Here is a 70,489-nt window from a genome sequence, read left to right on the forward strand (position 1 = left end):
AAAAATATGTGGATCTTCTCCACTTGCACCATGTGAGGCTGGAGAAAGAGTGTTTCGGGATATTTCTTGAATGTTGTAGCTTGATGTATTACCAGTAAATAATGCAGACAAAGTAGGTAAAGGATATAAGTAGAGGACAAGGATTAAAACTAAAATCAAACGTTAAACTTTGTCTCAACTCAATTTCTTGACTGGCTCTCTGGCATTTAGGCAAGCCTACACAAAAGTTGGAAGGATGTCAATCTGCATTTTTATAGCTTATAGTAGCTTAGAAATCACTTAGGCAATACAAATCCATAAATTGAATCAACACCTATTATTGGCAACAACAAAAAATCGGTCAAAATTGGACACTTTTCCATTCATTTCGATACAAAAATAGCAACTTCCTCTGTCTAGTATTGCAGTTCTGGTGAAGGGAACAACGTAAGAGTTTGTCACCTCGCTCCGCCTATTTCTCTCTGGTAACAACAAACAGCGCCAAACTGCTGTAACCGTTAATGGACCGAACCCCGGTGTGTTGCGTTCCTAACGGTACAATGGACCCGTTATGGAAAAAAGTCAACTCATTTACTGGACCTATTCCCCGGTCGAGACACGGACACCGAGCAGCGGCTATTCGGGAACTTATTATCGTGTTTGGAGGTGGAAACGAGGGGATAGCGGAGGAGCTCCATGTTTACAACACCGGTAACGTTAGGCTAACACGTTAGTTAACTAGTTTGGCTAGCTAATGGACGCTACACATTTTGCGTTTGAGAAGTGAGCTAGTTAGCTATTTGGTTTTCCTAGCCGTCTGGTGCGACTAATATGTTAATGCCTTGAAAGTTTCACAAACATTCCCTGAAGCGCAGCAGTCAGCTTGCTTACCAGGCTAACGTTAGCTAGTTAAGCAAACCAACTTTTGCTCGGTCTCTGTCCCTTTGTCTAGTTTCTAAGCAGTGGTTTCTCCCAGCGGTGAGAGGGGACATCCCTCCAGGCTGTGCTGCCCATGGGTTTGCCTGTGAGGGAACCCGCATCCTGGTCTTTGGAGGCATGGTGGAGTTTGGCAAATACAACAACAGCCTGTACGAGCTACAGGTGAGGCTCTCTCACTCAATAGTGTCTTCAGTAATAGGGATCCTCTTGTCATGTTTTATGTATAAGGTGAAGAGTGTGCAGCAACATTGTCATTCACAGTCCTGTAGCTCTGATGGAAGGTCTTCACAAGTACAGCGTCTTCCCCCCTTAGATTGTACAGTAGATTGTATGTATTCACTGATGGATAAGATGCCATAGTTGACCCCTTGTCTATCAGGCGAGCCGCTGGCTGTGGAAGAAGTTGAAACCCAGGCCACCCAAGAACGGCATGCCGCCCCCCTGTCCCCGCCTCGGACACAGCTTCACCCTCATTGGGAACAAGTGCTACCTGTTTGGGGGACTGGCCAATGACAGTGAGGACCCCAATGGCAATGTCCCAAGGTATGGAGCTATGTACCTAGCTCCAACAGTCTCCAACGCAGCTTCTCTAATCAGGGTACTGAGGGTTGTGATTAATCATAAGAAACCTTAATGTTTGCTCTGTCACTGTTGATCCCACCTAGCCTGGACCCAGATCTGTTTGGCCACACCAATGACCATAGGAGTGGGAAAGATCTGGGACCAGGCTAGTTCTCATCCCTCTGGCTGTCTCTCTGTAGGTACCTGGATGACTTTTATGAGCTAGAGCTGCAGTCAGTGTCAGGGGTGAAGGGTTGGAACATTCCAGATACTAAGGGCGTGGGTCCGTGGGCTCGAGAGTCCCACACGTCGGTAGCATACACTGGGTCAGGCTCCCCCAAACTCTACATCTTCGGAGGAATGAGAGGCAGTCGCCTTGATGACCTCTGGCAGCTTGACCTCGGTAACCTCACAGCCTACTGCCATGCTTTGATGAACCACAATCTGACCACAACACTTTGAATGAACTAACCTCCTTGGTGTGAATTCAAGTTGCTGTAGCAGTAACCAACTTTCGGTTTCCATAAAACGCAACCTTGCATTCGTGGTCGTGGCGATGAAATCTAACTGGCTCTCTGAATCCACTCTCTTCTGTCTGCTCTTTAGAATCTATGACATGGTCTACACCTGACACTAAAGGACCCCCTCCTCTACCCAGAAGCCTTCACTCTGCCAACGTTATAGAAAACAAGTAATGGAAATAGTTATTTTGTGTGTGCTGTATATGTTTGTGTGGTATCATGGATGTTTGCCTAATATTTTTTTATTTTTTTTGCTTTGCCTCTGTGGGAAGGATGTATGTTTTTGGGGGGTGGGTCCCCGTTCCAGAGACAGACAAACCTAACACCCTCAGAGCTGAATGGATCTGTACCAACTCCTTATCCGTGCTCAACTTAGGTCAGTATCATACCCTAAGTGATTAGCTTGTAATAATGAGTATCTGACTGGTCACATAACAGGCATTCCATTTAGTTAAATTCATATTTTGAGAATCATATTGAATTGAACCCAGTAAGGTTAAATCAATCACATTTATTTATAAAGCCCTTTTTACATAAGCAGATGTTACAAAGTGCTTAAATAGTTGACCCCTTTTCCTGTTGATCTCAGACACCATGACATGGCAGAGCCTAGGCCCAGATCAGCAACAGGGGCAGACAGTGAGCCAGGGTGACCAGGAAGAGGCCCAGCCCAGCAGCGGGGGACCCCGAGCCAGGGCAGGCCACTGTGCTGCCTCTATCGGCTCCCGCCTCTACATCTGGAGCGGCCGTGACGGCTACCGGAAGAGCTGGAACTACCAGGTGTGCTGCCAGGACCTATGGTATCTGGAGACAGGTGAGGAGAGAGACAAGGATACTATTAATATCAGCACATGTCTTATTACTGTAGCTCAATATGTGCTGCAGAGTCATACCATCTTTAAAGCCTATTTTTACATTTTAATTTGACCTTTATTTAGCTAGGAAAGTCAGTGGAGAGAGTGTATTTCTCATTTGTTCACACTAGCAACCCTCAGATAAAGTTAAATGGATATTGCCACCTGCTCGGCCATTTTTCTGCTACAACCTAACTGCGACTTGTGGTGTTTTCAGAGCGGCCCTCCACCCCAGCAGCAGTACTACTGGTCAAGTCCACCGTCAGCATGCTCCATGTGGCCTGGCGCCCCCTACCTGCAGCAGAGTGTTACATCCTCCAGCTGCAGCCCGTCTCCCCCTCTAACACCCCAGACAACCCCACAGCCCGACCCAGCACAGGTGCCCAGGAGAGGAACCCCCTGGACCAAGGTGAGAGGAGAAATCTACCTGCTGCTCACACACAACCAATCAGAGACCACTAGTTTGAATAGAAATGACCACAGTGAATTTCACATGGCCTTGAGAGGATGCCAAGCTATTGGGTTTGAAAGTGGTTTTAAAGCAGAAGCCTTTGTCCAGGGCCATCTGGTCCATTCACAAGGCCAGGGTTGACATCTGTACCTGGCCAGGGTTGAAGGTTGACGCAGGCTAAGATATAATGAGCTAAGAAGAGGTACAGTGCCTTGCGAAAGTATTCGGCCCCCTTGAACTTTGCGACCTTTTGCCACATTTCAGGCTTCAAACATAAAGATATAAAACTGTATTTTTTTGTGAAGAATCAACAACAAGTGGGACACAATCATGAAGTGGAACGACATTTATTGGATATTTCAAACTTTTTTTAACAAATCAAAAACTGAAAAATTGTGCGTGCAAAATTATTCAGCCCCTTTACTTTCAGTGCAGCAAACTCTCTCCAGAAGTTCATGAGGATCTCTGAATGATCCAATGTTGACCTAAATGACTAATGAGGATAAATACAATCCACCTGTGTGTAATCAAGTCTCCGTATAAATGCACCTGCACTGTGATAGTCTCAGAGGTCCGTTAAAAGCGTAGAGAGCATCATGAAGAACAAGGAACACACCAGGCAGGTCCGAGATACTGTTGTGAAGAAGTTTAAAGCCGAATTTGGATACAAAAAGATTTCCCAAGCTTTAAACATCCCAAGGAGCACTGTGCAAGCAATAATATTGAAATGGAAGGAGTATCAGACCACTGCAAATCTACCAAGACCTGGCCGTCCCTCTAAACTTTCAGCTCATACAAGGAGAAGACTGATCAGAGATGCAGCCAAGAGGCCCATGATCACTCTGGATGAACTGCAGAGATCTACAGCTGAGGTGGGAGACTCTGTCCATAGGACAACAATCGGTCGTATATTGCACAAATCTGGCCTTTATGGAAGAGTGGCAAGAAGAAAGCCATTTCTTAAAGATATCCATAAAAAGTGTCGTTTAAAGTTTGCCACAAGCCACCTGGGAGACACACCAAACATGTGGAAGAAGGTGCTCTGGTCAGATTAAACCAAAATTGAACTTTTTGGCAACAATGCAAAACGTTATGTTTGGCGTAAAAGCAACACAGCTGAACACACCATCCCGACTGTCAAACATGGTGGTGGCAGCATCATGGTTTGGTCCTGCTTTTCTTCAGCAGGGACAGGAAGATGGTTAAAATTGATGGGAAGATGGATGGAGCCAAATACAGGACCATTCTGGAAGAAAAACCTGATGGAGTCTGCAAAAGACCTGAGACTGGGATGGAGATTTGTCTTCCAACAAGACAATGATCCAAAACATAAAGCAAAATCTACAATGGAATGGTTCAAAAATAAACATATCCAGGTGTTCGAATGGCCAAGTCAAAGTCCAGACCTGAATCCAATCGAGAATCTGTGGAAAGAACTGAAAACTGCTGTTCACAAATGCTCTTCATCCAACCTCACTGAGCTCGAGCTGTTTTGCAAGCAGGAATGGGAAAAATGTTCAGTCTCTCGATGTGCAAAACTGATAGAGACATACCCCAAGCGACTTACAGCTGTAATCGCAGCAAAAGGTGGCGCTACAAAGTATTAACTTAAGGGGGCTGAATAATTTTGCACGCTCAATTTTTCAGTTTTTGATTTGTTAAAAAAGTTTGAAATATCCAATAAATGTCGTTCCACTTCATGATTGTGTCCCACTTGTTGTTGATTCTTCACAAAAAAATACCGTTTTATATCTTTATGTTTGAAGCCTGAAATGTGGCAAAAGGTCGCAAAGTTCAAGGGGGCCGAATACTTTTGCAAGGCACTGTATATGTGTAAAGCTATGCTTGATGTGCTCGTTTTCTTCCAGATGTCCAGTCAGCTCAGGTCCCAGACGACCCCACCTCACAGGAAGCCCAGAATACATCCCAACAGGTCAGATGGTGACCCCTTACATACATATCCAGTTGTCTTAGCTACAGTGCTGGGAAAGTGCTATATTCAGATGGTTAGTACTGCCATTGAGACTGTAACAGCTAAGCTAAATGTTACACCCCGATTTGTTAATGCTACATTGACTGACACTGACTGACATCACCCCCCCCCCCCCCCCCCCCCTCCGCACGCCAGGAGGTGGCTTCAGGGCAGAAAGAGACTCCCATGGAAGTGTCAGAGGCTGTTAGAGACCCCCATCCAGAGGGGGAGAGTGATGCTAGTGGAAAAACACAATCCGAGCCCTTGGGACATGAGGCTGACCCCACAAAAACCTCCCAGCCCTCAAACACAGTGGTGAGCAGTGAACACCAGCCAGGTAACAGCATGGACCTCAAGCTAGCTTTTTACTCTACCAGGTTTGAATATCATCTGCATAAACAATGACAGTCCTTCCTCATTCACAGGACAAGAACCTGACACCACTTCCTCAGTTCTCAACACTGTCAAATGCAAGGTAGGACAAGAATACTAAAGAAGTTATTCATTTTCCTACCATAGAGACTGAAGGAAGTAATCCCTCACTGTGCCCTGTAGGTATCTGGTGAGAAATCAGGTGAGTCTGAGTGGTTTGATGCTGGAGTGTTCAAAACCCTGTTCTCTGAGGTTACCCACTACTACCTGCCACCTGGGAATGACTTTATTCCCACCATCTACAGCAGACCCACTAACACTAAAGAGGTAAGCCACATCTTGGTTTGAATCTTAATGAAAAAACATGCCCCCAGAATGTGTGCAGATAACATGCAGAAACCATCTTCAGCTAGAAGTCATTTTTTGTTAATTTGTCTCTAATCTGTTAATTGATTTCTGGATTTGACACACGCACACGTACCATTTTCAACACACCCCACTCCCACAGATTAAGTTGCAGGGGCCTCAGGACTATGAGTGGAGGGAGAAGCAGGAGCTGTGTCCAGGTGTAGCCTACAGGTTCAGAGTAGCAGGCATCAACAGCTGTGGTCAGGGAGACTTCAGCCCTACCAGCGAGTTCAAAACCTGCCAGCCCGGCTTCCCCGGAGCGCCCTCAGCTGTCAAGATCACCAAGGTACTGTACTCTACAACTGCAAACTCTACACTGAGAGAAGGTTACTGTTGAGGTGTGTAAATGAGGCCAAGCACATTAATAGAATGTGCTGCCAGCATTCGTTATTGTTCAACAGAGGCTTCCGAGAGCTCACGTGGGAGATTGTTGTGATTTCTTGCTGCCTGTTCAATTTCACTAGTTTTCTAGTTCCACAATATATTTCTCGTTTTATCATGTGTATCATTGTTTCTCCTAAATAACCTGCTTTTCCTCTCATCCTTTGTCCATCAACCACTGTCTCCCCCCAGGCTAATGACTCGGTCCACATCACATGGGACTCCCCCACCTCCCCGTCAGGTAAGATCTTGGAGTACTCCATGTACCTGGCGGTGAGGAAGAGCCGGTCCAGCAGCTCTGAGCGTCCTGGCCAGCTGGCCTTCATCAGGATCTACCGCGGCACCAAGACCTCTTGCACCGTCAGCTCCGCCCACCTGGCCAACGCCTACATTGACAGCTCCTCCCCCAACCGGCCAGCTGTCGTCTTCCGCATCGCCGCCAAGAACGAGCAGGGCTACGGGCCCGCCACACAGATCCGCTGGCTACAGGGTACGCTGCAAGACGGGTGGGGGGAGGGGGGAGGGGGGGGGGGGGTGGTTATCCAGACCCTGAATCAGTACTCTAGTGGGATACTGACTGCCACCAATGAGTGGTCTCTAACCATGGGCTCTGTCTCCTTTCAGATGCCAGTAAACTCAAAGCCTCGTCAACACAACCAGACGGCAGCCCCACGGAGGCAGAACAGGAGGCAGCAGACAGGTGAACAAGCTCTGCTCTCATCTGACTAAACCTTAGAAGGTTTATATGAGATGAGTTGTCTCTTGCCATTGTCAGGCTTGCTCTTTGTAGAGTTTGTGTTAGAGGACTTATTGTCATTTTTTTTTTCTCGTGTCTTGCAGCTCAGGTTGAAGATGGACTGCCAGACGCTCGCCGATACCCAGGAAAGATGATGTAACTAGTCAGAGGGCATGACTACTCTCCAACCGAGCCATGTCCCTCACAAAAAGGCTGTACAGAACTTATAGATTTAAGTTATTTTTTGGTTTTTTCTAATTGTTGTACATAACTGTTGCGTGTGTTAATTTCCACCTGTCATTTGACCATTTTGTATTACATTATAGTGTCAAAAAAGTTGCACTTCCATGACTATTTTTTAAGTTAAATAGATAACTGATGTTATGACCAGAGCATTTCCCCTCTTGTCAAACAGACAAGGAATGAACGTGCCTTAATGTATGAAGGGGTTTTGAATGGGGATGATGATCAACCGGCCAGCAACTGCTTCACAATAATTAACATGTAGCAAACTTGAATTGGATAATAGTGAGATATTTTGTGTATTTATCATTTGGGCCAAGTCAATGGTTGTATTTCAGCCTCAACATGCAGAGGTTTTTTGTTAAGTATAACATGATTCCAGCACAGCACTTCTTACATGCCTTGTGGGCATGGAATGTGATGGTTGAGTCCATCAATTTATGTTGTTCCATTTCATATTTATGGATACTGTTATTATCCTTTACTCTAAGGATTATTTTGTAGCCATAGGAAGTAAGCCATGTGTTTGAATCTTAAGCTATCTATACTTAAATACAGTGATTGCCACTACCTTTCCTCTCTTATAGCACTGTAGCTCACTATGCAATGTGGAAATCACTAGATTTCTTTGGGCTGCTCATGTTTACAAATTGAATAGTACATTTGATCCAGACATTAATTCCATCTGATTCCAAAGCTACTTTAGTATGGCGAAAGCGAAGATACATATGAGTTTTTATTTATTTATTGTTGAATCTTTAACATTTTTTACCATATGTTACTCAGTGAGTATGTAGCCCAGATCTCATTTTTGTTAATATGAGCTCAATGCAGGAGATAATTGTGTTTTAACATTCCTGTTTTGTTACAGGGTTGTATTGAAAAATAATCCAGGCGGCATGACTAACTGTTATCCCTGTACTCTTGGTAGGTGTATGTTGTACAATTTGTTAAATGAGAACTGAGAACATTTTGGACTTCTGTTAACAGTCCAAATGTGGTTAAAAAAAAATGACAAGAAATAAAACTGTTCTTGACAATCTGCTAATGAGCATTATTATCAGTGTGTGTGATTCTTGTCTGAAATCAGACCTTTTTTATTCAATTTGTGAAAATGAAAAATTCATTGTGGCGAGAGTTTTCCAAGAGCCTTTGTAATGTTGCAATTTAACCACATGGTGTTAAAATTGAAGTAGAGTTAAGATAAATCTCCCATGAGCCCATGCGAATCTGTAGTTCTCTGCAGGATAAGATAGCTCGTTTTGTCAAGGAGTCGAGTCGAGTTCGAGGTAAGCAACGATCAAAACGGCATTTTATTATCGCTGAAGTGGTAGCTTCTAGGAAGGAGCATTCTAAATTGTGCCCAAGAGCTAGCCAGTTAACTTGATAACTGATTTGACATTGTTCAGAGACCGGTTGTTAGCACGCTAGTGTACGTTGGCTAGAACGGCGGGAGTTAAAGCGCCACTTTCAAAAAGAGTAGCGCTAGTTGAATCTAAATGACTGGCTAACTACTGATGACAGCTTGGAGATCTGTGCCCTTGCTATTTGATTGTGTGCGACAGTGATCAGTCAAACACAGTTGTTATGCTATCAAGTACTGTAGCTAGTCAACGTCGTATGGTCCGGGCAAGACAGTCAGCTGAACTGTTTAGTGTGCAGTGATGGAACTGTTTGTCTTTACTGGGCTGGATTGCCTTGCCTGTATTTGTTGCATCTGAGTCTGACATTGTCTTTTGTTCTTAGAGTAAGTAGCTACATTTATCCAGGGTGGGTGGGGTGCTTGAGATGAGGCCAAGATGTTCGAGTGCCGTGTTTGCAATCAAGCATAATCATCCCTCCCTTGACCACGCGTATCCACAACAGAACGTGGAGAAATCACTTGAGACCGAGGCTGTGTAGTTAGTTACCTGAGCGGTTCTCATTTGCACAAATAGCTGGGGAATTTAGGGCTACCATGGTAACGATTGCAATTTGCCCCAAACCACTCATCACACCATCCTTACAACATCAGTCTTTACCATCTCTGACCTGCAAACAGGAGAGCACAGCACGTCTCTTCCCTTTGAAGTTGGTTCTGTCTTATGATTAATTTCGTTGAGCTAAAGCCTTTGTGTAGAGCTGAAGAAGTGGATCTTGCTTTGATGTCAATCTTTCTTACTAATTGGATGATGTATTTGGAAATGGATGGAGCGGAACAACGCACGGATCACGCTTTCCCTAACCTCACTCTCTCTTCCTCCCTCGATATATCCATCCAGTAGAGGCGAGATGAACCCCTCTGCCTTTGCTCATTCCGGCCCCCTGCACCCAAGCCTGGACCCTGGGGGGATGGTGAAGCTGGGGGAGTCCGACATGGAGCTGCAGAAGATGCTGATCGATGAGCGGATGAGATGTGAGAACCACAAGACCAACTACCGGACTCTCAAGGCTGAACATACCAGGTAACAGCCCAGGAGATGTGTGTAATACCATAATACTGATTTTGTGTGTGTGTGTTCACGCTTGTATATATCTCCTTCACCGTGTTGTCTGTCCCAGGCTGCAGGATGAGTTTACCCGGGGGCAGGGAGAGCTGAAGCGTCTCCTCAGTGACAAGCAAACCGCCCAGGAGAAACTGCAGCTGCTGCTGGCTGAACTCCGCGGTGAGATGCTGGACAAGACCAGGGAGCTGGAGGAGCTACGACTACAGGTACTGGAGCTAGTCCATAGAAAACACACCCACTGACCTATGACTACTGTAGTGTCCCTTTTGTATATGGCAGTGTTTCTTTCTCTGTGCCAGTGTGTACAGCAGTCGGTTTGTTTTGTAAGGTGCTGACCCCCCAGCGTTTGGAGCTGTTGAGGGCCCAGGTGCAGCAGGAGATGGAGGGGCCTGTCAGAGAGCGCTTCAACAAACTGGAGGAGGTGAGCCTCGCGCCCCAGAACACTGTCTATTGTCGATTCTCTAATGCTATTTACTGTTCTCTGCTCCGGACTGCTTTTAACCACCTCCGGCTGCCTCTCCTTCTGTTTTAAAAAAAATACTTTGTACTGCTTCTATCCAGCTTCGGCTGCTTTTGATAGCTTTGACACTTTAGTTCCACTGTGCTTTCCAACTGTTACAGCTGTAACCGTTATCTCCATAGCAACTGCTTGAGAACTTGAACGTTTTTGAGGGCAGGGAAGGGTGGGCCATCACACTTACACTGTCAGATTATTGAGAATGAAAAGGGTACATCCATTCAAATTCAACTTTTTCTTTGTTTCTGTCTCTTTCTCCTCCTTGACTATAACAAGCCCTCTTATCTCTGTGTTCCTTGCAGGAGACTGAGAAGTACAGGTCTGAGTATAACAAGCTGCGGTACGACTACACCTTCCTGAAGTCTGAGTTTGACCACCAGAGAGAGGAGAGCGCTCGCATACTGGAGGAGAAGAAGATCCGCTTTGATGCTGAGGTGTGTGTGTGAGAGAACATTTGTAACGTGATTTCTAATACAGTATGTTTGTTTTTCCATATACACTACATGACCAAAAGTATGTGGACACCTACTCGTCGAATGTCTCATTCCAAAATCATGGGCATTAATATGGAGTCGGTCCCCCCCTTTCCTACTATAACAGCCTCCACTCTTTTGGGAAGGGTTTCCACTAGATATTGGAACATTGCTGCGGGGACTTTCTTCCATTCAGCCATGAGCATTAGTTCATTTGGGCGATTAGGCCTGGCTCGCAGTCTGTGTTCTAATTCATCCCAAAGGTGTTCGATGGGGTTGAGGTCAGGGCTCTGCAGGCCAGTCAAGTTCTTTCACACCGATCTCTACAAACCATTTTTGTATGGATCTCGCTTTGTGCACGGGGGCATTGTCATTCTGAAACAGGAAAGGGCCTTCCCCAAACTATTGCCACAAATTTGGAAGCACAGAATCCTCTAGAATTGTATGCTGTAGCCCTAAGATTTCCTTCAATGGAACTAAGAGGCCTAGCCCAAACCTTGAAAACCAGCCCCAGACCATTATTCCTCCTCCACCAAACTTTACAGTTGGTACTATGTATTCGGGCAGGTAGCGTTCTCATGGCATCCACCAAACCCAGATTAGTCTGTTGGACTGCCAGATAGTGAAGTGTGATTCATCACTCCAGAGAACGGTTTCCACAGCTCCAGAGTCCAATGGTGGCGAGCTTTACACCACTCCAGCCAACGGTTGGCATTGCGCATGGTGATTTTTAGGATTGTATGCGGCTGCTCGGCCATGGAAACCCATTTCATGAAGCTCCAGATGAACAGTTCTTGTGCTGACGTTGCTTCCAGAGGCAGTTTGAACTCTGTAGTGAGTGTTGCAACCGAGGACAGACATTTATTTTACATGCTTCAGTGGTACCGTTCTGTGAACTTGAGTGACCGACCACTTTGCGGCTGAGCTGATGTTCGTCCTAGACGTTTCCACTTCACAATAACTGCACTTAAGGTCGACCGGGGCGGCTCTAGCAGGGCAGAAATTTGACGAACTGACTTGTTGGAAAGGTGGCATCCTATGACGGTGCCACGTTGAAAGTCACTGAGCTCTTCAGTAAGCCCAATTTACTGCCAATATTTGTCTATGGAGATTGCATGGCTGTGTGCTCGATTTTTTTATACACCTGTCAGCAACTGGTGTGGCTGAAACGGCCGAATCCACTAATTTGAAGGGGTGTCTACATACATTTGCGTGTTAGTATATAGAAGTTGCTTTTCTGATTATGTTGTGTGTGTGTTCAGGTATCACGGCTGGAAAGGGACAGAGAGGAGCTGATTGGCCAGTATCAGGGCACAGACCCGTCTAGAGACGGTAAACGCGTTGAGTCTCTGCTGAGAGAGAAGGCCCAGCTCCACCTGCGTCTGAAGGGCCTGGAGGCTGAGGTGGCTGAGCTCCGGGCCCAGAGGGACAACTCTGGCCAGCAAGCCGAGAACGTGCAGCGCATCCAGGTCCGCCAGTTCGCAGAATCCCAGGCTGCAGCCAAGTCACTGGAGGTAAGAAACTTGTGTTCTCTGTCAGTCAATGTTTTGAACTGTTATTGTCACTATGAAACTTAAGCTAGATGATGAAATAAATCTGGAGTAAGTCCAAACTTTGGTAGAATGACTTTACTGTGTGTGCTTGTTTTGATTTGTGGAATAATGAATCATTTGATTGTGTTTCAGGCAGAGAGGCAGTCACTGCGCCTGCAGTTGGAGCGTCTGGGGAGCGAGTTGCAGCTGAGTCATGAACAGAACACCCAGCTGACCGGCAGACTACACAAGGCTGAGCGAGAGGTCAACACTCTCACCAGCCAGGTAAGTACCTATGTGATCCTTAACCTCTAACCCCAGAGATCATCAGCGGTGTTTCTCATAGCAGATGCTCTTATCCAGAGTGACTTACAGTCCCCACCATTACCCCTTATATCAATAGGTTGCTGTGTGCTCATGCCAGTCTCTCGGTTTCTCTCAGGTGGAGGGCATGAGGCACTCTCACAAGCTGGAGGTGGCCAATGTGAAGCTAGAGTGTGCCAGGTCTAGAGGGGAGGTGGAGCGGGAGAGAGACACACTACAGGGCCAAATGGAAGGTAACTCGGCAAATAACCTCTTTGTGTGTTTTGATCATACATGTACTGTACATCACTCTCATTTTAGTCTGCTAACTTAACTCTTTCGTTCCTGTCTCTCTCCTTTCATATCCTTCAACTCCCCCCCTTTCCTTTCTTCTCTGGCTGTCAGGTATGCAGTCTGATGTGGAGGTGTTGAAGGGGACGGTGGAGAGACAGAAGGAGGTGCTGGCTGAGAGGGAGAGGGAACTCGTCCGGAGGGTGCAGGCTGCTCGCGAGGAGGAGTTCCACAAAACAGCCATCCTCCACGAGGAGAAGTTAGGATCCATCTCTTTCACAGACACACTCTCACATACACACGGTCTCAGATTACTTTGTTGAAATTGTGTGCATCGATCATGTGTGTATAATGTGTGTGTCACAGGAGGTTGGTGTCACCTTAATTGGGGAGGGTGGGCTCGTGGTAATGGCTGGTGCGGAATGGTATTAAACACATGGTTTCCCTTCGTTTGATGCCATTCCATTTGCTCCGTTCCAGCCATTTTATGAGCCGTCCTCCCCTCAGCAGCCTCCACTGGTGTGCGTGTGTATATAATGTGTGTGTGTGTGTGTGTGTTCAGGTTGGTGCTGGAGGATCGTCTGGCTGAGCTGGAGCAGCAGAGGGCGCTACAGGATGCTGCTGGCCACACCCAGAAAGAGGAGTGGGAGGAGCGTCTCCGTGGCGCCCAGCTGGGGGAGGAGTCTGCCCGTAAGGAATTGCAGATCCTAAGGTTAGTAAGAGGTGTGCTGCTTTACCCGTGCATAGTGTGCATTACTAATATATTTCACACAAGTGTGTGTGTGTTAATGACCCTGTGTGTGTTGCGTGTGTCAGGACTAAACTGCAGCAGCAGGGCTCTCAGCTGGAGGAACTGCAGACACAGAAGACAGATAATGCTGATCTGAGACGGGTACTAAGCTGCCTGAGGCTCAGTGCCTGACTGACATTCAGTTTGTATTGCCCTTTCAACATTGATTGGCTGATGTAAATGTCCAAACAACATTGAGTTGACCATGTACCTGTCCCTCCCTCTCACAGCAGAACCAGGAGCTGGGGGTGCAGCTGGGTACGTTGTCCCACGCCGAGGCTGAGCTTCTGGAGACCAACCAGCGTCTGAGGGACACCCTGGAGAGGGCCCGGGAGGACTTGAGGAGCGCCCGCTCACAAGCTGAGAGGACCCAACACGAAGCCGAGAGGTACACTGCATCACCTTTATACTGTGGTCTGTATACTGTATAGATATGCTGAGTATGAGGCGGAATGGAACAGTTAGAAATTATACTGTTGGAACCATCAAGTGGTTTCTATTTCTAACCTTCCTCTCTCCTATTTCTTTGTTCTCTTCCCTTTCTCTGCAGATTGGTGGAGGAGCGTCGTGTGGAGTGGTTAGAGGAGAAACACAAACTACAGGAGAGGGATGCAGAGCTGCAGGAGAAGTACGGCCAGGCCAAGGAGAAACTTCAGAGGGCCGCGCTGGCACAGAAAAAGGTACCTGCCTCTTTTTTTTTTTTTTTTCCCCCATCCTCCTCTTCTATCTTCCTGTCACTGCCATCTTTACCTCTCTTCCTTTGCTCCTCTGACTTCTTTTTCTGATGTCTCTCTCTCTGTCCCAGAGGAAAAACATGACAGAGAACAAGGAGAAGAGATACCAGGACAGGATCCAACTACTGGAGGCTAAGATGGCAGAGCTGGAGCTACAGACCAGCTCAGCCAAGAAGTATGTATATTTTCTTAGTGTGTGTATGTTAATTACTGTGTGTGTTTTAAGACTAGTATGCATGTTCCTCCCCAGGCGTCCTTCCTACACTGAAGAGCATGCCCTCCTTAACAGACGACTGAAGGAACTGCAGCGCCGACACAGCGAGTTCCGACGCCTCCTATTGGGCAACCAGGTGACCTCTGCCACAGGCCCTGCCCTCATGACCTCCACCACCGGCACAGGACTTGGCCCGGTCCTTGTACCCGAGTCTGAGGGGCCTAGTCTTCATGTGAGTACACTGAAGCCAGATACCTTCTCATATACCTCATCACTGGTGTTCACAGATCAGGGACAGTATCCATAAAGAGTCTCGGAGTGGGAGTGCAGATCTAGGATCAGTTTTACTTTCAGATCATGATGAATAAGATTATGTGGACAGGGGTGGGGGGGGGTTCTGGTCCTAGCTAGGTGAGAGCATCCTGTCAGGCTGTTTCACCGCCTGGTACGGCAATCGCACTGTCCGCAAGGGTGGTGCAGTCAGCCACACGCATCACCTGGGGCACACTGCCTACCCTCCAGGGCATCTACAGCACCCAGTGTCACAGGAAGGCCAAGAAGATCATGGACCTCAGCCACCAGAGCCATGGCCTGTTCACCCTTCTAACATCTAGAAGGTGGAGATGGTACAGGTGCATCAAAGCTGGGACAGAGCGACTGAGAAACAGCTTCTATCTCCAGGGCATCAGACTGTTAAATAGCAATCACTAGCCGGCCTCCGCCCAGTACCCTGCCCTGAAGCTCAGTCACTATTACTAGCCGGCCTCCGCCCAGTACCCTGCCCTGAAGCTCAGTCACTATTACTAGCCGGCCTCCGCTCAGTACCCTGCCCTGAACCTCAGTCACTATTACTAGCCGGCCTCTGCCCAGTACCCTGCCCTGAAGCTCAGTCACTATTACTAGCCGGCCTCCGCCCAGTACCCTGCCCTGAACTTCAGTCACTATTACTAGCCGGCCTCCGCTCAGTACCCTGCCCTGAACCTCAGTCACTATTACTAGCCGCCCTCCGCCCAGTACCCTGCCCTGAACCTCAGTCACTATTACTAGCCGCCCTCCGCCCAGTACCCTGCCCTGAAGCTCAGTCACTATTACTAGCCGGCCTCCGCTCAGTACCCTGCCCTGAACCTCAGTCACTATTACTAGCCGGCCTCTGCCCAGTACCCTGCCCTGAAGCTCAGTCACTATTACTAGCCGGCCTCCGCCCAGTACCCTGCCCTGAACTTCAGTCACTATTACTAGCCGGCCTCCGCTCAGTACCCTGCCCTGAACCTCAGTCACTATTACTAGCCGCCCTCCGCCCAGTACCCTGCCCTGAACCTCAGTCACTATTACTAGCCGCCCTCCGCCCAGTACCCTGCCCTGAAGCTCAGTCACTATAACTAGCCGGCTACCACCCGGTACTCTACCCTGCACCTTAAAGGTGCTGCATGGTCATTCTGACATCTGCGTTGGCCGTGTAGCATTTAGGTGATATGGCCTCTGCAGAAGTCTGGGCATTCATACTACTAATGCTTTGCTGCACAGAGCTGTTGTCAAGGAAGTGAGTTTATGTTTATACAGGACCTCCTGCCCTCACCTACCGTCAACCAATCATGTCAATGCAGAGCTATACGGAGCCCTCCGCATTGTTACAACATTTGAGAGGCGCACGGCGATGTGGTACGGAGCTCAATCTGCCCACTGGGGGCTCCGCAATTTCGTCACACCATCCATACGGTGCCTCCGACCACATTTTCGGGTCAAGCATAAATTGGCTCTTAGTTAGCAGAATCATTTAACACGGGTCACTTTAATGTTTACATACTGTTTTACTCTCTTTGTTTATACTTTTAGTCATGGCTCATTTTTGTCTATTTTTCTGGATTATGTGTGTTACTCCACAGTTTGAGCTAGAAACACAAGCATTTTGCTGAACCTGCGATAACATCTGTTTACGTGACCAACAAACTTTGATTTGATAGGTGTTAGCAACATGGTAGAGGTCACTCCTCCATCACTTTCTGTCCCTCCTCATCCTCTTTCTCCCCACCCCTCGCTCTCTCTCTCTCAGGAGGAGCAGCACCAGAGAGAGTTATCACTGCTGCGTCGGAGGCTGGAGGAGTTAGCCTGTACGCAGCAGCAGCAGATGGAGGAACTGGGGCCTCCCATGGACAGGAACAGGGGCTCTGGCCTGCACGACTCTCTCCCTGAACTCTGACCTCTCTGACCCCCCCCCCCCCCCCCCTAGAGAGTGAGCATGTAGGATGTATTAATCCCTAAAAGTGATGTTTGGTAATATTCTAATTTAATCAGTGACCTCTCAAATATTTTGTGAAAAACAGTTTGATTTTATTGGCACAAAAGATGTCAAATGAAAAGAGAACTACATGATTCAATGTTTACATTCCTTGTTGAATAACAGTACTCTAGTCCTTCCATGCCTTGGCTGTTGATGCCTATGTAAATAATGATTTCAATGGCCAACCAATGACTTCCTCAGTTTTAATTGACTGTTGTGAGATTTGTATCAAATGTTTACGCTAAGACCATCACTCTAAAACTTTAAAAGCGTGATAGTCCCAAAGGCATTTGTATTTAAAAAAAAAATAAGGTTGGTTTCATGGATATAAAGAGCTGTGACTTGCACAACATTTATAAAAACATTTTTTGTAATGTTATTTCAAGATGTATGTGTTTTTGTATTTGCAATTCATACAAATACATGTTTATGCTTTACTGAGGTTGTGTACATATTTGTTGTTGTTGTGAGCTTTACTTGTGTGAACCATTAACACTAGAACTGCTGAACTCTTCTTTAGTCTTTCAGTTTTGGTTGAGGAAACAAAAGTCCCAGCTTCAGAATAAGAGTATATTTGCTGCTTCTGGGTAAATGTCTGTCTGGAATGTGACCTGCTAATTCCTGCCATCATTTGGTTCATCCCAGTAATCTGAAAAGCCTCCCTATTTTTTTTCAAGAATGGTACATCCCTGTGTCGTCTCCTGACATATTCCATCTTAGAATCACAAAGCGGGGTGGGCATCGGTGCTTAGAGCAGCTTTCTGGCCTTCAGCACGTCGAAGGGGAGGGAGTGAGCTCAGTTCCAGGAACAGCTCTTGAGGCTGTCAAATAGGCTCTTCACATGCTGCAGTTGCTCTTTCAACTCCACGGGGGCGCCGTTCTGATCCAGCTTCAGTTTAATCTGCCAGGGAAACACCACACACACACCCAATTGTTTTCACAAGCAGGGGGGGGGAAAAGACCAGCTTGTGTCCATAAACTTCAGACCTCAGCCAGTAGCAATATGCCACAATGGGGGATTATCATTCCACACAATCTAGGCAAATTTAAACTAAATATTTGGCATAGGTATGGCCAGCTGCCATTGTGGAGCTCAAAACAGTCCATAGATCATTACAAAATGAAGAACTGAAAACAGCCTGACTCTACCCCACAGAGAAGTGGTATAGGCTATGCTCTGCCTTGACACTGCAGTTATTTCTCATTTCCCAAGACCTGAGCTTTGTGCCAGTCAGCTTTACAGTTACACAGTGATCATATCATGTTGGCCTGAACAACATATTTTTCCAAGATGTTTAGTCCTGGTTGAAGTGATTAGTCATCCAGGGGAAGTGTGAAGGTTATGGGAAAAATCATGAATGCCAATTAAGGGGAGATTACTAAAGGTGGGAGTGAAAAAGACAGTTTACCTCATCAAAGTACAGCTGCATGTATTTGTAGAGTTCACGGAGGGCAGCAGATTCATTGAATTCGTTTTCATGTTTCTAAAGAAACAAATATACATTTCATGTCCTTAAAGCACAATATCAAAATGAATTAGAAAACAACCACTAGACGGGAGGTACCTTTGACTCCTTATGCAGGAACTCCTTGAACTCAGAGCTGCTGATTGGTGGCTGGTCCCTGACCTGCTTGTAGTAAGCCCTTACTTCCTGCTTGTACTGGGAGATATCTTTGGCATAGAGCAGTTTATTGGTTGGGTCATGCTGGAACAGAGAGAGGGTAGAAGAGTCATGTCAAATCTAGGTGATAGGTGTGCTTACATTTGAGCTTCTAGCATTGTCAATGCCAGGTATTCTAAGAGGCCTGCAAGTTATGAGACCAAGTCTGGCTTGCATTTTGTTTTACATCTATGGGCTCGATTCAAGGTAGAGCTGTCAAATCCATAGGCAGCTACTGGCATTATACCTATCGATGCTAGTGCTGAGCGTTTAACTGACTAATGGAATGACGTCGGTTAATTTGAATTCCATTTTTGTTCGTTCGTTTTCTCTGTGAGCTCAATGCGCAGTTTCTCTAGCGATAAATCAGATCAAGCCTGAACTGTGCGATGTAGTAGGGAGTTGTAGTTTCCAACAAGCCAATATTCTACATACTGCAAAAAAAAAACATGGTAATTAACTACAATGACCATAATCCATTGTGCTTCTACTTGGCCTGTCTGTGTAGGGCAAACATAGAAAGGGAGAGGAGAGACAAGCAATGTTGCCTCAAATTCTTTGGGTCACTGAAATTTTTAGGTCTTGTGAGTGGAAACTTGAAAGTTGTGAGAATTATTTGCAACTTCCGATGCACATTTTTTTGTGAACATTGAGGCTGTATCCTTACAGTTCGACAATAGCTAATAGGCTACTTGAGCATAATGTAGGCCTACCAACAAAGCCAATGGAGCAAATCCCATAACGTTTTCACACGGAAATAGCTTTTGATTTCTATGATATAGCCTTCAGTATCCTAATATGTGGTGTTCAATGCAGGCCTACATTTGCATGAGATTTTTTTAAAACATTATTTTACATTATGAAGGGCTTGACATGAATGATTTTTTATTTGGTCTGTAACACTATGGAACAAATAGGGGACTGTAAATTGTATTGTGTTGTATGTTGCAAGAAACATCTTTGCAAAATAGCATGTATTATTACCATACAGAGAATTAGAATGTAGGCTACCCCTCTGACTATTCAAGCCTGTCTCAACATACAACACTGCCCCTTTAATTAAGACAAGCTTTTAACCTGACTTGCTTTTCAAAGATGGCTTGAAATGTAGACCACAAGTTTTGTGCTCTTGTAAGAAGCGGAACCTCCACATTGCCGACCTATACTTATCTATAACTAGGGTAATAACTCACTAACTAGCAAAGAATATCAACAAATGTTCACATGAGCGGCTCTGAACTGATCTGAAAAGCATGTTCATTCACTAGCAGATGATTGAAAGACCCCTATTGGGGTACCCCACCAATAGAATTCTATTGAAAGACCCCTAGTGGGCAACCCACCAATATAATTCTATTGAAAGACCCCTAGTGGGCTACCCACCAATAGAATTCTATTGAAAGACCCCTAGTGGGCTACCCACCAATAGAATTCTACTCCGTTGCGCTCTGCCTACAACAAAATCACAGCCTCAAATCTTGCAAAGTTAGATTTGTTTCATTCCATTGAAAAGGGGCTGATATAATGTTGATTCAATCACAGAAAAACCTTGATCTATATAGTGCAAACTAATGGGGTGAACTCAGTGAAGTTCAATCTCTTGCGTCTCTGCGCGGCCTGACATTTCTTCTGTGTGGCAGGCCTGGAGGAGGTGCGGGCCTAGCTTGTGCAGTTTAGAGGGAACACTTGAGGTATCTCTACCTGAAAATACATGGTCTAAGTGGATCAGTTGAGAGGGAACATTGGAGACAAGACGCTTGAGGTATCTCTACCTGAAAATACATGGTCTAAGTGGATCAGTTGAGAGGGAAAACAACTGAAATATTGTGAATGAATGATGGTTAATAAGTGATAAGCAGTAAGGGGCAGTCACTACCATCATGGGACTTTTAATAATAGTTTTTTTCTGTGTTACAGCATTCAACCCACGTAGAGCATTTCATGATTAAATATATTTGAAATTGAAAACTGATAATCGAATCAAAACTACCTCAAAATGCACTATTCACTAATGGCCTTGACTCACTGACCAGCAGAGTCCTCAGTAGGCAACCATGCCCAGTAGCCGGCACCTAGGTTCAAACCTACATCCCTGTCCTTAGGGGGCGAGATTCTTGCACCAGAGCCAAAAACTCCTTAACATTTATTACACTTCTCTTTGTAAATTTGACAGTTGCAGAAACATACAAGAATTTAGGCTTGAACCTACAACCGCTTGGCTGCTAGGCAGGGATTTAACCATTGGACCATATTCTCCTTCACATTCTTTACCCAGCTCTTTGTATATTTGACATAGAGAATTGTGTAAACGTACACAAAAACACAAGAAATTAACTTTGAACCTAAAACATCTCAGGTCCAAAGCAGGAATTTAACTTTTTCTACTCTTCGTATAAATGACATTGAGGCTTGTGGAAACGTACACAAACGCACAAGAGATGAGATTTGAACAACCAACCTTTGTGTGTTACATGTCTCCTAGTACATTTTACATTGAAAGTTGTGTGAACCACCAACTCTTTTTGTATATTTGATATTGAGATTTGCAGAAACATACACAAAAGCACAAGAGATGAGGTGTGTTAGTCATTATATTCTGCGATGTCTCGGTCATGTCCCCACCTTGCCTAACTGTTTCTCAGCCAGGGAGAAGGAGTCCATGAAGGCCTGGGCAATGACGGACAGACAGCCGTCCAGAGGCGGGGTCTTCTCCATGTCGAACACAAACTGGGGGTTCTTCAGGATGTTCACCCAGAACCGCAGGGGCAGGCTGGGAAGGAGCAGGACAGAGGGCCAGTCAAACATTCTATCACTATCCCAATACAGTGAGTAGAGGATTGAGTATGAGTGAGTAAATACAACACATTGATTGGACATGAGGAAAGACATTAAGAAAGATGGATTCTACTATAAACATACTCAAACAGGTGTACCCTCGGGGTCATTTCATTAGGCACCAAATGGAAGAAAACACTGAAAAATGGAGGGACTACTTGAACTTAATGCTCATAAAAATAAAATGCTCATATTCGTTTTCCATTGCAAAATGTTTTGCTACAGTGTGACCTAATGAGTATTTTTATTTGTATTTTATTTAACCTTTATTTAACTAGGCAAGTCAGTTAAGAACAAATTCTTATTTACAATGACGGCCTACCAAAAGGCAAAAGGCCTCCTACGGGGACGAGGGCTGGGATTAAAAATAAAAAATATAGGACAACACACACATTACGACAAGAGAGACAGCACAAATCGACATAAAGTAAGACCTAAGACAACAGCATAGCAAGGCAGCAACACAAGACACCACAGCATGGTAGCAACACAATATGGTAGAAGCACAAAACATGGTACAAACATTATTGGGCACAGACAACAGCACAAAGGGCAAGAAGGTAGAGACAGCAATACATCACGCAAAGCAGCCACAGCTGTCAGTAAGAGTGTGCATGATTGAGTCTTTGAATGAAGAGATTGAGATAAAACTGTCCAGTTTGAGTGTTTGTTACAGCTCGTTCCAGTCGCTAGCTGCAGCGAACTGAAAAGACGAGCGACCCAGGGATGTGTGTGCTTTGGGGACCTTTAACAGAATGTGACTGGCAGAACGGGTGTTTTATGTGGAGGATGAAGGCTGCAGTAGATATCTCAGATAGGGGGGAATGAGGCCTAAGAGGGTTTTATAAATAAGCATCAATCAGTGGGTCTAGCGATGGCTATACAGAGATGACCAGTTTACAAAGGAGTATAGAGTGCAGAGATGTGTCCTATAAAGGAGCATTGGTGGCAAATCTGATGGCTGAATGGTAGGGAACATCTAGCCGCTCAAGACCAATCTCACCTGCCGATCTATAAATTATGTATCCGTAATCTAGCATGGATAGGATGGTCATCTGAATCAGGGTTAGTTTGGCAGCTGGGGTGAAAGAGGAGTGATTACAATAGAGAAAACCAAGTCTAGATTTAACTTTAGCCTGCAGCTTTGATATGTGCTGAGAGAAGGACAGTGTACCATCTAGCCATACTCCCAAGTACTTGTATGAGGTGACTACCTCAAGCTCTAAACCCTCAGAGGTAGTAATCACACCTGTGGGAAGAGGGGTATAATTCTTACCAAACCACACAACCTTTGTTTTGGAGGTGTTAAGAACAAGGTTAAGGGTAGAGAAAGCTTGTCAGACACTAAGAAAGCTTTGTTGTAGAGCATTTAACACAAAATACAGGGAGGGGCCAGCTGAGTTTAAGACTGTATCATCTGCATATAAATGGATGAGAGAGCTTCCTACTGCCTGAGCTATGTTGTTGATGTAAATTGAGAAGAGCGTGGGGCCTAGGATTGAGCCTTGGGGTACTCCCTTGGTGACAGGCAGTGGCTGAGACAGAAGATGTTCTGACTTTATACTCTGCACTCTTTGAGAGAGAGGAAGTTAGCAAATCAGGCCAAAGACCCTTCAGAGACACTAATACTCATTAGCGGCCCATAAGAATGGAATCGTCTACCGTATCAAAAGCCTTGGCCAAATCAATAAAAATAGCATCAGAACATTGCTTCGAGTGAAGGGCAATGGTGACATCATTGATGATCTTTAAGGTTGCAGTGACACATCCATATGACCCAGATGAACACATACCTGTTGGTTTTCCAGATGTGTAGTACATCCTGGTCACTGATCCTCCTGCTCTCTCCCTGGGCGTCAAGGAAGTCAAAGAAGTACTTGATGGCAGGCGGGGCTTTGAGGTTAGGGGTTCCCCAGATCGTTCTGAACAGGTTTTCCACAAACGAATGCACAGCCACCTGAGAAAGGAGGAAGTGGAGGGCATATGGTCATATATAATGTCCCTTACACTGAAACCGCACTGACAGCTCCAAGCAAGCCACTTTAGTACCTATCCATGTTTTTTTAAGCAATGTTCATAAGGGAAATGAGAAAAGGGAACTGTTACACAGTCACTATATATGCTGGATCTCACATAACTGAAGAATCTAGATTTCCATCTTTCAGTTAACCATTTATCAGAGCACAGTGGCAGGTTGAAAGGGGTTGGTTTGACAGATCAGGATGTAAGTTAACAGTGAGTTTTCTTGCCTTGGTGGAGAGCAGCTTGGTGAGGTACACTTCCTTCAGTTTCAGCTTCTTCCTCTCCGGGTTCTTCTTTTGGTCCTGGTCAATGTCAGGATCAATCTGGGGTCAAACAGCACCATTAATCAATCATATCAAACGCAAATCAGTGACATCAAATTCAGAGGTCATGTTGGCACTTACCAGATGGAAGTACTTTTTGGAGTAGTTCTGATCGTCTGTGACAAATACACAACAACAGGTCACCATGGATGACTAAATAGCAGACAATTGTGCTAAATAGCTTCCTGGTTTCTGTTCGTGTTTTATATAAGCTGACACAGTTAAGTGGTTTTGCATCTCACTTGTGTTTCACATCTGCCATATAACAACATTATGGGGAGGGTAAATGTGGAGCAAAACATGTCTACTTTAAACTCAACTTTACTGAGGAATGTTTGTTTTGTTGATTGTTGTTTTTTATTTGTGTGTTTCTTTGTGTATTTCTTTTGGGCCCATGCTGCCTTGATTGAGTAATTGTTTGCACCAGGGCTCCCTTATAAAAGAGACCTTGGTCTCAATGGGACTCCACCCTGACGAAATAAAAGTTTCAATAAACAAATACAATAAATAAAAGATGGACTTTGACAAAGCGAATCGCAAAAGTTACTCCGTGCCCACGTGTGTGGCAGTGTGATGAGCATTAACTATGAGCATGCGTTTGTGAATACTGTTCGTGTGCACTCTGTTTGTAGTGTACTCTAGGCATCCCCCCCCCACCACACACACACACACACACACACACACACACACACACACACACACACATTCCTGTTTAATACAGTGTGAGGCGAAGTGTACAAGATCCACATCTCTAGCAGCTATGGAGGCATATTGTACTGTAGCATGGCAATCTCTGTTGACACCCTTACCTTTCAGGCTGCTCTGAGGACTCAGACTGGGATGGGTCTTAGAGAGCACTTTGATGGACGCTCCATCCGGTACCTGTAGACACACACTGAGTTAGAAGGTCGATAAATGCTTGCTGAGTTACAAGCTTCTCAACCAGCTGGTAGACCTAAAATACAGTAATGTTCTACAGTGAGACTAATAAAGAGTACAGGAGTTTTAATCTATTTGTGGTCTGGTTTGGCCTTGTGACACAGGCAGCTCAGTCCTACCAGCCAGGCTGCCTTGAATGGAGCTAATACTGCTTGTTAGTAGCCTTAAAAACCAGGCTGCAGAATGAGAGCAGCAGAGCAGTACACTGTACTTAGTACTCTGTGTCACGCCCTGACCTTAGAGAGCCTTTTTATGTCTCTATTTGGTTTGGTCAGGGTGTGATTTGGGGTGGGCATTCTATGTTTTTGTTTTCTAGGATTTTGTATTTCTATGTTTTGGCCGGGTATGGTTCTCAATCAGGGACAGCTGTCTATCGTTGTCTCTGATTGGGAACCATACTTAGGTAGCGCTTTTCCCTCCTTTCTGTGTGGGAAGTTGTCGTTGTTTGTGGCACATAGCCCTTAAGCTTCAAGTTTTTTTTTTATTTGGGGGGGGTATTGTTTTTGTAGGCGTCATCCTAATAAAAAGGAATATGTACGCTCACCACGCTGCACCTTGGTCTTCTTCCAGCATCGGCCGTGACACTCTGATTCAATGTCAAGGATGTTCTAGTCTAGTGAGACCCTCTACTTATAAGATACCTGACACATTTGTGCATGTGGTTTGGTGACATTAAGCAACAATTTGACAACCCAATCCGTCTAGTTATTACAACTACTCAGGACTAGATTGAATCCGAATCGCGGAAGATCCGCGTCATAGCACGATTGAAATGGAAAGGTATTTTCCTATGGAGCCGACCTATGCAGGGTTTACAGTGAATGCAGTCTCCACAGGCAAGGGAACGTTGCCTTTAAATTCCAATCGCGCAGTTCTTCAGCGGTACTGATGGAATCTAGGCATTAGCCATTGAGTAATACTACAGCTGCCAGTGATTGGACCTTTAATCTGAATTTTTTAAAGTTTAGGCCTTCAACTACATGTAAAAAATATATACAGTATATATTCTCTGTCCTAGATGGTGATTTGAGATGTGGAGAGAAATATTGAACGTGAGATTAGGCTTATTTCCTGTATCAGGAATCTTGGTAGTGTTCTCTAACCTTGTAATGCTTGAGTGTGTTGAGCATGGTCACTTCTCCTAGAACCCCTGAGCTGGCATCCACCTCCTTCAGTGGGACAAACCTTCCATCCTTCTCATACTCTGCAGAGTTCAAGAAACAGAGAGAGAGAAGTCATTCCTTTGAAAGAATGTATGATCGATCAAGATGTTTCATTTGCTTTTAGAGTCATAATTCACTCATCACTCTTCCATTCTCTCCTAATGTCTTGGACACGTGAGGTACTACAACTGACCGATGTGCATCTGTCGGAGAGGGGTGTTGTAGGGGAAGCCAAACTTGGTCTTGAAGGCCAGGAGGATCTTCTCCTTGACCTGCTCCACCGTGTCACAGTCCAGAGCACTGACCTCCAGAGGCTCACTGACCTCTCCGTCTGTTCCCACAGCAAACAGCACCTGTAGCCTCTAGGGTGGAGGGCGCGGTCGGACAGACACACATACATCATGATGTAGGCTACTTGCATGAGGTTTGGGTTTGAAAATTAAACGTGAGATGAGATATATTCATCAGTGTGGCTAACCACTGAAGCTAACCTTCATTCCCACTATCTTTCTACTTGGGTCAGGGAAACCACACAGTTAGCTAAAGATTTATAAAGCCACATGTCTGTGTATATCACTTGATGGACTTCATACAATAACACTTATACACTACAGGGATAACATTTCTCTGTTCTAAGAAACCACTGAGCAACTGTCTCAGCAGGATTACCATATGGCTCAACCTGTGCTTATAAAGACTACAGTTTGCGTCCATTTTGGCTCTGATTAATTTACTTCTAGACTCGTTTCTTTAATTTAAAAGGGTTAATCTTTCGAGTCTGAGAGACAAACTGAGAAATGTGCGAAAGCGGAGGCCATATCTACTAATAGCTTCCTAAAACAGCAATAGTTTCCCCTGTCAACATCGCATGTGAGTATCTTTGTGAGGGCAACATCACTTTCAACCCATCTACTTTTGCCCCAGCATACTGAGATATGTTTTCTAACAGACTAGCTCCTCTAACCACACCTTTTCTGGTAACAAACAAAACATAAAGGAGGAACTGCCAACTACCTCTCTCGCTATGCCCTAGATCCAGGAAGGGTGCGTTCGTGGCAGTGTGTGTGTGTGTGTGTGTGTGTGTGTGTGTGTGTGTGTGTGTGTGTGTGTGTGTGTGTGTGTGTGTGTGTGTGTGTGTGTGTGTGTGTGTGTGTGTGTGTGTGTGTGTGTGTGTGTGTGTGTGTGTGTGTGTGTGTGTGTACCATTGGGCTGAAGTCCTGAGCCTGCCACAGTAACCAGTCTTCGTTAAGTGTGTAAAGAGCCTTTTCTGTGACTGAGTCCACTGGGCCTTTAGACATCTGCTGGGTCAGGGCACACACCAGCAGGAAAAGGGGCTGGCCCACGCTCTCCTTTTGGGACACAACACACACAGCTCAGTTAAACACACACAAACCGGTATTCACATGTACAATTAGGTATGACTCATTAACATGCACTCGTATGAAAAGTTACAAAATCAGACACTCATTTACATAGACACTCAAACACACGTGGAAATGTGTGAGAGAAAAATAAAAAATGTACTGTGAGCTAACCATAATGACATGGAGGCTTAGAAATACATACAATATGAATGAATAAGGCTTTGATAGAAGTAGCAAGAAAATAATAAATATAGACTGATATAGATAGACGGATGGACCCCAAGGAAGCCGTAGAGACAGACGGACTGACCCTGAGGAAGCCGTAGAGACAGATGGACATCCAGTTGGTGAGCAGCTTCTCTACGATGGACTCGGTGCGTCGCAGCATGAGTTTGGGCTGGGAGTTACTGGGCTGCTCCATCAGAGCCCTGAGTAGTTCCTCCATCACCTGGGTCAGGTAGGGCAGGTCACCGTGGAGGGACACGGTCAGCAGGGAGGCCACCGCACACCTTGTAGGACACAGCATACCTCAGACTTATGACATCTCTATCACCTGCTATAGACGCCAACCTGCTCATCCATAATTACTTAAATGACACCTAAACCATTTCTACTGTACATTGACCTTATCTGTCGTATATCCTATACCCAAACCAGCTAAGTGACACTTGGCCTAAATTGTGTCCTGTCCTGTCCTCACTGACTCACTTCTCCTTGACGTTGAAGTTCTTCTGCTCCTCCAGAGCGTGGACGAAGGAGGTGAGGAACACCTGATCCCGGATCAGTCTGGACAGGGCCTGACAGCTCTCGTCTGGCTGCACCTTCACCGCGTCCTGACCACAGGACAGATGTTAGCTACTTATGGAAATCTATTACATCCTCCGTTTCCCTTCCAGACATTCATAAAGTCATGTTATGGCAATCAGACAAGCAGATTTCACATACGGTTCAAATCAAATCTCACCTGGCCAATGTCATTGATACAGGAGGTCATCACAGGTCCACCCTAATAGAAACAATAGGACGAACTAAACTATGAACATTAAAACACAACCTATCTGTCCATTTAATACAACATTTCTTATTTTAAAGCAGACTGTATTAGGTATACTGCAATTGACTCTGTTCTGTGTTCTGCTCCTACGTACGTCAGGGAAGAAGATCCTGGAAGCAAAGTGCTTGTAGTCCAAGAAAGGGATGGCTCCAACGTTCTCAATTAAATTACACTTTTCCATCTGCATATCCACAAATCCTAGAGAACAGAAGGGTAAGTAAAGGTGTTTGTTTTTGGTGTAACTATACCGTATGAACCCTATGTGTGAATTGCATGTGGGTGGTAGTCATGGGCCTTGACTCTGTTAAAATCCATTTACGATGCCAATTTGGTGCATCAGTGAGTATGAGTGTGTGTTTGCCTGTCTGTGTGTGATTTAAGAATATAAATCAAGGTCGGTGTGTCCACGAAGACTGACCTTGTCTGATGTCATTTCCGATTTCATTCTTCAGCCGATCCAGCTGCTTGTTCATTTGTGCCGCCATTTTCCTCTGTTTGTTGTAGGAATACAACACCGCACCTGATCAGGACAGGACAAGAGCTTTATTCACACACACACACCACCGTACCTAAACCTATTCAACCAAACCAGGTCAGACCTAATTTCAGAACCCAGAACCAAATCTTGTGTGCCAGCTACTTGATTGGACATTTACAGTCGGTCGTGAGACACTAAGTCAAAACAAAGTTGTTGAAGGTGAATACTTACCCACAATGACCACAATGATGATGGGTATAAGCACAAGGATGATTAGCAGTGAAGGTGCAGCTTGTTTTGGCAACAGTATTTTGGTGAAGTTTCCAACTCTTATCTGAAAAACAAGCACATCATAATGCATGTTGACTGTAAAATACTATTTCTAAGGACAGTTCTGATTCGGAGTTTCCAAGAGCAACTAACAGCCTTTTTGGATTTATCTGAATAAGAGGTTTACCCTCAGTGAATTGATGTTAAAGTTGGGAGTGTTCTTTATCTCACAGATGACAGAGTCAGTCTCGTTGCTCGTCTCGATGGTGTCCATGACACACTCTACATCCTGGTTCTCCTCCTGAACACCAAACGCTAAGATCTCTTCTGTGGTGATGTTCAACTTGTCAGCCCTTTTCTGAAATAAAAATAGAAATGGAATGTGTGTGTATGAATGAAAGAGAAAGAGAGAGGGAGTGTGCTACCAAAATACATATGTGTGTGTATCCGTGCCTCCATGCATGTGCATGTGTGTATACCTCAATGGTGACACGCACGTCATTTCCTGTCTTGATTGCGGTGTAGCTGGTGAATTCTGGGTCGGGATGGTAGGTGAGCTGTGATGAGCAGGCCAGTGTCTGATTGGCCACTCTCAGAGACACAGTGGAGGTGACTGGCTGGTTTATGTGTTCAAAGGGAGGTGTGTGGTACCACAGAGTCTAAAAACACCAACAACATGAATTAGAATACCTCAGATATTGAGGCCCCCATGACTGATTTCTGTGTTGTGTGAAGGTGAAAGTTTGGTGAGGTGTGTGTATATTAGGTTCATATTAGGTTGCTGACTGGTTAGGTGAGTGGGTAAAGACATTACGCTTAGTCAAGAAATCAATTAAATCAGTCTGTTAAGATGGCTACCCCAGAGCTGTAGGTGGTATGGATGGTCTGAGGGGCGTGGTCATGAACAACCTCCCCCACAAACTCCAGATGGGACCCGTGGACCTTGATCTTCCTCTTCCCACTGCAGGACACATACAAAATCAACCAATCAGAGGAGGGTTGTTGGTCACACCTACCTAGCGTGCTGATGGGAATTGTAGTCATGTCCCATCAGCATGATTTAAATAAGCCAGAGAAAGAAAAAACAGTTGTAACACAAAACAAAGCATTTGACAGAATAAATTAAGTAAAACTAGCTAACCAAGCATGAATAATCTGCTTTAGAGAGCTACCAAAAGCAAAAAGGGAAGCCAGTGCTGAGCAGCTGAGAGAAAGAGGGAAATGAAACATCTATTAAAACACTGTTGAATTAAGTAACTTCTGGGAAGCAGACCACTTTCTTTTCCCATCAGACAACACCATGGCCAGTAGCCATATGTGGAAACGAGTTACAGGCATGTTTCTTAACCTGTGTGTGTGTGTATATAACAATTCTGATCATATGTGCGTACCTATGTGGGTGTGTTTGTGTGTGTTTTTACCTAGCCCAGGTAGTGCTTGGTGTTAGCCCAGTGCAGGATGGTGAGGACCCATAGGTGACAGTGGCCTTGCCCAGACAGCGACCGTCTGGCAGCACGGCACACACACTGACAGAACCTTTGTCTCCACTGGGAATGTGGAACGTCAGACTGGACCCAGTGTGGTTCCACACTGGAGACCTGACCATGTGATACACACACTACACAGGTTAGATACACACTTTACAAAAACACAGTGGTAAGGCATTGGGTTTTCATGAATGAATTGAGCACTAGTGAAAAAAAACATCTAAATCATTGTTTAAAAGCATTGATTTAAATAATCCACGTTTTATGTATCTCAAAAAATTATGTTTGCATCATTAGAAAACAAATCATATTCAACCGATTGTCCACTTTGACTCACTCCTTGAGACTGCAGTTCATGTGCCCTTGGATGCGAACCTTGGTCACATGATCCAGGTTCTCTCCATTCATCAAGGCATGGTTTCTCCCATGGAAGGACAGAACACTGGGCTCTATGGAAAAGATCACTGGCTCCTAACAAACAAACAGACACAGAGACAGACACAGAGACAGACACAGAGACAGACACAGAGACAGACACAGACAATATTTCTGATGAAGACAAGCAAAACTAAATATGTGTTTTGGCTGTAGGCTTGGTCTTTAGTTTTGGTAATTAATGATGAGTGACAAAGTTAGAGGCATAAATATCATACCCCCCCAAAATGCTTAACCTCCCCTTTTATTGTAATGGTGAGAGGTTAGCATGTCTTGGGGGTATGACATTTGTGCATCTGTAACTTTCTCACTCATCATTATTCCTGATTCATTTAGTATTATCTGTAATCATAGTAGAATCCACATTAATGTAGAAGTGTTTAGAAACATTCTACTCTAATTTACAATAAAAGTGACTCCGAAATTACTTACGAAATGTAATTACGAAATTACATGAATTTCAATTGGGCCAAAAAAAGATCTGAAACAACCAAAACAAACAGAAAATATGGGACCGAAATACTAAACTTTTGACAACTTTAAAACACATACAGGTAAGTGAATTTGTCCCAATACTTTTGGTCCCCTAAAATGTTGGGACTATGTACAAAAAGTGCTGTAATTTCTAAATGGTTCACCCGATATGGATGAAAATACCCTCAAATTAAAGAACTTTAACTTCATAGTCATTGTATCATTTTAAATCCAAAGTACAGAGCCAAAACAACAAAAAAATGTGTCACTGTCACAATACTTTTGGAGTTCACTGTATGTAATTATGATGGATGGTTTGAAATCTACGACTACTGCCCCGAGGCAAAGTCATGTGATCCATGATCCCCACTGCAAGAGGTATAATGACTTGACTCAGAGACAAAGGCTCTATTCACAAACATCTTCTTACTATATATATATATATAACCTTTTTGATCTGTCTGGTTGAAATAAAATCTCTATTTTACGAGTGATCTAGATGTAGGATGCGAATCTACAAAAGATGCCCAGATCTATGAATATTGCTCTGTCTAACTGAATATAGTATCTTGGCATTGGTAGACATCCATTTGAGTGTCTTCATTTTGTCCTCAATCTTAGCTTTCGAGAGCGAGTGTGAGAGAGTGAGGTTTGATAAGGCCAAAGGAACTTTATGACACTTCACAAACACCAAACCCTATAAGGAACAAACACTTCCTTCACCACCAAACACACACAGCTATATTCATCACATCTAAAGTGTATAGGTTGTAGTGACCATATACAAGAAAGCTTTGTCCTTATCAAATAGCTTAGGACATCTGTTATGTGACAGGTACTTTGCATGAAATGACTGTGCCGGCAATGTCACCGTGAAAATCTCAGACCACTTCAAGTCCACTCTGTGTCACATGCAGACACACAACGCACACTTGCGCACAAAAAAACCCCACACACATACGAACTTAGTTCCCTGTTCTGAGATCAAACTTCCCTATAAGGGACAGAAGATCCACTGAGAGATGCTGATGAAGAGGAAAAGGCTGTGATCAGCAGGATGGACTTACAGAGTAGTTGAAACCTGACTGGCTGAGTCTGCACGCGTCCTGGGGAAGGAAGTGAGAGAGGGTTGATGAACAAGATACAGGAACACACATGGTGAAGAAGTTGCGAGATGAACACCCTCAAAGATGGGGTGTGTGTGAGAGAGAGAGAGAGAGAGAGAGAGAGAGACAGAGAGAGAGATACCTGTATGGGGTCTGAGTTGGCAGACCTGGTTGTCCAGGAGCAGACATCATTAATCCAGCTACATCCAGCTGTCATGCACTGAGAACACCTGAGAGACACAGAGACAGGAATAAGAATACTACACTGAGTTTAATCATAAACATGTGTACCATCTGCTACTCAAGCAAAATGTGGACTAACAAATCTATAACATACAGAAAGGCAAGTGTGTAACACAATCTGCCCAACATATCATTTAAAAGATGCATTTAGAGTAAATATTGAAGTAGGTCTAAACAAGTAGGTCTAAACATAGCCATATCAAGGTGCTGAGGCGTAGCATGACAGATCTGGGATTTCTGACTGACAGGGCAGAGGTAGGTGGTCCAGAGATGTTTGAACAGTTAGTGAGCATCAGTTTCTCAGCAAGGTTCTGCTTCCCCACTCGTATCTTCACTGTGACATTCAGACCTATGTGGAACAACACAGGGAAACAATCTCTAAGCAAGATGCTCCATTTTGTCAATGGGAAAATCTACAGGAGAGTTAGAAGGTGAAAGGTTACCTTCAGCAGGAAGCTGGTCGCTGGAGAACAGGCAGGAGCATTGTGGAAAAGCTGGAGCGGGGCTTGTCCTGTCACACAGATCACCTCTTCTATTGAAGAAGTTACAGGTGAAGGTGAGACTTCCTGTCCCATTCACATTCAGGTGGACCTTGACAGTGAGTGTGATCCTCTCTCCACTGCTGCTCTTCTCCACCTGGTAAGAGACCATGTTCTGTTGTTGGGAGTCCTCAGAGATGGAGATCCAGGCTGAAGGTTGAAGGCAGTCACCCTGAAACGAACATCTAGATCACATCACATAGAGGGGTCAGGGTGAGCAGGTTTAGGGTGACACAGATAAACAGGACAAGTTTGGAGTCATTTAGAAATGTCATGTTTTTTTTTTAAGAAAATGTTTTTGTCCATTAAAATAACATCAAATTGATCCGAAATACAGTGTAGCCATTGTTAATGTCGTAAATGATTATTGTAGCTGGAAACGTCTGTTTTTTAAAACAAAAAACACCAGTCTCAACGCCAACAGTGAAGAGATGACTCCGGGATGCTGGCCTTCTAGGCAGAGTTGCAAAGAAAAAGCCATATCTCAGACTGGCCAATAAAAAAATAAAGATTAAGATGGGCAAAAGAACACAGATGGCCAGCATCCCGGAGTCTCCTCTTCACTGTTGACGTTGAGACTGGTGTTTTGCGGGTACTATTTAATGAAGCTGCCAGTTGAGAACTTGTGAGGCACCTATTTCTCAAACTAGACACTAATGTACTTGTCCTCTTGCTCAGTTGTGCACCGGGGCCTCCCACTCCTCTTTCTATTCTGGTTAGGGCCAGTTTGCCATGTCCTGTGAAGTGAGTAGTACACAGCGTTGTGCGAGATCTTCAGTTTCTTGTCAATTTCTCACATGGAATAGCCTTCATTTCTCAGAACAAGAATAGACTGATGAGTTTCAGAAGAAAGGTCTTTGTTTCTGGCCATCTTGAGCCTGTAATCAAACCCACAAATGCTGTAGCTCCAGATACTCAACTAGTCTAAAGAAGGCCAGTTTTATTGCTTCTTTAATCAGAACAACAGTTTTCAGCTGTGCTAACATAATTGCAAAAGTGTTTTCTAATGATCAGTTAGCCTTTTAAAATGATAAACTTGGATTAGCTAACACAACGTGCCATTGGAACACAGGAGTGATGGTTGCTGATAATGGACCTCTGTACGCCTATGTAGATATTCCATTAAAAAATCAGCCGTTTCCAGCTACATTAGTCATTTACAACATTAACAATTTCTACACTGTATTTCTGATCAATTTTATGTTATTTTAATGGACAAAAAAATGTGTTTTTCTTTCAAAAACAAGGACATTTCAAAGTGACCCCAAACTTTTGAACGGTAGTGTATGTTCACAGGAAGTTTAATCTATAGTGCCACGTTTATTTTAAGAAGCTCTGGGTGATAGAGGAAATGCCCTTTGTTCTACCACTCTGAATTTGTAAAAAATCAAGATCATATGATATGAAAAAACCTGGGCCGAGGTATGTCATTAACACAGACAAACCACCTGTCCTCATTGAATTACATTGAAATGACTGCCACTGTTGATCTTCACAACAAGAATGAAAAAGTACATTTTAGAAAAGAAAATATGTGACATAATAAAGAAATCTCTATATAGCGTAAGTTGTAGAAGTGTGTAGTTGTGGTTCTTGTGACTGACCTTGACTCACACCAGCCACAGAAGGGGTCCTGAGCAGACCAACAGTCCTTCAGACTCTTGTGTTCACTGCACTGAGCCACAGGCACACGTACCATCTACAACAAACACACAATATTATGTCCTGGGTCCTATTTCAGAATGCTTGTACTGTATAATATTTATCTCTGTGTACAGTAGAACTTACCTGGTTCCTCAGTGCCATGTACACATGTTTGCGGTCCACTGGATCCAGGTGCATCTTGGGAAACACACGGCGGTCGTCATCTGAATTGTAGAGCACTCTGGGACAGGCAGGTTTGTAGGCCTTGTCTACAGCAAGCTGACATGGGACAGAGAGTGACACTTTAATAACATCTCTCTGTAGATTGACACATAACACTCACAAACCACAATACATAACATGGCCCTAGGAAATCCCCTATACTGCAGCTGTAAATATCAGTTGACCGCACACATTCTCTCTGTCAACAAGAGTATGGATTTGATGATGATGATACATGATAGACTAACAATCACTGATGTGTAGTGGTGAGTGTACTGCATGGTGGTGATATTTCTGTTAGAAACATGCAGGGGATTTGGCTGGATTATTAAAGCTTTCCAGGGACAACACTGCACAAAGGAGACTATTGTGCCTAATAAAGTAACTGTGGGATTTCTCCAGGCTAATTTAGACCTCTGTAAAAAAAATGCTGTTATTCTGTTGTATGAGTATCTGTGTGTTCAAGGGAGAAATAAGGACACGAGAAGGGTGTTATGAGGCCAGTGTGTGTGTGTGTGTGTGTGTGTGTGTGTGTGTGTGTGTGTGTGTGTGTGTGTTAAGAGTTCTCATAACTGTGTTCCGCAGACCTTGATGAGTTGTCCGTCTCCTGTCCCAATGAAGAACACCAGCCAGGAGTTGTGTCTCACTGCCAACACTGATGTCATGGAGCTGTATTTAAACACCACCGCCTCTGGATGCAGGTCCTGAGTGGTACCCGTTGGCAATGCCTGGAACAGTATACATATCAGTGTTAAAGACAATCTCAACACATTTGCTAAGAAATTAGGGTAACGATAATGATAGTGTCTTTGTTATGGTGTTGGTTATAAACCATACATAAAATCATTATCATCTCACCAACCTCTGCACAGCCTTTATAGCAGAAGTCTGGGTCCTTGTATTTGAGTTGAGGCCCTGTAGAGCTGATGTTATAGATGGCCAGCACGGTGTTGATAGGGTCGCTTGTGTTACCAGCCGTGAACACACCTGCCCAGAGCACCTGCCCATGGAGCCCACCAGAACCTTGAATCACAGAGGAAGACAGGAGCTCCCGCCGCTCCGTGTTTCCACAGCATTTGAGTGTCGCACCTTGGAAGTTCCCCAAAGTTTTTGTTTTACTGTTCTCGCTCTTGAACAAAATAACTCGAACTTGACGCTCTTGGGGAACGTTCGAGAACACGTAGATGTGTGAATTACTCTGAAAGCCGTCCACAAACTGAAACTTCTCCTTTTGTCTGGCGTCAATATACGGAGTCGTACTCTCATCTGAATAAGAAAAGATTCCCCCATGCTGTCCTTCTAGTGTATTCCGTAGGTCAAGCAAATGATCTGAATTCGCACACGCTTTACGCACACGGCTCTGCAGCCTTCCAGTCATAATGTAGGAGTTCGTCCCGACATCAACAATAAAGCCAATGGTTGAATCTCCAGGGTCCAATGAACCCACTTCAATATTCTCCGAATGCACAGATTTCGAGATTTCGTTGAGATCCAGTATTTCACAGTAACCGCATTTTGTGGTTCCACAGGTGATCAAGGTATTGTTTTTGATGAATGGCAGTAAAATGTTTACCTTAAATGGATACGTTTCATTGAAAAGAGGTGCTTCTTGGTTAGGATAAACTACATTCGGAGTATCCCTCTTTATAACTTTGGTAAAATCATGGTTCAGCTGGTAGAGTCGGTCATCCGTAACGACGTATACGGAGCGGTCACTAATGGCAAAGTCGCGGACGTCTCCATCAAATGTGAGATTCTCCTGGCCCCAACCCCAGTCCACACAGGCGAGGAGAACCCCCCAGAAAACAGCCTTCATCTCGTATGTAATGTAGTCAGTCAAGCCTGAGAGAGTGCATGGTAAACTCTGTTCTGCGCCTCTGATGCCACTCTCCTACTGTGCCGAAGGCCAATAAAAGGGATTGCGTAAAAGCGCACAGTGGATGGATGCTGCAACTATGTGTTAACTTTAGGTCATTCAATTTAGTAGCGGCGGTTATGTACTGAGACTCAGATTTCCGTGTTTAACTCTCTACTGTGATGTCGAGATTAACGTTAGTTCCCTACCTTTCAATCTCAGCAGAGGGTGTTGCAGTAACATTGTTGTTTGGATGTTTCCAAAACGTCTCCAAACGGGCATTTCTGGTAATGCCTATATTGCCTATTCAAATGTCAGTGTCAACATCACCATCACCTATATGATTATTGAGATTTAAATACTTTGTTTCAATAATGAAATACTTAACCAAGAGTGAATGCCTCACACATTACTATGATGTCCTCATGATCCCAAGGGGGCCATTTTTGTTCGGTCCTTCACTGCGTTCTGGTGGAGAAAGTGTTACATTACTAGACAAAATACAACCCTAAAGACTGGCATGCAGTGGTGTAAAGTACTTAAGTAAAATACACCAAAAACTTCAGTTGTATCAGTACTTTATTTATGTTTGACAACTTTTACTCCACTACATTCCTAAAGAAAATAGTTTTTACTCTATTCATTTTTCCTGACACTAAAAAGTACTCCTTACATTTTGAATGCTTAGCAGGACAGGAAAATTGTCAAATTCACACTTATCAAGATAATGTCCCTGGTCATCCCTGCCTCTGATCTGGCGGACTCACTAAATAGAAATGCTTTGTGTGTAAATTATTTCTGAGTGTTGAAGTGTGCCTCTGGCTTCCTTAATATAAGACATTTGAAATGATTTATGATTTAACTTTTGATACTTAAATATATTTAAAACCAAATACTTCTACTCAAGTAGTATTTGACTGGGTAACTTCACTTGAGTCATTTTCTATTAAGGTATCTTTACTTTTACTCAAGTGTGACAATTGGTCACTTTTTCTACCACTGCTGGCATTATGTACACCAGAATCTACTCGCGTACCAGGTCTTGAATTAAGATTTAATTACAAGTCTATTTGCGCCCGTACTGGATGGAAACTACAAGTGTAATGGCTGTGTTCAATGCAATGGCACTTATAAATGAAGATCCTTTAAACACCCCCAAACAGGGAAACATATCCCAATCAAATGTGTTATCACGTGCTCCACTAAGGCAGTTATTTATCTTATAACTTGTCATTGTGGTAAAAATGATGTGGGTAAAACAAAGCTCGAATTAAAAAGCACGAATCTCGGAGCATTTTAGCGCCATCAGGTGGTCAAAAACTCAATTTACCCAGTTGCGGCCCACTTCTTGGAAGCAACCACTGGATTTCGTCCCTACGTTATATCGGCATCGAACGTGTCACCCTCTCTAGGAGAGGGGGTGAACTCGACGATTTATTGTTAAAACGAGAGGCTGCCTGGATCTTTAATTTAAAGACTCTTGCTCCCTTCCGTCTCAATGTAGACTTTTATCTGAAGCCATTCTGTGATTATTGTGATTTTGCTATTGTAAATGTTTGTAGGCTTATGTAGCCAAATTGTATCTATGATCATATGCTATCCTTTCATGTTTTTGGTATGTTATTTTTACATCTGAGAATGTACCAATGATATCAGGCCACACCCTGCCATGATTAGACACCTGTGTCTGTTTTTTGACACTATATAAACTAGTCCCTCCGCAGTGTTTGTCATTATACCCTGATGAAGACACGTTGTCTGTCGAAACGTTGGTTATTAGGTTATTAAATTATTGCGTCTGAGCTCCTAGTGTCCAGATCTCCGTTAATTTTACAAGTTGAAAGGTAACAAGATGTTTTTATTTTTATTGTTTGTGTTCAAACAATACATGTAACAAAAAGTGAAATCTTGCACTAATGATACTTTTTGAAAGGTTACATTCACACACATTCATCTGTCCCCATAGCCATGGTAAATAAGGGTGCTGCAGCTCCCCCTGATAAACTGGGCCTTTATTACTCCTGCATGAGCGGAGAAAAAGGCCCTTGATACAGGACTCAATATTGAGAATGGGCCCATGGCATCCCTCTCAGCACTCTCTAGATTGGGAGTGATAAAGCTCAAAGTGCTCCAACTCTCCACAAGGTCCTATAAGTAAGTAGCCTTGGCTTCTACAAGCCAGAACAATTCATAGGAACAGGATCTCCTGTTTCTGTAGCGTGAGGCAGCTGGATGTACACGTCCACCCCCTGGAGACGACTCTAGTCTAGCGCAGGGCCTTCCCAGCAATCTCCTTAATTATGAGTGTATGACTCAGCCGGGGATCAAACTCCTAACCTCCAACCTCAGGGCAGACACTGACCTCAAGGCCGCTGAGTTGGTATGATTGGGCATTTGTACGGTTTGGGCTTTAAGGCTTATGCCAACTGACACTGGTCGACAAGTTTCCTCTGCTACCAATCAAGTTTTACATCCATGTACCATGTTTACACAACAGTTCAGACGGCCTAATTGATTCACACATTGAAGGATGGTAACATTATTTCTCAAATTAGCCTTATGCACTATTATGTAAGCTACATGAATATACAAATAGCACAAACCACATCTGAATGGGGGAATCACAAAATATATTTTTTTCACAGTTTTAATGCAAATGGCAATTGATGAAGAATATGCATGTTATTTTATACATACAAATATATGGTAACATGGTAAAACAAAAAAAAGGTAGATATATGAGAGTGGTACACAAATCAAGTGCAGGCAGTTTACTGTTGAGTGGCGAGGAATGATAGTGTCTCGGCCCAAGTAAAGAATGGCTGACAGGTACATGATATTTTGTACAATTTCCAAAAATGTAAGACCTATTTCATCCAAGAATAATGGAGGAGAAGGCGATTTACACTGGAGTAAGTTGCCAACATACTTGCGAAGACTCAAAGGACAGTCTTCTATGTTGACCTCAGAATGCAGGTTCCTTCCAGACCTAATAGCAGATTAAATCAAGCAAAAGGGAAAAAAATTGAAAATAATTAATTAAACAAAGTAAATATATATATTTACCTCAGGAATTGTTGGGATAGTGAAGCAAACAATGTCTATAAAGTGTAGACTGTCAGCTTTAATTTGAGGTTATTTCCATCCATGTATAACAAATATAAAACTGAAATGTCACATAAATAAACATATTTACATAAGTATTCAGACCCTTTACTCAGTACTTTGTTGAAGCACCTTTGGCCTCAAGTCTTCTTGGGTATGATGCTACAACCTTGGCACACCTGTATTTGCGGATTTTCTTCCATTCTTCTCTGCAGATCCTCTCAAGCTCTGTCAGGTTGGATAGGGAGTGTCGCTTCACAGCTATTTTCAGGTCTCTCCAGAGATTTTCGATCAGGTTAAATTCCTGGCTCTGGCTGGGCCACAAGGACATTCAGAGACTTGTCTTGAAGCCACTCCTGCTTTTTCTTGGTTGTGTACTTAAGGTCATTGTCCTGTTGGAAGGTGAACCTTCACCCCAGTCCTGAGTGCTCTGGAGAAGGTTTTCATCAAGGATCTCTGTACATTGCTCGGTTCGTCTTTCCCTTAATCCAAGTCTTCCAGTCCCTGCTGCTCATAAACATGGATACACAGAATGATGCTGCCACCACAATTCACTGTAGGGATGGTGCCAGGCTTCCTAGTCATGATGCTTGCGATTCAGGCCAAAAAGTTCAATCTTGGTTTCATCAGACCAGAGAATCTTCTTTCTCATGGTCTGAGTCTTTTGGGTGCCTTTTGGCAAACTCCAAGCGGGCTGTCATGTGCCTTTTACTGAGGAGTGGCTTCCGTCTGGCCACTACCATAAAGGCCTGATTGGTGGAGTGCTGCAGAGATGGTTGTGCTTCTGGAAGGTTCTCCCATCTCCACAGAGGAACTCCAGAGCTCTGTCAGAGGGACCATCGGGTTCGGGTTCTTGGTCACCTCCCTAACCAAGGCCCTTCTGTTAGATGAGTTTAGTTCTTATGTGTTCATTAACCAATTCAATTAAAACACTCTGTCCGTTTCTAAGGATTTGTAAGGTTCTTATTTACAGAGACCAGCCACCAAAATTAGCCAATAGCGTTTATTCTCGAGAGCTCTGGTCATAATACCATGTACATTGGTTTATATACCTCACATTTCGTCATAAATGTCCCTCCTCCTCTCAGATACAATGGCAATATACTACACAAGACTTCTCACATTGTCTGCCACCTGTTAAACAATCTACTACAAGCCCAAGGTCTCTCCCCTCCCTGGGTAGGGACAGAATGTCCTGTAAGGAACACAGTATTCCAGCCGGTCTGACGATAGCTCCATTAGTTTCTAACAAGGAACAGAAAGTCCTTGTTCTAATTCTTGACTAAAACTTCACACATTATATTCAGTATTATGATTATAATAAGATTCATACATTCATACAGTAACAGAGTAGTATTCTGTTTAGTTATAGTTCTAAGTTAAATGTATACATAATTTAGTCATTATTCATAAAAATCCCATTACACCTTCTCCCCCGATTGCTCAGTGGCCGAGCGAGTCTTGGTGGTTCCAAACTTCTTCCATTTAAGAATGATAAGGCCACTGTGTTCTTGGAGACCTTCAATGCTGCAGACATTTTTTGGTACCCATCCCCAGATCTGTGCCTCGACACAATCCTGTCTCAGAGCTCTACGGACAATTCCTTCAACCTCATGGCTTGGTTTTTGCTCTGACATGCATTGTGAACTGTGGGACCTTATATAGACAGGTGTGTGTGCCTTTCCAAAAACAGTGCCTTGCGAAAGTATTCGGCCCCCTTGAACTTTGCGACCTTTTGCCACATTTCAGGCTTCAAACATAAAGATATAAAACTGTATTTTTTGGTGAAAAATAAACAACAAGTGGGACACAATCACGAAGTGGAACGACATTTATTGGATATTTCAAACTTTTTTAACAAATCAAAAACTGAAAAATTGGGAGTGCAAAATTATTCAGCCCCCTTAAGTTAATACTTTGTAGCGCCACCTTTTGCTGCGATTACAGCTGTAAGTCGCTTGGGGTATGTCTCTATCAGTTTTGCACATTGAGAGACTGACATTTTTTCCCATTCCTCCTTGCAAAACAGCTCGAGCTCAGTGAGGTTGGATGGAGAGCATTTGTGAACAGCAGTTTTCAGTTCTTTCCACAGATTCTCGATTGGATTCAGGTCTGGACTTTGACTTGGCCATTCTAACACCTGGATATGTTTATTTTTGAACCATTCCATTGTAGGTTTTGCTTTATGTTTTGGATCATTGTCTTGTTGGAAGACAAATCTCCGTCCCAGTCTCAGGTCTTTTGCAGACTCCATCAGGTTTTCTTCCAGAATGGTCCTATATTTGGCTCCATCCATCTTCCCATCAATTTTAACCATCTTCCCTGTCCCTGCTGAAGAAAAGCAGGCCCAAACCATGATTCTGCCACCACCATGTTTGACAGTGGGGATGGTGTGTTCAGCTGTGTTGCTTTTACGCCAAACATAACGTTTTGCATTGTTGCCAAAAAGTTCAATTTTGGTTTCATCTGACCACATGTTTGGTGTGTCTCCCAGGTGGCTTGTGGCAAACTTTAAACTACACTTTTTATGGATATCTTTAAGAAATGGCTTTCTTCTTGCCACTCTTCCATAAAGGCCAGATTTGTGCAATATACAACTGATTGTTGTCCTATGGACAGAGTCTCCCACCTCAGCTGTAGATCTCTGCAGTTCATCCAGAGTGATCATGGGCCTCTTGGCTGCATCTCTGATCAGTCTTCTCCTTGTATGAGCTGAAAGTTTAGAGGGACGGCCAGGTCTTGGTAGATTTGCAGTGGTCTGATACTCCTTCCATTTCAATATTATCGCTTGCACAGTGCTCCTTGGGATGTTTAAAGCTTGGGAAATCTTTTTGTATCCAAATCCGGCTTTAAACTTATTCACAACAGTATCTCGGACCCGCCTGGTGTGTTCCTTGTTCTTCATGATGCTCTCTGCGCTTTTAACGGACCTCTGAGACTATTGCAGTGCAGGTGCATTTATACGGAGACTTGATTACACACAGGTGGATTGTATTTATCATCATTAGTCATTTAGGTCAACATTGGATCATTCAGAGATCCTCACTGAACTTCTGGAGAGAGTTTGTTGCACTGAAAGTAAAGGGGCTGAATAATTTTGCACGCCCAATTTTTCAGTTTTTGATTTGTTAAAAAAGTTTGAAATATCCAATAAATGTCGTTCCACTTCATGATTGTGTCCCACTTGTTGTTGATTCTTCACAAAAAAATACAGTTTTATATCTTTATGTTTGAAGCCTGAAATGTGGCAAAAAGTCGCAAAGTTCAAGGGGGCCGAATACTTTCGCAAGGCACTGTCATTTCCAATCAATAGAATTTTACCACCGGTGGACTCTAATCAATTCAAGGATGACCAATGGAAACAGTATGCACCTGAGCTGAATTTAGAGGCTCATAGCAAAGGTCTGAATAGTTATGTAAATAAGGTATCCTTTTAATTTGTAATAAATTACAAAAATTTCTAAAAATCTGTTTTTGCTTTGTCATTATGGGGAATTGTGTGTAAAGTGACGAGGAAACATTTTTATTTAATCAATTTTAGAATAAGGCTGTAACATAACAAAATGTGGAAAAAGTCAAGGGGTCTGAATACTTTCCAAATGCACTGTATGCATGTATTCAAGTAGTAAAAATGTAAGTATTTGTTCCCAAATTCATAGCACGCAATGACTGCATCAAGCACACTTCTACATGAATGTAGATGCTACCATAATCCTGAATGAATAGTGAATAATGATGAGTAAGAAAGTAAACCCCACAAATATCTTAACCCCCCCCAAATATTTTTGCATCCACTGTTATTGTAATGGTGAGAGGTTAGCATGTCTTGATGGTATGATACACTATATACAGTGCCTTGCGAAAGTATTCGGCCCCCTTGAACTTTGCGAACTTTTGCCACATTTCAGGCTTCAAACATAAAGATATAAAAATGTATTTTTCTGTGAAGAATCAACAACAAGTGGGACACAATCATGAAGTGGAACGACATTTATTGGATATTTCAAACTTTTTTAACAAATCAAAAACTGAAAAATTGGGTGTGCAAAATTATTCAGCCCCTTTACTTTCAGTGCAGCAAACTCTCTCCAGAAGTTCAGTGAGGATCTCTGAATGATCCAATGTTGACCTGAATGACTAATGATGATAAATACAATCCACCTGTGTGTAATCAAGTCTCTGTATAAATGCACCTGCACTGTGATAGTCTCAGAGGTCCGTTAAAAGCGCAGAGAGCATCATGAAGAACAAGGAACACACCAGGCAGGTCAAAGATACTGTTGTGAAGAAGTTTAAAGCCGGATTTGGATACAAAAAGATTTCCCAAGCTTTAAACATCCCAAGGAGCACTGTGCAAACGATAATATTGAAATGGAAGGAGTATCAGACCACTGCAAATCTACCAAGACCTGGCTGTCCCTCTAAACTTTCAGCTCATACAAGGAGAAGACTGATCAGAGATGCAGCCAAGAGGCCCATGATCACTCTGGATGAACTGCAGAGATCTACAGCTGAGGTGGGAGACTCTGTCCATAGGACAACAATCAGTCGCATATTGCACAAATCTGGCCTTTATGGAAGAGTGGCAAGAAGAAAGACATTTCTTAAAGATATCCATAAAAAGTGTTGTTTAAAGTTTGCCACAAGCCACCTGGGAGACACACCAAACATGTGGAAGAAGGTGCTCTGGTCAGATGAAACCAAAATTGAACTTTTTGGCAACAATGCAAAACGTTATGTTGGGCGTAAAAGCAACACAGCTGAACACACCATCCCCACTGTCAAACATGGTGGTGGCAGCATCATGGTTTGGGCCTGCTTTTCTTCAGCAGGGACAGGGAAGATGGTTAAAATTGATGGGAAGATGGATGGAGCCAAATACAGGACCATTCTGGAAGAAAACCTGATGGAGTCTGCAAAAGACCTGAGACTGGGACGGAGATTTGTCTTCCAACAAGACAATGATCCAAAACATAAAGTAAAATCTACAATGGAATGGTTCAAAAATAAACATATCCAGGTGTTAGAATGGCCAAGTCAAAGTCCAGACCTGAATCCAATCGAGAATCTGAGGAAAGAACTGAAAACTGCTGTTCACAAATGCTCTCCATCCAACCTCACTGAGCTCGAGCTGTTTTGCAAGGAAGAATGGGAAAACATTTCAGTCTCTCGATGTGCAAAACTGATAGAGACATACCCCAAGCGACTTACAGATGTAATCGCAGCAAAAGGTGGCGCTACAAAGTATTAACTTAAGGGGGCTGAATAATTTTGCACGCCCAATTTTTCAGTTTTTGATTTGTTAAAAAAGTTTGAAATATCCAATAAATGTTGTTCCACTTCATGATTGTGTCCCACTTGTTGTTGATTCATCACAAAAAAATACAGTTTTATATCTTTATGTTTGAAGCCTGAAATGTGGCAAAAGTTCGCAAAGTTCATGGGGGCCGAATACTTTCGCAAGGCACTGTATACACACAAAAGTATGTGGACAACCCTTCAAGTTAGTTGATTTGGCTGTTTCAGCCACACCCGTTGCCAACAGCTGTATAAAATCGAGCACACAGCCATGACACCACAAACATAGGCAGTATAATTACTTTACTGAAGTGCTCATAGACTTTCAAAGTGGCATCGTCATAGGATGCCACCTTTCCAACAAGTTAGTTCGTCAAATTTCTGCCCTGCTAGACCTGCCCCGGTCAACTGCAAGTGCTGTTATTGTGAAATGGAAGTGTCTAGGAGCAACAACGTCTCAGCCGCAAAGTCCTAGACCCCACAAGCTCACAGAACGGGGACCGCCGAGTGCTGAAGCGCATAAAAATTGTCTGTCCTCAGTTGCAACACTCACTACCAAGTTCCAAACTGCCTCTGGAAGCAACGTCAGCACAAGAACTGTTCATCATGAGCTTCATGAAAAGGGTTTCCATGGCTGAGCAGCCACAAGCCTAAGATCACCATACATTATGCCAAGCGTCGGCTGGAGTGGCGTAAAGGTCACCGCCATTGGACTCTGGAGCAGTGGAAACACGTTCTCTGGAGTGATGAGTCACACTTTACCATCTGGCAGTCTGACAGACGAATCTGGGTTTGGCAGATGCCAGGAGAACGATACCTGCTCGAATGCATAGTGACAACTGTAAAGTTTGGTGGAGGAGGAATAATAGTCAGGGGCTGTTTAAGGTTCGGGCTATGGCCCTTAGTTCCAGTGAAGGGAAATCTTAATGCTACAGCATAAACTTACATTCTAGATGGTTCTGTGCTTCCAAATTTGTTTCAACAGTTTGGGGAAGGCCCTTTCCTGTTTCAGAATGAATGACCCCGTGCGTGGTGAGTGGCAAAGGAGGCACGTGAAGTTAGTGCCAAGGGCATCACAACACACACCAAATCCAATCAAAGTTTATTTGTCACATGCACTGAATACAACAGGTGTATTCACCTTACAGTGAAATGCTTACTTACAGGCTCTAACCAATAGTGCAAAAAAGGTATTAGGTGAACAATAGGTATGTAAAGAAATAAAACAACAGTAAAAAGACAGGCTATATACAGTAGCAAGGCTATGAAAGTAGCGAGGCTCCATACAGGCACCAGTTAGTCAGGCTGATTGAGTTAGTATGTACATGTAGATATGGTTAAAGTGACTATGCATATATGATGAACAGAGAGTATCAGTAGCGTAAAAGAGGGGTTGGCGGGTGTTGGGACACAATGCAGATAGCCCGGTTAGCCAATGTGCAGGAGCACTGGTTGGTCGGCCCAATTGAGGTAGTATGTACATGAATGTATAGTTAAAGTGACTATGCATATATGATAAACAGAGAGTAGCAGCAGCGTAAAAATAGGGTTTGGGGGGGGTTGGGGGGGGCACACAATGCAAATAGTCCGGGTAGCCATCTGATTACCTGTTCATGAGTAAAAACTGTTGAGAAACCTTTTTGTCCTAGTTTGGCACTCCGGTACCGCTTGCCATGCGGAGGTAGAGAGAACAGTCTATGACTGGGGTGGCTGGGGTCTTTGACAATTTTTAGGGCCTTCCTCTGACAACGCCTGGTGTAGAGGTCCTGGATGGCAGGCAGCTTAGCCCCAGTGATGTACTGGGCCGTACGCACTACCCTCTGTAGTGGCTTGCGGTCAGAGGCCGAGCAATTGCCGTACCAGGCAGTGATGCAACCAATGTTGCAGCTGTAGAACCTTTTAAGGATCTCAGGATCCATGCCAAATCTTTTTAGTTTCCTGAGGGGGAATAGGCTTTGTTGTGCCCTCTTCAAGACTAGCTTGGTGTGTTTGGACCCTTCTAGTTTGTTGTTGATGTGGACACAGAGGAACTTGAAGCTCTCAACCTGCTCCACTACAGCCCCGTCTATGGGTGTGCTCAGTCCTCCTTTTCCTGTAGTCCACAATCATCCCCATCTCCACACCATACCTAAAACTAGGAGCCTGATTCAATAGTACATCTTAAATAAGTAACCACATTTAAAAGCTACCGAAAACCATGAGAATGAAGCTGAAGTAAGGAATACTTGCCAACGACGACTATTGTGATGATGGGTATAAGCAGAAAGAGTCTTAGCAGTACAGTATGTGTTGAATCAAGGTTTATTGTGACATTGCCTGTAACGTCTCATGTGCTGGTGAGAGAGTCAGGCGCAGGACAGCAGATGCGAGTAAAAAAAATGTGCTTTACTCAAAAAAGACAAATATATAAAGTAACATCTTGAGCACACACAGACGGACTGAAATTACAATAAACAATCACTCACAAAAACCATGTGGGGAACAGACGGTTAAATAATGAACACGTGATTGTGGGATTGACAACAGGTGTGTGAAACAAAGACAAAACAAATGGAAAATGAAAAGTGGATCGGCAGTAGCTAGAAAGCTGGTGACGTCGACCGCCAAACTCCGCCCGAACAAGGAGAGGGACCGACTTTGGCGGAAGTCGTGACATTGCCAACTCTTATCTGATGAACAAAGACAACATAATGCATGATTATTGTTCACTATTTCCAAGGACAGTGTTCCAGTGAAACTAATAAAATGGTGGGTTGAGGTTTCATCGGAATAAGATGTTTACCTTCACTGACTTGATGTTAGCATGTTCTTTATCTCACAGATGAGAGTCAGTCCCTTTCCTCGTATCGATGGTGTCCATGACACACTCTACATCCTGGTTCTCCTCCTGAACAACCAACACTGAGATCTCTGCTGTGGTGATGTTCAACTTGTCAGGATCGGGAGGGTAGGGGAGCTGTGATGAGCAGGCCAGTGTCTGATTGGCCTCGCTCAGAGACACAGTGGAGGTGATTGGCTGGTTTATGTGAGAGGTGGTTGTGGTACCACAGAGTCTAAAAACACCAACAACATGAATTAGAATACCTCAGATATTGAGGCCCCCATGACTGATTTCTGTGTTGTGTGAAGGTGAAAGTTTGGTCAGGTGTGTGTATATTAGGTTCATATTAGGTTGCTGACTGGTTACGTGAGTGGGTAAAGACATGACGCTTAGTCAAGAAATCAATTAAATCAGTCTGTTAAGATGGCTACCCCAGAGCTGTAGGTGGTATGGATGGTCTGAGGGGCGTGGTCATGAACAACCCCCCCCCCCCACAAACTCCAGATGGGACCCTTGGACCTTGATTTTCCTCTTCCCACTGCAGGACACATACAAAGTCAACCAATCAGAGGAGGGTTATTGGTCACACCAAGCGTGCTGATGGGAATTGTAGTCATGTCTAAACCACATTATTTGAATAAGCCAGTGGAAAACAAAGATGCTTCATGGCAAAAGTTGTAACAATTTTTTAAAAACACAATAAATAAAGTATGTAAAAAAACAGCTTGCCACGCCCACTTTCTTTCCCCAGCAGACAACACCACAGCCAGTAGCCATTTATAGAAAAGAGTTAAAGGCATGCTTCTTAACCTCTGTATAGCTCGTTCCAAAGGTGAACCCATGTTGTTGGATCTTAAACGTGTGTGAATTGCTATAGAAATGCAAATTGATGTGTGTGTGTGCGTGCACATGCATTCGATCTAGCAACCTTTCGATTACTGACCCATCAAAGCTAAACTAAATCATTTCTATACACTAGATATTTCTGTGGCCCTAGGCTTGGTTTTTAGTTTGGTGATTTAAATCTGCTCTGTTAATTTATTTAATGAACCAGTGTTAATAAAGGACACAAACAGTGGATACTGTATGTAATTATAATGGATGGTTTGAAATCTACTACTACTGACCCCTGGGCACAATCATGTGATCCATTATCCCAGCATGCGTGCAGAAAACAGACAGAGTCTGTGAGTTCACCACAACCCGTTGTGCCGTAAGCATGCACACACACACACATTTCGTAGATTTTTTAATTTCTCAATGTCTCTCAGGTGTTCTCAGTGCATGTCAGCTGGATGTACCTGGAGTAATGATGTCTGCTCCTGGAAACCAGGCAACTCAGACCCCATACAGGTGTGACACCTTTCAATCTCAGAGGAGGATGCATCGGTAACATTGTTGTTTGAATGTTTCCAAAGGGTCTCCAAATGTGCATTTTAGGTAATGCCTACATTATCTATTCAAATGCCAGTGCCATTTATCACATAGGCTAGACTTTATTGAGATTGAAATACATACTTAGATTTAACAATTAAATACTTAACTGAGAGTGCATGCCTCACACGTTACTTTTGACCTCATTGGATACTCAAAGGTGACTTTTTTTGTTTAGTCATTTGCTGCGTCCTGGTGGTTAGAATGTTGCATTAGTCCTACTATGCTAACACTAGAATGTAATAGACAAATTACTAGCCTAAAGACTGGCATTATGGACACCAGAATCTACTCACATACCAGGTCTTGAATTAAGATTGGGTTAAAAATGGATAGGTAACAACCACCTAAGAAAAATATTCAATTGTTTGTGGTTCTAATTTGAAACAGGCCCACCGAACAAATCAATCAATCAATCAATCAACACACACAATACATGTAACAAAAAGTGTACGCTCACATACATTCAACTGTCCCCTGTGTATACACTACAGCAGAAACCTCTGTAAAGGTTTCAACTTTGTACCAGAAGATGGCGCTCTAATAACAGTACAAATAGAACCCAAATGCAAGTAGCCTCGGTCAGGTTCTGGTACTGTGCTTCTATCTTCCTCCTGTTAAACAAGGACTTAAAGTCCTACTGCAGATGTTAAACCAGGACTTAAAGTCCTACTGCAGATGTTAAACCAGGACTTAAAGTCCTACTGCAGATGTTAAACCAGGACTTAAAGTCCTACTCCAGATGTTAAACCAGGACTTAAAGTCCTACTGCAGATGTTAAACCAGGACTTAAAGTCCTACTCCAGATGTTAAACCAGGACTTAAAGTCCTACTGCATATGTTAAACCAGGACTTAAAGTCCTACTGCAGATGTATAACCAGGACTTAAAGTCCTACTCCAGATGTTAAACCAGGACTTAAAGTCCTACTGCAGATGTTAAACCAGGACTTAAAGTCCTACTGCAGATGTTAAACCAGGACTTAAAGTCCTACTGCAGATGTTAAACCAGGACTTAAAGTCCTACTCCAGATGTTAAACCAGAACTTAAAGTCCTACTCCAGTCTCCTTCTTCTCGTGATTTTCCGGCAGACTAGATGCTTTGTTGCTGTCACAGTTCGGTAAGTGCATTGTACATTTGTTCAGAAAAAAAAGGGAAATGGGGAGAAAAGGATATGTCACCAAAATCTAACCCTATATATACACAACACTATCACCAATACCCTCCACCACCCCTTCCCACTACTTTGGCCCCAACAGATCATACACCAGGCCGTCCGCATGGGAGGCTGGAACCCCATCTCTCAAAACCCCCGGTAGTTCTTCTGCACTAAAATCTCTGACACCCAAAAACTTCTCTGTTGCTGCTAATACCAATTCAATCCTCTGAGATCTCCTTTTCATCTGTTCGGTACAATGAATGACCATAGCAATAAACATTCTGCATCAAAACTCAGAAGGACAGACGGAGTCTTTCTTCTTCGTCTCGATCTCGCCACTGTGTCTATGTGTGGCGTCAATATGCTTGTGTTTTACGTGTTTGAGTGTATGTCGCGTGTGCATGTGTGTGTTAAGAATGTCAGTGTAGTGTGAGTGTGTGGGTAGTCTAGTAAGTGTGCATAGAGCCGGTGCAACAGAGTCAGTGCAGAGTGCTCCCACTGGGCCAGAGTCATCTCGGGCATTTTCCTGATCATTGGGGTGAGGCTCGGAAGCCTTCACCTCACCCTTCGGTGCAGGTTCTTCCTCTTCACTTCTGTCAGGTTCAATTTGAAGTCCGCTATCCGTTGACTGCTCAGGGTTTCAGGAGTGTAACATGTATGTATCTCATCTGTACTTGACTCAAACGAGAAAGTACTCTGCTTGTATTTGGCAGATTCTCGCCATCCGCCTTCTTCCTCGCCTGGGCCTCCGACAGTCCCAACTAGTAGCTGCAAGTCAAGTCTCCAGTCTCTTTTTCACCTCATTTAACGCTTGGTTAACTTAAAGGTTCAATGCAGCCGTTTTTATCTTAATATCAGCACATTGCTGGGTAACAATTAAGTACCTTACTGTGATTGATTTCGATTCAAATGGTCAAAAATAAACAAAAATAAACTAAGCAAAGAGCAATTTCTCAAGCAAGAATTTTGCTAGGACTGTCTGGTAGGGGTCTGAGTTGTGTTGGTCAATTTCTTCAACAGATGATCAGGTCTATATAATTATCAAACATACATTAGTAATGGAAAGGAAACACACTCATTGTTTAAGTATGATAATTCTCCATTAGTAATACAATTGTAGGCAGAAGTTGGTACAGAGTACAGTATATGATAGCTCTCCCCAGGTTCTGCAAAATGTCTAAGACATCCTGTAACTCATATAGCCTCCCCAGTCCTCCTTGCGTGAGTTTCCCTGGCAACAACATTTTAATAAATCTAACCTCCCCCTGACAGCAGCAACCATCTTGTCAGCAATTAAAAGCTCAGCAGTGGGTTTGACTGAAACTTGACATCTCATCACAAGTATAGGGTCATAACAAGGTGAATGCATCCAAGCATCTTCTGACTGGTGGCTGTTTTCATCAGGCCTGTGGCAGCCTTGTGCTCTCAGAAAACCAGTCGTATTCTCAGAACTTCAGATAGCCAGTTGGGGCCCAGACAGGAGGAGTCTGAGCGTAGGCGGTTTCCGCCTTCTGATAGTGTCTGAAGGGCACAACACTTAAAACAGGTGTTAACACACACACAAAAGGTCTCCTAAAGAGGAGACCTTACAGTTTATCAAAAAACAATTTATTAACCCTTTAAAAGGTACGAGGCCTTGGTTTAACCCCTTCCTTCCCCCCTTTGAGGCCACTAGGCCTCAACAAAAGCGAAGTAACTCAAGCATAGTGATTATAAGAATCAACCATAAAAAGGTGCCTTAGATTGCAAGCAATCCTCAGGACATTGAGGATAGAAATAAGGGTCTGGGGGATGAGGAACACGAAGCATAAACATGCCTGGCATAGCCTTATGAAGTATACATTTGCAGCTGCACAGAATGCACAAATGCAAATCAGCAGAACAAGCAGTGGGGCCAGTAATGGGACCAAAATGGGAAATTCAATTCAAAATCGCATAACTTATCTTTCAACCACCCAAACGGGAACCAGGAGTCTTCTCCTGTAAGGGGCGTAGGTATCAGCCAATTGTGTTTATTCTTTCAAAATCTCTGTCATATTATCAGAGGAGTCAGCGAGAAGCATAACACATTCAGTGGGGGAAATATAATTTAGGGCCCTGCAATATCCCCCCTCATTATCCAGGATGTAGTCTAATGCCAGGCTATGCCTGGCTGTAACAGCTTTAAGATTCTGAACATCAGTAGAAAGAAGGGCAAAATCAGCTACTGCCAAATTCATATGGGCCTGCATGGAGTAGGTATACTTAGCAATGGGACTACAATTGATCCAAGCAATTCACTCTGACTGAGTTTTTTTTTTAATGACTACATATGAACTACTGTGTGTGGCTTGTCGGCTCAGGTTCTGGGCCATGTTTACCCATTGGTTACTGGTTTTCAATTGATTTTCTTTGATATCTATTCCCCCCAAAAGAGGCTGCTGGTGGATGATAAGAAGTATCAAAAATATGTACTTCAAAGGTTTACCCAAAGTTTTGTTTTTTTTACAATGTGACCATAGTGGACATGTGTAACAACATCTGGGTCTGGGTGTACACTCTTTTCTGTTATGATGGTTGGGACGTCTTGTGGTGGTGCGATAGGTGGTGCCACCCCTGACGCTCCTGCACCTTCACCGCTGTAGGTGTTGCTGTGATGACCTGGTACGGTTCCACTTCCTCTTGTGTACCTTCAGCTTGATCCATTCTCCAACATCAACAGGTAGGCTTGTCTGGGTCACCCTGTTCTGGAACTTCCTGGGCTTTCCTGTATTGGGAATACAAAAACCTAACAGCATGGGTTAGTTCCTTCATATATTTGCAGTGCAGTCAGGTCAGTCAGTTTTGGAGTCATTGGTCTGTGTAAAGGAACATTCATTGACCGGCCAGTTAAGAGCTTGTGTGGGCTAAGCCCCGTTCCGCGGTTTATACTATTGCGCATTTTCATCAGGACTAAGGGAAGACACTCTACACATGACTTCCATGTGGAGTGGCATGCTTTGGCAAGCCCTCCTTTTATGGTTTGATTAGCCCTTTCAGTAATCCCATTACTTTGTGGGTGGTAGATACAAACTTCTGATCTATCCCCAATTGGGCAGCCACCTGTGCAACCACATCTCCTATGAAATGTGTGCCATTTTTTTGCGGGAAGAACTTCCAGAACACCAAATCTAGGGATAATTTCCCTTACCAGAAGTTTCGCTACTGTTTTGGCAACACAGTGCACGGTTGGAAATGCTTCAACCCACCTGGTAAAGTTGTCAATTATTACCAGGCAGTATCTCTCTTTCTTTCTTTTCGTTCAGCCATGTCTATGAAATCCATTGCTAAATGGGTGAACGGGCCGGCCAGCGCTGGAAATTTCCCTGGTTTCCAGGGGGTACCCTTACCAATGTTGTATTGCATGCATGTAGTACATTTATACACGTGTGTTTTGCTAATTTGAATCATATTTGGACAAAACCAGGTGTCAGATATTATTCTTACCATCTCCCCCCTTGGCGTGTGGCCCACCCTGTGGGCCAGGCGACACACCGAGGAGACGAGAGGCAGAGGCAGAACTGGTTTGCCTCTACAGATCATCAGGGCCTCTGGAGCAGCCCCTAGATTCCCATAAGGGGGGAATAAGTGCATCAGCAGCTTGGTGTTGGTCCAGATCAGTGATTTAAGACGTACACGGGGTAGTAAGCATAACGGCATGAGTATGGCAGCGAGAAGCAGCATTCTTAGCAGCAGCATCAGCCTTACCTAAACTAATGCTGTCAGTGTTACCTGTGTGGAGACGGACCTTAAGAATAGCCGACTTGGCAGGAAGCAACATAGAAGCCCTGCTTGAAACTATCTGTAAACTGTGTTTAATAGGTGTACCAGACGCGTTAACAAAGTCCCTACCCTTCCAAACGCCATCCCAGCAGAGGCAAACACCAATGGCATATGCAGAATCAGATTAAATGTTAACCTTCAAACTACTACCTAATGTACATACTTCAGTAAGGGCCAGGAGCTCAGCTTGTTGTGCTGAGAAATGTTCAGGCAAGGGCTGTTCAATCAACAATGACCTATCCAGTGAGACTATACCAAACCCTGCATGTTTCCTACCAGTCTCCCTATCAATAAAGGCAGAGCCATCGACAAATAGAGTAACATCAGGGATGTAGGCTAACAGGAGTGGCTGGAGAGGTCAGAAAGGGAGCCTTAATAGTATTACCTTCCCCCAGGTCAATTGTTGTATCTTCAGCAGTACAGCTTTTGAGATATCCCAGCGACTCCCATCGTCCTCACTGACTTAGATGTAAGTCCCAGGCCGAGGTGTTGGCCTGTAGATCCAATGCAGGAGGAGTGAGCTCCAGTGTCTATTTAAAATGGTACCTCTTGATCGTTGAGCTTCAGAGTAATGATAGGTTCTGATGATATGATAGGTACAATAGGTACAATAGGTACAATCCGGAAGTATATACTGGTGACACTGGAGAAGGGGGGCAGGTCATCCCTATTGTTGATTATTCTGCGGTGGGAACCTCGCCTAGTTTGTCAAAGGAGGCTGTTGGAGCCATCCATGTTGTCGACCATTCATTGGTTGAGTCTGGGAAAAAAACAGGTTGAGGCTGTCCAGTGTAGGCTGGTCTTCCACCTCTACCACCTTGGAAGTTCCCTCTGCCAGCATTCCCTCTCCCTCTCTGCTGCCAGGGTGGCTGTTGCTGTGGTTGGTGAGGTTGTGGTGGTGGTTGTTGAGGGGTAGAGGCTACAGCCACCATCAAGTTGTTGGTCTTTCCTTTGTCCAGCTGGGCCTTCTTGAGCTGTGTGTCAAGTCCAGTCGTCCTTGCTTTTTCTTCAGTCTTCATCTTTTTCCTCTTTTCTCTTCAATTCCTTTGTTATGTTACTTCCACTCCTCCTTTTGTCTTTGTCTTCATCATCGCAATGTCGTCGGAGTTTGTCAACAGCTTTATCCATTTCTCTCTGCACCTTCTTTTTTTGAGCTGCCATGAGGTCCTTTGCCGTGGTAACTCCAGGGTAGAGAGGCGTTGAGTGTGCCCTGGCATCATTCCATATATCTCCTAGTTCTTGATACATTCTACCCAGTGCCGATGGTGGAGAAGAATTATCTCCTGGAGCTACTAATTTGTTTGGGAGTAGTGGATAAATTCCCTTAAACCTATCTCCGCAGTAGGGAGGGGGCGGTGGAGCATATGGTGGGGCGCTGCCTTCTAGAGGAAACTTCTCTGTCTTGACGGAGGCAGGGTCTTTAATCTTTGTCAATTCCTTTTTCAAACAGGTAGCTTTATTTTGAGTCCAGAATAGGTTACCCTCAGTTTTTGACCTCGACAAAGCAGTCACAGAAAACAGGGTGGATTTTTTTTCTTCTTTCCCTTGGTCTTATTTTCCTGTCTTCTTTTCACAATGTCCTGCACATGTTGATATTCGGTTTTGTTAAATGACCCATCCATAGGCCATCCATATTCAAAAGCCTCTTTGGTCCACTCATGCCATTTCATGAAAACCCAGGTTAAGTCTTTTTCCATAGTGGGTGTCGCGTCTTTGGCTATGCTGGATTAATTGCTAAAACATGCTATTCTATAAAACAATTTCTCCGTAATGAATATCACCTGATTGAGCTAATCATGTAAATGTAATTAACTAGAGAGTCGGGCACCACAAAATAATATTTATAGAGCTGTTATCTTCCGAATAAACTCTTAAAGATTTAGTCATATTTTACATCAATAGCAGTCAACATTAATCGTCATCTTACTTCAGTCTCATAATCTGAAAGTTGTAAATTCTTGGTTATCTGCAAGAATCTTGGCTAACAAGTTGAATCAGCAATACAAAATTGGGTTTAATTATTTATTTACTAAATACCTAACTAATCACACAGAATTACATATACAAATAATTAATTATACCTGGATAATTCTTTACGTAATAGGAAAACGTCCCTTGCGGGCGGAACAGATATGACAGCTTGTTACACAAAGGAAAAGGGGCTGTGTTGGGTAAAAGAGCGGGAGACTGGAACAAAGGCGAAGCTGTGCTATCGTAAATACAGTATCTTATGCATTCTAAATTACCGCCCATTTGGAAAAGGAAAATGCAATAAATATTTACTCTGAGCTACGCTTCAGTAGGTTGGTGGTAGATGGAAGGCCGTGTTGCCAAACCGAGTCGTCTGTCCTTTGAAGAATGTCTCTGGTGGTCACTTGGATAAGTTGTAGTAACGTCGTTGTTTGGTAGATGGGATACTCTGTTTGTTCCTTCCTAACCTGCGTTTGCAGCTGCAGTCGCTAACTCAACGGCTAGGAGGTATCACTTCTGTCGTGAATAAGAGTTCAAAGTTAATTCCATTCGCAACCAAAGCTCAAGCTGATGTTGGCTTCGTTCTGTACTTTTATCTGAACCATTCTGACATAGGATCGTCATCCTACCTCATTGGAACAGGAAGTTATGTTGTCGTCAAGGCATTATATAGGAAGGGAGAAAAGGGGTGTGTGTCATAGTTTACACCCTCTGTCTCTTCACGTGGGCGGGCCACTGAGTGAGCAGCCCTAACTTATGAAAACCCACATCTCACATTTTAGAAGCTAAAATCACATTTCATCCCATCACAAATAATTTCATATTCAAACATTTAAATTGAACAACAATTCCATGTGAATCTGATAACTCTGATGTGTAGACTTTCCACTGTAGAGTTTATGTCATCTTATCATTGATGAGTGTCTCAGATGACAACCGAACTGACATCATATTCATTAAGTACCACTGCATATGTTCACTTGTTCGGATTACCAGAAAATAGTTCATTTCCCCCCACATACTGATGTTCCCAGAATCTCTATGTTAACCAAGTTTTTTTTTAAAAATGTAACCTCAGTAGGTTAGAGAGAAGAAAAAGGGGGGAAGAGGTATTTATGACTGTCATAAACCAACCCCCCAGGCCAACGTCATGACATGGGGTATTTCCCAATTAAAAACTGTAGCGGGGTGACGGGTTTCATTGCGACCGGCCCCTCAGACAACTCTGAGCTCCAGTCTGCCATATCTATTTTTTTTAATTAGGCTCTAATGTGAATACAGATGAATTAGTGCAAAATAACTCTATATGTGTATAGTCTATCCCTTAACTCGCAAAATTTTTTTTTTTAAAGCAGGGTGATAAGTAAATTATAACTGAATACCATGTAATGTATGGGTGGTGTAAACGAATCATCCTCTATGGTGAAACCACAACATAATAAAGGGTCCAAGATGATTTATAGCTGGTATAAACGTTGGTGTGACCTCCACAACCATCCTGGTATCTCTGTGATAATCTACTCCTTCAAAGGGAGAAACTATTACTTCAAAACTATTTCTTTTTAAAATAGCATGGGTCAGTAACACACGGGCAGGTGTATTCCCTAATACAGCAATGGTGTATGCATTAAGGTTTATACCCCCACAGGCAACTCTTCCAGCATCTGATCCGAATGTCCACTCAGTTAATTCAAATACACGGGAATTATATTGTTTATAACTAACTCCTGATTTAATGTCCCACCATACAGTCATAACACACAGAAAACATCATAAATAGAACAATTACAAATTCAGTTATCGGAAAATATTTCAACAACTCTCAATTCTATCAACAATCGGCGTTTTAAACTTGGAATTTGTGCCCTAAATCCTATCACCAAGTCTCATCACAAACATTCAACCCAGGAATTTAGAACCTATTTCCACCTAGGCGGTCTGTGCTTCCTCCCACGGGTTGTGTAACAATAATTTCACACGTTCAATTATTCCACTATTACAGAGAAATTTAGGTTCGTATAAATTTAACAGCGAGGCGCCACTTACGTGCCAGAATGACTCATTAACCGCAACGTGCTATAGCAAATTACAGACTTTGGATACAACAGGCATCTGCTTAACTTATAATTTTGTAGGGCTTGCACGTGGATCAATGGTCAGTCCAGCGAAGTGGTCACTCGCTCCTGGCAGGCTCGCCAAAGTGTTGGTCAATTTCTTCAACAGATGATCAGGTCTATATAATTATCAAACATACATTAGTAATGGAAAGGAAACACAGACTCGTTGTTTAAGTATTACAATTCTCTTTTAGTAATACAATTGTAGGCAGAAGTTGGTATAGAGTACAGTATATGATAGCTCTCCCCAGGTTCTGCAAAATGTCTAAGACATCCTGTAACTCATATAGCCTCCCCAGTCCTCCTTGTGTGAGTTTCCCTAGCAACAACATTTTAATAAATCTAACCTCCCCCTGACAGCAGCAACCATCTTGTCAGCAATTAAAAGCTCAGCAGTGGGTTTGACTGAAACTTGACATTTCATCACAAGTATAGGGTCATAACAAGGTGAATGAGTCCAAGCATCTTCTGACTGGTGGCTGTTTTCATCAGGCCTGCGGCAGCCTTGTGCTCTCAGAAAACCAGTCGTATTCTCAGAATCTCAGATAGCCAAGTGGGGCCCAGACAGGAGGAGTCTGAGCGTAGGCGGTTTCCACCTTCTGATAGTGTCTGAAGGGCACAACACTCAGAACAGGTGTTAACACACACACAGAGGTCTCATAAACAATTTATTAACCTTTTAAAAGGTATGAGGCTTTGGTTTTACCCCTTCAGTGGGCACGGGAAAACGTAAAACTAGCTGTTATTGGCAGAGGTTTGACCTCTCTTTCTTATTGGTCTATCAACTAATTTACCGAATGGTGATGTCACCATTGAAAGGACCAAAGCTTCATCCCACCAAAACAGGTAAAAATGTCAGGCGTTCTTTTAAAACAGCTCATACACTAAAGGGGCATTATCATAATTTTCACAGTATTATTCCAAACTGAATATATATATAAAACACAGGATAATCACATTTTTGACTCTTCTGGGCCTTTAAAAAAAGGCATATCTCAATAGGTGTTCCAGGTATCCTCATGACATGGCACAAATGGGGGGGCCTTTCCAATTTTGTTCCTCAAGCAAGGGTGGAGGTCGATGACATCACAAAGGCATCATCAGACCAACTCCTTGAAGTTTGCAGTTGTGTCTAAAAAACACTTATTTTCTTTTTTTACCCTTTAGTGTGTGTACTTTACTGTATTTATACTTGGGATATAGCTTTCAACAGGAAACGTTTTTTTTTTAAATCACTGGAGGATGCCTTTAAAGTTGAGAATGGGCCCATTGCATTTAAACATTTTAATTTATGCAGTCCTGTATCTGTCAATTAATAATGTTATGCATTGTTTCCTTTTATGCAGTTCTGTCCTTCAGTTGTAATTGTCTATTAATGTTATTTATTGTGTTGTGTCTTATGTTTTTTTCATTATAGCTCACTGTAATCTAACACTCCCAATGCCCTATAGGGACTCCACAAATAGCCAACTGATGCCCAATTCCAAATGGACCCTGGGGGAGGCAGGTAGCTCAGCAGTAAGAGAAGAGAAGAGGGCCATCAACAGCAGGGTTGCAGGTACGGATCCCAGCTCCAACGGGAAAATCGGGCTTAGAGTGAGTCGGCAACAGGAGGGTTGCTGACATCATCCTTGTCATTGTGCCCTTGAGCAAGGGACTGACCCGTTTCTTCCAGCCCCTCAGGTTGTGTATGTTTGTAATGGCCGTTGGTGGAAGAAGGTGAGGACCAAGATGCAGCGTGGTAAGTGTTCATCATTATTTTAATAAACTGAACACTAAATACAACAAGGAACAAAATAAACAACTGAAACAGCTCCGTCAGGTGCAAAACACACTAAACAGAAAATAACTACCCTCAAAACCCATGTGGGCAAGAGCTACCTAAGTATGGTTCTCAATCAGAGACATCGACAGACATCTGACCCTGATTGAGAACTATACCCGGCCAAAAACAAAGAAATACAAAAACATAGAAAATAGAATGCTCACCCTAGTCACACCCTGGCCTAACCAAAATAGAGAATAAAAAGCCTCTCTATGGCGTGACAGTGTTCGGGGGTTGGTTGAGTGTAAAGGCACATTTCTGTTCTCTGCAAGTTAATGGACAATAAAGTATATCTTAAATATATTTGTCCCTACAGTATGTGAAGTCCCTAGGGGTATATTCTAAGCCACAGCTTTTATAACAGCTCAGATGTCATTAACGGCCAAGTCAACATTCACCTGTAACCAATCAAGTGATGTCACATCCTGTGTACTGTTTAGACAACAGCTCAGCCAATCAGCAAAATGAAACGACACACACATGACCAGTAGGCTTCTTAGGGAGGCTCCATAGCATTAGATTAGAAATGTGCCTTTGTGAGAAAGGAATCCTTAATGAGCGGTTTCCCACACAGTAAACTGTTTAGAGTTTACAGTAAGCCAGCCCTTGTGATTCATCACACTTGTCTTTGGCTGTGTGATTTCATATGGCCTTGAATCTGTACTCTACCAGAACCCCTTTCACACTATCGTAAAGACCTGAACCGTACCATGCTGGCTCAGATAGTGTCTTGTCACATTGACCTTTCATGCAGTATTCCAGCATATTATGGTAGATGTTTAACTAGGCCAGCACAGTACAGCTCGGTACCCATATAGCTGCAACCCAAAGCCCTCAACCCCCCCCCCCCCCCCCCCCCCCCCCCCACCCCACGTTTGTATTTTCCAATACCTATCCACCCAGCCATGGAGCGATGCAGTCACCACGGCAACAGTAATGACCACATCCCGGGACTCTCCCTTTGTGGGAAGATCAATACGGGAACGATTGCCTCGTTCTGAGATTCCAAGGAGTTTTCAAATGTTTATTTCACTCTAGTGCTGTTCTAGGAAGTCGCCGGCCATCACAGTGTCTGAAATGGAACATCGATTAGAGTAGCTGTCCAGGTTAGGTTAGACACACACACATATTGCTACAAGTAGGCCTACACCAACACACACAGGCCTTGGCCGAAAGATGTGTTCACCCATGTGGCAGGTGTAGCCTACTCTCCCAGAGTTTACCATAAAAAAACACCATTATTATAATATACATAGGCTTACATTGAGATCCTGATGAATCACCTGTTTAACCGTGATGATAGGCCTTATATGTGAGAGAGATAACATTAGGGGTCTGCAACATTAGTCTGTTTATTCTTTTTTTAGGCTACATTTATTTCCAGCACAAACCAGGGCCTGAATGAGTGAATCACAAAGGACACTTCGAAATTGATCTCAGATGACGCAGGTTGCTTACAGTCCTAATGGCCTATTTCATAGCCTAGGCAGATTTCCCTTTTCATGGCACTTAACAGTAGTTATAGCCCACCATATAAAGTGTTACCCTCTGTAACGAAACAAACGTAATACAGGAAGAGCATTGCACTGTAATGGGAATTGTAAGCTATTGTGAAACTCGATCAATGGTTGCCAACCAATGTCTGGGTCTAAGACAGCTCTTTAGATATGGAATCAGCGCTCCTGACTGAGACGTTATGCGGTGGCGGTTATGTCATAATGACATTAGATTATGCCACAGGACTAATCCCGTGGGTCACCTCACAGAAAGGCCAGTGAGGTATGGATTCATCAGTGGCCCACTTAGAATCCCCCCCAGTAGTTCCAGATTTCCACATGGCGTTCCCAGTTCAGGGAACTCAGCCGGGGGAAGGAGGTCCATCGGCAGCCAGGCCAGCGGGGGTCCAGCCTCCTCAGAGAGAGAGAGAAGACAACTCTCATCCTGACCCAGTAGAGAAATCCCTCTGCTGAGAGAGACAGCTGCTTCCAATAACTCCACATTATACCTGTAATTTGCCAATGGGGCTGAGGCAGGTTGGGGTAGGCTGCTGCTTCTGAGAATAAGGGCTACTGGTCAATGATTTCTCTTCCTTTCCTTGCTGCTCTGCTGCAGTATTTCTCAGATGTCGCTGGCACAGGACTAGGGATTCATTATTCACTTACTGTAATTTAGATTTCCCTTACATAACCATTACACACACACACACACACACACACACTTTTCCCTTGCTGAATGTACACAGCCTCAAAATTGACTTTCTTCAGATGCTTTGAGGTTAGGGTTTTTATCAATGCTGAGCTGTGTGACCCACTGACACACAGCATCAACATTGGTTCTCCTCAGTTACAAAATCTATAAATGAGTGTGTGTGTGTTTGTGGATGTCGGTGTGTGGTCTCATGCACTTGTCACCTTTGCATAAGTTTGGATTTGTGTGTGTGATCATTGTTGTCTGAGTGTCTGTTATTTATGCACAGTACTGTATGTCTGTGTGAGAGAATGCAGGTTCAATTATGCATATGAGCCCGTCGGTCAATGTGTGGTGTGTGTAGTTCATGCGAGGTGGAAACATGGGAGTGTAAAACAGTGCTCTCTGAGAGGTGGTTATCCCTGTGGTATGTGTTGTCAAGTTTAAGAGCTGAGTAAAAGACTTGCTTCCTCCTCGCGCTACGGCACTATATGGAATATTCTCTTCTTGTATAATTCACCCCTTTCCAATTTAAATCAGAAAACATAGTCATAACACAACATACAATTAGGAAGATACAAGAAGAAATAGACACTACTAATACCTGGCTAATGTGCTTGCCTGTGTTTGTGTAGCCTATGCTAAGTGCCGTGTATATCGTACACACTAGACTAATAATACTCTTACCCAGGGGATAAGGATTCTTTATAATACTCTTTTTCTACCCCATTTCGATCTTGTCTCATCGCTGCAACTCCCCAACTGGCTCGGGAGGCGAAGGTCGAGTCATGCATCCTCCAAAACGTGACCCGCCAAACCACGCTTCTTAACATCGGCCCGCTTAACCTGGAAGCAAGACGCACCAATGTGTCGGAGAAAACACCGTTCACCTGACGACTGAGGTCAGCCTGCAGGCACCTGGTCCACCACAAGGAGTCGCTAGAGCTCGCTGAGCCAAGTAAAGCCCCCCCCCCGGCCAATGTTGGGCCAATTGTGTGCCGCCCTGTGGGCCTCCCTGGCAGTGCCCTCTTTGTTATACTCCTATTAGTGTTTAGTATCATGGTGTACCCCATCATTGACCCCCATTCACAGGGGAGAACCAGAGGACTGAGGATTGTCACCGTCTGTCACTCTCTGTGAAGATAGGGTGGGTGTGTAGCCTAAACAACAAATTCATAGATACTCATACACGTTCTTGGGACTGTTGTGGTCGCACGGACTTAACTGGGCCATGCAGATTCCAGGAGACCATTTTAAGAGAAAATAAGAAAATAATGTAATTGAACTGGGACTGTAAAACTATTTATCCGAAGGCAAGCACACTTATCAGGAGTCGTCTATACTGCACAATCAAGCTAACTCATTCAGCTGGATCACTAATCAGATAGTAGTTCATCGGACTCTTTTCCAGATACAGAAGGAACTGTTCCCTGAAACCTATCAGGATAATAAAACCTGAGTTGGAAAGCTGGCTAATTCGGAGAAAACATCCCGTTGGGATTTAAACAGATGAGGATGTAATTACACACTGAGCCAACCGTGTCTAACACGCAGCCACTTTCCTCTTCCTCCCTCTATTCATCCCCCCTCTCTCTTTTCCCTTTCCCCTCGGGGTCAGGGAATCAGGCCAGGAGCCGACAGACGCACCAATTAAAGTGAGAGCTTGTCTGGAAGCCAACAAACAGGTTTTTACTGACGTCCAATTTCAATCTCAATAATTCTCCATCACACCTCATATGGTTAGATCCTTCAGAACCCTGCAATCTTCTGAACAGGAAGAGTAAGAAAGGAGGAGGAGGCGGAGGGATGCTTGAGTCTGCCTTGTACACAAAGAACAGATGGAAAGAGAGAGAGAAAGAAGGGAAAGGTTTGGAAGAACAATGGGATTGATGAATGCCAAAACCAAGACACATGAAGTGGAGGAGACAGGGAAGGAGACAGAGGATATTAAAGTGATTAGGAGGAGAGAGAGAACATGAGGGACGGGAAAGACAGGGGGACAGGAAAGAGAACACAGTATGAACCGATTCATGACTAGCCAAACTCACATCCAGCTTTAATATATTGTTTATCTCTTAAAGCGAAGGAGGAGAAAGAGATGGTAGAGAAAAAAGGAGAGAGGATAATATCTGTGTCCCATCTCAGTGAAATCCACTGCCACACATTCAGAGGGAAAGCCTTGTGGTATCAGGTACCTCAACATGGCCTGGGTCCAGCTAACCTAACCACTCATCTACAGGGAATTGGCCTATTTACATTTAAATACACTACCTTTTAAAATGTTACCTTTATTTAACTAGGCAAGTCAGTTAAGAACAAATTCTTATTTACAATGACGGCCTACTGGGAAACAGTGGGTTAACTGCCTTGTTCAGGGGCAGAACGACAGAGTTCTACCTTGTCAGCTTGGGGACTTGATCCAGCAACCTTTCGATTACTGGCTCAACACTCCTACACGCCAGACAACCTACACCTAACGCACATCACATGTAAACATACCTGGCTAATGTGCTTGACTGTGTTTCTGTGTACACACTAGACTACTAATACTCTTACTCAGGGGATAGGGATTCTTTATAATACTCTTATTAGTGTTTAGTGTCATGGTGACCCCCACAGGGCAGAGAGAGAGACATGATTGGACTGCGGATTGTCACCGACTGTCTGTCTGTCTGTGAGGTTAGGGCGAGTGTGTGTGATGGCGATGTGTGTGTTCATAAATGATGCAAATGTATGAGTGCATTTGTGTGTGTGGGTGGTTGAAAATACGTGGAATCATGTATGATTTAATGTGTGTGTCTGTCAGAGTGTGTGATTTAATTACTGTGTGTGTGTGTGTGTACGTCCTAGCTGCAGCACGGCAGCGTGGCCTGTGGATGGATTCTGGCTGGCTGGCACTTTGCCACTTCCCTCTAATCAGGCTTCTGGGAAAGCCGTTTCCATGCGCTGACTGGGGCATTCTGGGAAGCGGTCGCTAGGTAATCCCGCTGAAATTCCTCCCATGATTTCTGGCCTCCTTCAGCACTGTAAGGAGACTCCCTCTCCTGGCCTGGGTCAATCAATCAGACAGCGGCGTGTGTGTGTGCGCATGTATGAGAGGTAGAGTAGGTGTGTTTCAGTCTGTACTGTTTGAGTGTTTCTATGAGCGTTTTATGTGAATGTGGGTGTGTGTGTATGCATGTATATGTGAGGGGGTTAGTGTTTAAGAGACTCTGTAGCATTGCTGCAGCACAAGGTTTTACTGGGAAGGCAGATGCTCTTCTGGGAAGCTGGGTTCGTGGTGGCATGGGACCAGAAAACAAGCTTTGAAGACAAAACAAGATTTCATTTACATCTATTCTGCTGCTTCTCTTCGAGATCAAGAGTCCTCGCTGAAAACGAGTTTCTCCCCGTCCATTTTGTAAATCCGTGAGGCAACATGACTGAAATTACTGCATTATTTGTTTACGTAAACAGACACAACAAAGCAAATATTTATCTCCATTTTTGGGCATATGGCCCGAGGTATTGTACAGACTGAGTGTGCTCACTGCTCGTTAAACACATTTAGGAGATCTGAAGAGGTGTTGCGTAACATTTCTCCTAATTCCTTCACCCCTCCCCCTCTTCTTTGTACTCTCCCTATTTTTCCTTGTACTTCCTGGGTTGGGAGGTTTTAAATATAGCCTCCAGCTTTGAACAGATTAGAATGAATATCCGCTCAAACAAACCTAGTCCCCTCGGTGTGTGTTTGGTTATTGTATGACTGCTTCCAAACCATCCTGACCCGTATACACACCGTATACGACGCCAAGTTCATTGAAGTCTAGACTTCATTCAGGCCTTATGTGTGGAGTAGAAGGGGTGGGGAGGTGCATAAATCATGAAGAAAATCTTCAACAGGTCTAATGTATAGAAAATAACAGTGTCAGCGGACCACTATGATTTAGACGGCGAATTTAGAACAGAGTGCACACCAGCGGGAGCCGCAGTAGACTGAAATACAGCCGTGCCACTGAGGGAGGGACGGGTAATGGAGGGAGTGGATGAGTTCTTCAGAGATGGGAGACATGCTCCAGGGAAGAATGCTGGGCTCACACAAACACACGGCCACGTGGTGGGGTGACTAGAGCTAAGTATTCAGAAGTAGAGGAATGAGTGGTGGGGTGACTAGAGCTAGGTATTCAGAAGTAGAGGAATGAGTTGTGGGGTGACTAGAGCTAGGTATTCAGAAGTAGAGGAATGAGTTGTGGGGTGACTAGAGCTAGGTATTCAGAAGTAGAGGAATGGGTTGTGGGGTGACTAGAGCTAGGTATTCAGAAGTAGAGGAATGAGTGGTGGGGTGACTAGAGCTAGGTATTCATAAGTAGAGGAATGAGTTGTGGGGTGACTAGAGCTAGGTATTCATAAGTAGAGGAATGAGTTGTGGGGTGACTAGAGCTAGGTATTCATAAGTAGAGGAATGGGTTGTGGGGTGAGGCACACCCTTAAAAACAACACACACCAAACCAACACTCCATTCAGCCAGTCTCACCCAGAACTGACACACACGCGCCTTATGCAGAACAGAGATGCACGCACACACACACGTAGCTAAGTGTGTGCATTGTGTGTAAATGAAGCGTACGAAGCCTCTTTTCATGAGCTACTTCATGAGATACTGTATTTGTTATTTGTCCAGTTGCTGAATTGCACCTTGCAGTGTAAAGCAAACATAAGTGTGAACAGGTGCTTTGAGAAGAGCAACGTTGGCGTCCATGTGAGAGTGGCACAAATGTCGAAACTTCATTCTGGACATTTGCCATGGTCTACAATTTGAGCCGGTTTAGCTATCTTGTTTGTTTTTGAGCCGGGTCTGGTTACACACATAGATACTCTCACTTTTCCTCTCTCTCTCTTGGTTCGGGTCTTATTTCCTGTTATTCTAGTGCTGTGCTCCATGTTGTTTTCTCTCTAATTTCAGGGTGGGGAGAACTAAGGTTTCTCTCCTCAGCTTCGTAAGTGTGGTCTCTGTGTGTGTGTGTGTGTGTGTGTGGGTAGTTGACAACTGATCCAGAGTACATGGATGTGTTTCAGTGTGTGTGTGTGTGTGTGTGTGTGTGTGTGTGTGTCCACATGATTTCCCTCTCTGTGAAAGGACCTTTGATACCCGTTGAAGCTTGTGTCCTCAAATGAACTCACACGAAATCCTTGTCAATAAACACATCAAGGCACAAGTCCTAACTTGGGATTAGGGACAGTTTGAAATGTACTGTGGTGTGGGGGCTGGTCCAAAATAAGGGACAGTTCTCAAACTTTGTTTTTGCTTTTGGGAGGGTAGTGCACTTTTCTTCCCTGATTTACAGTCTCCATTTTTCAGGTTTTATTAATTAAGGTCTTCCATATAGAAACATTTCCTCATCTGCTTGCATACTTCCCTTATGCACCACACTTATTCACGCACTTACAATACTACAGGTCAATATGGTCTACCAGTAAACTGTCTATCCTACCATCTATCCATAGTGACAATAGTGGTAGGTGGATCGTTTGTCCAGATCTGCAATCATACCACACATACAGTGCCTTCGGGATAATATTCAGACCCGTTTACTTTTTCCACATTGTTAGGTTTCAGCCTTATTCTAAAATGTATTAAATCGTTTTTTCCCCTCATCAATCTACACACAATTCTCCCATTCTTCTCCGTAGATCCTCTCAAGCTCTGGCAGGATGGACGGGGAGCGTTGCTGCACAGCTATTTTCAGGTCTCTGCAGAGATCGGGTTCAAGTCCAGGCTCTAGCTGGGCCACTCAAGGACATTGAGTCCCGAAGCTACTCCTGTGTTGTCTTGGTTGTGTGATTAGGGTTGTTGTCCTGTTGGAAGGTGAACCTTCGCCCCAGTCTGAGGTCCTGAGTGCTTTGGAGCAGGTTTTTATTAAGTATCTCTCTGTTATTTGCTCCGTTCACATTTCCCTCGATCCTGACTTGTCTCCCAGTCCTTGAATCTGAAAACATCCCCACAGCATACTGCCACCACCATGATTCACCGTAGGGATGGTGCCAGGGTTTCCTCCAGACGTGACGCTTGGCATTCAGGCCAAAGAGTTCAATCTTGATTTCATCAGAACAGAGAATCTTGTTTGTCATGGTTTGAGTCTCCAAGCGGGCTGTCATGTGCCCTTTACTGAGGAGTGGCTTTCTGTCTGGTCAGTCTACCATAAAGGCCTGGAGTGCTGCAGATACGGTTGTCCTTCTGGAAGGTTCTCCCATCTTCACAGAGGAACTCTAGAGCTCTGTCAGAGTGACTATCAGGTTCTTAGTCACCTCCCTGACCAAGACCCTACTCCCCGGATTGCTCAGTTTGGCCAGCTCCAGAAAGAGTATTGGTAGTTCCAAACTTCTTCCATTTAAGAATGATGGAGACCACTGTGTTCTTGGAGACCTTCAATAGTGTAGACATTTTTTGGTACCCTTCCCCAGATCTGTGCCTCGACACAATCCTGTCTCGGAGCTCTACGGCCAATTCCTTCGACCTCATGACTTGGATTTTGTCCTGACATGCACTGTCAACTGTGGGACCTGTGTGCCTTTCCAAATCATGTCCAATCAATTGAATTTACCACAGGTGTACTCCAATCAAGTTGTAGATACATCAAGGATGATGAATAGAAACAGAATGCACTCGAGCTAACTTGAGTCTCATAGCAAATGGTCTGAATACTTACGTAAACAAGGTATTTGTTTTTTTATATATTTGCAAAGAAATAAATACAAAACCTGTTTTCATTTTGTCACTATTGGGTATTGTGTGTATATTGCTGCAGATTATTATTATTTTTATCCATTTAAGAAAAAGGCTGTAACGTAACATTTGGAAAAAGTCATGGAGTCTGAATACTTCCACGAAGGCTCTCTAAAATCATTCAAATCTGAACCAATTTGCTATATAAATACACAAGAGAGGAATAGCTGATAGGCAGCGGAGGCCAGATGCTTCATTGCGCATTAAAGAACAGTTGAAGATACGCAGCTCAAAATGCTCCCCTATTGATCTCGTTTAGGGACCATGACATGATCCTACCTAGACTACCCAACAACAGCACAATCTAATTAAGAAATTGCATTACATTTTTCAAGTGAGTACAGTTGAGTAGGCTGTAAACTGCAGTGAAAATGACATTTGTCATACGGTTCTCTCTGCTACCGCATGGCAAACGGTAGTCTGGAACCAACAGGACACTGGCCTGAACAGCTTTTACCCCCAAGATTGCTAAATATAATGAGCAAAAATATAAAAACGCAAACATGTAAAGTTTCTCCCATGTTTCATGAGCTAAAATAAACAATCCCATATTTTTTCCATACACAAGACAATATTATTTCTCAAATTCTGTGAACTAATTTGTTTACATCCCTGTTAGTGAGCATTTTATTCTTGGTCAAGATAATCTATCCACCTGACAGGTGTGGCATATCAAGAAGCTGATTAAACAGCATGATCATTACACAGGTGCACCTTGTGCTGGGGGACAATAAAAGGGCCACTCTAAAATGTGTTGTCACACAGCACAATGCCACAGATGTCTCAAGTTTCGAGCGAGCGTGCAATTGGCCTGCTGACTGCAGGAATGTCCACCAAAGTTGTTACCAGAGAATTGAACA

The 70,489-nt window shown here is 43.8% G+C and overlaps 3 protein-coding genes across 13 annotated transcripts; 2 read left to right on the forward strand and 1 right to left on the reverse strand.

Moving 5' to 3' along the window:
- Window positions 1-398: 398 nt before the first annotated feature.
- On the forward strand, window positions 399-8,480 carry LOC110500149 (host cell factor 2). 8 transcript variants are annotated; one of them, XM_021577338.3, is made up of 16 exons: window positions 399-690; window positions 932-1,080; window positions 1,298-1,461; window positions 1,680-1,882; window positions 2,086-2,170; window positions 2,273-2,376; window positions 2,590-2,814; window positions 3,072-3,263; window positions 5,174-5,238; window positions 5,434-5,614; window positions 5,703-5,752; window positions 5,833-5,976; window positions 6,158-6,343; window positions 6,631-6,928; window positions 7,063-7,138; window positions 7,279-8,480. In XM_021577338.3, exons 1-16 carry the CDS (start codon window positions 501-503, stop codon window positions 7,286-7,288), a joined length of 2,322 nt encoding a protein of 773 aa, XP_021433013.3. In that variant the 5' UTR covers window positions 399-500; the 3' UTR covers window positions 7,289-8,480. The 8 variants fall into 8 exon arrangements, with proteins under 8 accessions (XP_021433013.3, XP_021433012.3, XP_090070237.1 ...); XM_021577337.3 differs by having other exon boundaries at window positions 7,284-8,480; XM_090214111.1 differs by having other exon boundaries at window positions 418-690; window positions 1,298-1,516.
- Window positions 8,481-8,611: 131 nt separating this feature from the next.
- Window positions 8,612-17,480, forward strand: cep83 (centrosomal protein 83). Of its 2 annotated transcripts, none has more exons than XM_036957474.2 (16): window positions 8,612-8,706; window positions 9,679-9,861; window positions 9,959-10,109; window positions 10,232-10,324; window positions 10,723-10,854; window positions 12,156-12,407; window positions 12,579-12,710; window positions 12,868-12,982; window positions 13,134-13,278; window positions 13,582-13,731; window positions 13,836-13,911; window positions 14,040-14,197; window positions 14,360-14,489; window positions 14,615-14,718; window positions 14,794-14,989; window positions 16,808-17,480. In XM_036957474.2, the coding sequence occupies exons 2-16, from the start codon at window positions 9,689-9,691 to the stop codon at window positions 16,952-16,954; spliced, it is 2,154 nt and encodes a 717-aa protein (XP_036813369.2). In that variant the 5' UTR covers window positions 8,612-8,706; window positions 9,679-9,688; the 3' UTR covers window positions 16,955-17,480. The 2 variants fall into 2 exon arrangements, with proteins under 2 accessions (XP_036813369.2, XP_090070244.1); XM_090214118.1 differs by having other exon boundaries at window positions 8,640-8,706; window positions 9,684-9,861.
- LOC110500150 (plexin-C1) lies at window positions 17,064-37,659 on the reverse strand. 3 transcript variants are annotated; one of them, XM_021577341.3, is made up of 30 exons: window positions 36,157-37,659; window positions 35,882-36,022; window positions 35,217-35,351; window positions 35,033-35,127; window positions 33,333-33,613; window positions 33,136-33,238; window positions 32,789-32,876; window positions 32,608-32,646; window positions 30,969-31,102; window positions 30,566-30,742; window positions 30,003-30,105; window positions 29,624-29,803; window positions 29,332-29,502; window positions 29,106-29,208; window positions 28,815-28,916; window positions 28,491-28,594; window positions 28,307-28,348; window positions 28,051-28,157; window positions 27,653-27,851; window positions 27,181-27,327; window positions 26,172-26,340; window positions 25,919-26,019; window positions 24,686-24,758; window positions 23,958-23,992; window positions 23,781-23,876; window positions 23,325-23,488; window positions 21,319-21,466; window positions 18,601-18,741; window positions 18,445-18,519; window positions 17,064-17,936 (listed from the first exon to the last, which is right to left on the reverse strand). In XM_021577341.3, the coding sequence occupies exons 1-30, from the start codon at window positions 37,108-37,110 to the stop codon at window positions 17,832-17,834; spliced, it is 4,512 nt and encodes a 1,503-aa protein (XP_021433016.3). In that variant the 5' UTR covers window positions 37,111-37,659; the 3' UTR covers window positions 17,064-17,831. The 3 variants fall into 3 exon arrangements, with proteins under 3 accessions (XP_021433016.3, XP_021433015.3, XP_021433014.3); XM_021577340.3 differs by having other exon boundaries at window positions 28,051-28,163; XM_021577339.3 differs by having other exon boundaries at window positions 28,051-28,175.
- Between the last annotated feature and the right edge of the window lie 32,830 nt (window positions 37,660-70,489).

Source organism: Oncorhynchus mykiss, chromosome 21 (genome assembly GCF_057628025.1).
Source record: "Oncorhynchus mykiss isolate SJ-2025 chromosome 21, ASM5762802v1, whole genome shotgun sequence".
NCBI classification, from domain to species: Eukaryota; Metazoa; Chordata; class Actinopteri; order Salmoniformes; family Salmonidae; genus Oncorhynchus; species Oncorhynchus mykiss.

What these genes read in the sequence shown, in the direction of transcription:
- LOC110500149 (XM_021577337.3), top strand. Translation starts at nt 501, where the DNA reads ATGGACCGAACCCCGGTGTGTTGCGTTCCTAACGGTACAATGGACCCG. An exon ending in CCTCTGGCAGCTTGACCTCG is followed by an intron (nt 1,883 to 2,085) that starts GTAACCTCACAG and finishes TCTGCTCTTTAG; the next exon opens with AATCTATGACATGGTCTACA. An exon ending in GACCCACTAACACTAAAGAG is followed by an intron (nt 5,977 to 6,157) that starts GTAAGCCACATC and finishes CCACTCCCACAG; the next exon opens with ATTAAGTTGCAGGGGCCTCA.
- cep83 (XM_090214118.1), top strand. Translation starts at nt 8,640, where the DNA reads ATGCGAATCTGTAGTTCTCTGCAGGATAAGATAGCTCGTTTTGTCAAG. An exon ending in AAGGAATTGCAGATCCTAAG is followed by an intron (nt 13,732 to 13,835) that starts GTTAGTAAGAGG and finishes TGCGTGTGTCAG; the next exon opens with GACTAAACTGCAGCAGCAGG. An exon ending in ATAATGCTGATCTGAGACGG is followed by an intron (nt 13,912 to 14,039) that starts GTACTAAGCTGC and finishes TCCCTCTCACAG; the next exon opens with CAGAACCAGGAGCTGGGGGT.
- LOC110500150 (XM_021577339.3), bottom strand. Translation starts at nt 37,110, where the DNA reads ATGAAGGCTGTTTTCTGGGGGGTTCTCCTCGCCTGTGTGGACTGGGGT. An exon ending in TGTGGCTGGTGTGAGTCAAG is followed by an intron (nt 33,614 to 35,032) that starts GTCAGTCACAAG and finishes GATGTGATCTAG; the next exon opens with ATGTTCGTTTCAGGGTGACT. An exon ending in AACTTCAACGTCAAGGAGAA is followed by an intron (nt 27,852 to 28,050) that starts GTGAGTCAGTGA and finishes GTGTCCTACAAG; the next exon opens with GTGTGCGGTGGCCTCCCTGC.